Source organism: Tubulanus polymorphus, chromosome 2, assembly GCF_964204645.1.
Source record: "Tubulanus polymorphus chromosome 2, tnTubPoly1.2, whole genome shotgun sequence".
NCBI classification, from domain to species: domain Eukaryota; kingdom Metazoa; phylum Nemertea; class Palaeonemertea; order Tubulaniformes; family Tubulanidae; genus Tubulanus; species Tubulanus polymorphus.
In genome coordinates, this window is record NC_134026.1 from 30317283 (window position 1) to 30385021 (window position 67739).

The 67739-nt window shown below is 36.8% G+C and overlaps 11 protein-coding genes and 2 long non-coding RNA genes across 16 annotated transcripts in view; 5 read left to right on the forward strand and 8 right to left on the reverse strand.

The window, feature by feature from the left end:
- The first annotated feature begins 7464 nt into the window (after window positions 1-7464).
- LOC141900713 (uncharacterized) lies at window positions 7465-10980 on the forward strand. 2 transcript variants are annotated; one of them, XR_012618752.1, is made up of 9 exons: window positions 7465-8534; window positions 8633-8750; window positions 8835-8921; window positions 9020-9137; window positions 9221-9340; window positions 9417-9646; window positions 9726-9851; window positions 9915-10050; window positions 10125-10980. It is a non-coding gene; the product is annotated as an uncharacterized LOC141900713 (long non-coding RNA). The 2 variants fall into 2 exon arrangements; XR_012618751.1 differs by having other exon boundaries at window positions 9931-10050.
- Window positions 10981-13313: 2333 nt separating this feature from the next.
- On the forward strand, window positions 13314-15440 carry LOC141900710 (transmembrane protein 134-like). The gene is made up of 7 exons (XM_074787720.1): window positions 13314-13515; window positions 13633-13694; window positions 13957-14028; window positions 14109-14197; window positions 14281-14325; window positions 14411-14464; window positions 14673-15440. The coding sequence occupies exons 1-7, from the start codon at window positions 13342-13344 to the stop codon at window positions 14750-14752; spliced, it is 576 nt and encodes a 191-aa protein (XP_074643821.1). The 5' UTR covers window positions 13314-13341; the 3' UTR covers window positions 14753-15440.
- Window positions 15441-15485: 45 nt separating this feature from the next.
- Window positions 15486-17011, reverse strand: LOC141900705 (uncharacterized). The gene is made up of 2 exons (XM_074787715.1): window positions 16188-17011; window positions 15486-16032 (listed from the first exon to the last, which is right to left on the reverse strand). Exons 1-2 carry the CDS (start codon window positions 16906-16908, stop codon window positions 15611-15613), a joined length of 1143 nt encoding a protein of 380 aa, XP_074643816.1. The 5' UTR covers window positions 16909-17011; the 3' UTR covers window positions 15486-15610.
- Window positions 17012-17923: 912 nt separating this feature from the next.
- LOC141899176 (potassium voltage-gated channel protein Shaw-like) lies at window positions 17924-19773 on the reverse strand. The gene is made up of 3 exons (XM_074785336.1): window positions 19264-19773; window positions 18086-18877; window positions 17924-17983 (listed from the first exon to the last, which is right to left on the reverse strand). The coding sequence occupies exons 1-3, from the start codon at window positions 19771-19773 to the stop codon at window positions 17924-17926; spliced, it is 1362 nt and encodes a 453-aa protein (XP_074641437.1).
- Window positions 19774-21012: 1239 nt separating this feature from the next.
- LOC141900712 (uncharacterized) lies at window positions 21013-23559 on the forward strand. Its single transcript, XM_074787722.1, has 4 exons — window positions 21013-21068; window positions 22326-22542; window positions 23292-23369; window positions 23457-23559. The coding sequence occupies exons 2-3, from the start codon at window positions 22330-22332 to the stop codon at window positions 23352-23354; spliced, it is 276 nt and encodes a 91-aa protein (XP_074643823.1). The 5' UTR covers window positions 21013-21068; window positions 22326-22329; the 3' UTR covers window positions 23355-23369; window positions 23457-23559.
- A 218-nt stretch (window positions 23560-23777) lies between these two features.
- On the reverse strand, window positions 23778-26457 carry LOC141900702 (uncharacterized). The gene is made up of 4 exons (XM_074787712.1): window positions 26098-26457; window positions 25871-26008; window positions 25348-25547; window positions 23778-25146 (listed from the first exon to the last, which is right to left on the reverse strand). The coding sequence occupies exons 1-4, from the start codon at window positions 26257-26259 to the stop codon at window positions 24072-24074; spliced, it is 1575 nt and encodes a 524-aa protein (XP_074643813.1). The 5' UTR covers window positions 26260-26457; the 3' UTR covers window positions 23778-24071.
- Window positions 26458-28037: 1580 nt separating this feature from the next.
- On the reverse strand, window positions 28038-29822 carry LOC141900703 (tubulin beta chain-like). Its single transcript, XM_074787713.1, has 4 exons — window positions 29719-29822; window positions 29514-29622; window positions 29300-29410; window positions 28038-29199 (listed from the first exon to the last, which is right to left on the reverse strand). Exons 1-4 carry the CDS (start codon window positions 29773-29775, stop codon window positions 28133-28135), a joined length of 1344 nt encoding a protein of 447 aa, XP_074643814.1. The 5' UTR covers window positions 29776-29822; the 3' UTR covers window positions 28038-28132.
- A 534-nt stretch (window positions 29823-30356) lies between these two features.
- Window positions 30357-32793, forward strand: LOC141900707 (transmembrane protein 120A-like). Its single transcript, XM_074787716.1, has 9 exons — window positions 30357-30499; window positions 30651-30769; window positions 30860-30976; window positions 31081-31239; window positions 31396-31485; window positions 31639-31859; window positions 31938-32002; window positions 32208-32276; window positions 32496-32793. The coding sequence occupies exons 1-9, from the start codon at window positions 30428-30430 to the stop codon at window positions 32661-32663; spliced, it is 1080 nt and encodes a 359-aa protein (XP_074643817.1). The 5' UTR covers window positions 30357-30427; the 3' UTR covers window positions 32664-32793.
- A 342-nt stretch (window positions 32794-33135) lies between these two features.
- LOC141900699 (E3 ubiquitin-protein ligase TRIM37-like) lies at window positions 33136-40713 on the reverse strand. Its single transcript, XM_074787709.1, has 20 exons — window positions 40378-40713; window positions 39716-39978; window positions 39513-39600; window positions 39169-39291; window positions 38503-38626; window positions 37975-38167; window positions 37755-37887; window positions 37601-37677; window positions 36937-37167; window positions 36797-36860; window positions 36651-36702; window positions 36232-36419; window positions 36062-36159; window positions 35889-35978; window positions 35315-35547; window positions 34688-34945; window positions 34293-34377; window positions 33996-34066; window positions 33737-33908; window positions 33136-33653 (listed from the first exon to the last, which is right to left on the reverse strand). The coding sequence occupies exons 1-20, from the start codon at window positions 40435-40437 to the stop codon at window positions 33623-33625; spliced, it is 2634 nt and encodes an 877-aa protein (XP_074643810.1). The 5' UTR covers window positions 40438-40713; the 3' UTR covers window positions 33136-33622.
- Window positions 40714-40809: 96 nt separating this feature from the next.
- LOC141899740 (TRPL translocation defect protein 14-like) lies at window positions 40810-48383 on the forward strand. Of its 2 annotated transcripts, none has more exons than XM_074786221.1 (12): window positions 40810-40974; window positions 41083-41150; window positions 41391-41428; window positions 41512-41549; window positions 41955-42083; window positions 43892-44091; window positions 44449-44526; window positions 44605-44700; window positions 45014-45110; window positions 45185-45276; window positions 45930-46045; window positions 46492-48383. In XM_074786221.1, the coding sequence occupies exons 1-12, from the start codon at window positions 40854-40856 to the stop codon at window positions 46787-46789; spliced, it is 1371 nt and encodes a 456-aa protein (XP_074642322.1). In that variant the 5' UTR covers window positions 40810-40853; the 3' UTR covers window positions 46790-48383. The 2 variants fall into 2 exon arrangements, with proteins under 2 accessions (XP_074642322.1, XP_074642321.1); XM_074786220.1 differs by lacking the exon at window positions 41955-42083 and adding an exon at window positions 42961-43089.
- Window positions 48384-49360: 977 nt separating this feature from the next.
- LOC141899863 (ADP-ribose pyrophosphatase, mitochondrial-like) lies at window positions 49361-55899 on the reverse strand. Its single transcript, XM_074786445.1, has 8 exons — window positions 55636-55899; window positions 54054-54262; window positions 51686-51921; window positions 51449-51553; window positions 51197-51283; window positions 51009-51120; window positions 50352-50613; window positions 49361-50177 (listed from the first exon to the last, which is right to left on the reverse strand). The coding sequence occupies exons 1-8, from the start codon at window positions 55679-55681 to the stop codon at window positions 50065-50067; spliced, it is 1170 nt and encodes a 389-aa protein (XP_074642546.1). The 5' UTR covers window positions 55682-55899; the 3' UTR covers window positions 49361-50064.
- Window positions 55900-58424: 2525 nt separating this feature from the next.
- On the reverse strand, window positions 58425-64261 carry LOC141900422 (sialin-like). Of its 2 annotated transcripts, none has more exons than XM_074787312.1 (9): window positions 64124-64261; window positions 63528-63782; window positions 62724-62883; window positions 62529-62641; window positions 62118-62252; window positions 61582-61786; window positions 61183-61327; window positions 60959-61073; window positions 58425-60524 (listed from the first exon to the last, which is right to left on the reverse strand). In XM_074787312.1, the coding sequence occupies exons 2-9, from the start codon at window positions 63714-63716 to the stop codon at window positions 60369-60371; spliced, it is 1218 nt and encodes a 405-aa protein (XP_074643413.1). In that variant the 5' UTR covers window positions 63717-63782; window positions 64124-64261; the 3' UTR covers window positions 58425-60368. The 2 variants fall into 2 exon arrangements, with proteins under 2 accessions (XP_074643413.1, XP_074643414.1); XM_074787313.1 differs by lacking the exon at window positions 64124-64261 and adding an exon at window positions 64028-64043.
- A 1719-nt stretch (window positions 64262-65980) lies between these two features.
- Window positions 65981-67739, reverse strand: part of LOC141900161 (uncharacterized) — a 2574-nt gene continuing 815 nt past the window's right edge. Inside the window, exons 1-4 of the long non-coding RNA XR_012618666.1 lie at window positions 67170-67739; window positions 66857-67098; window positions 66645-66770; window positions 65981-66557 (exon numbers count right to left, since the gene is read on the reverse strand). The exon at window positions 67170-67739 is cut by the window's right edge and continues 815 nt beyond it. This is a non-coding gene — a long non-coding RNA (uncharacterized LOC141900161). The remainder of the gene's footprint in view (window positions 66558-66644; window positions 66771-66856; window positions 67099-67169) is intronic.

Sequence of the window (67739 nt, forward strand, 5' to 3'; positions counted from 1 at the left end):
CCTCATTTTAACAATACGTTTTATCCATACATTTTATCAGTGATTTTTATCTATTTGTCCTGTGGTATGACGTTAAACTGCCTCTTTTTAACCGTTTTTATCCATATGTTTTATTGTTTTTACCCATATGTTTTATCGTTTTTATCACCCCTTCTTTTTCTACCTTTCTCTATCCTTTCCCTCTCTGTCTCTATCCTTTCCCTCTCTGTCTCTATCCTTTCCCTCTCTGTCTCTATCCTTTCCCTCTCTCTATCCTTTCCCTCTCTCTCTCCCTAACCCACTAACTCTCTTCTTCTTTTTCTAACCCACTAACTCTCTCCCTCTTTCTCTAACCCACTAACTCTCTCTTCCTCTTTCTTTAACCCACTAACTCTCTCCTCTCTCCTTTCTTCCTCTCACCCCTCTCCTTCATCCTTCCTCCTCTCTCCCTCCTCTCTCTCTCACTCTCCTCTCTCTCTCTTTCGCTCTCTTTCTCTCTATCTTGTAAATATTGTAAATTTGTAAATAGTAGTTTTTATTTCTCTTGTAAATATTGTAAATTTGTAAATAGTAGTTTTTATATCTCTTGTAAATATTGTAAATTTGTAAATAGTCGTTTTTATTTCTCTTTTTAATTTTCTTGTAGATATTGTAAATTTGTAGATAGTAGTTTGTTTTTTTCTTTTTTCATAATTTTCATCGGATCTCACTTTATTCAATACAACAGAATGAATGCATTCAATCTTGGTTTCAAACTATTACTTTTCACATACATTCGTAGCATTGATACCATTACGTTGCAGTTCACTCCATTGGTTGCAGCTATGAACAATCATCTAATTGATTGTGCATACTTTCCCTTCACTGGTTTGAAATATAGTTTCCCCTCACTGGCTGAATTTCACTTGATTGGTTGCAGCTATGAACAATCATCTCATTGATTGCGCATACTTCCCCCTCACTGGTTGCAGTTCACTCCATTTGTTGCAGCTATGAACAATCATCTAATTGATTGTGCATACTTTCCCTTCACTGGTTTGAAATATAGTTTCCCCTCACTGGCTGAATTTCACTTGATTGGTTGCAGCTATGAACAATCATCTCATTGATTGCGCATACTTCCCCCTCACTGGTTGCAGTTCACTCCATTTGTTGCAGCTATGAGCAATCATCTCATTGATTGTGCATACTTCCCCATCACTGGTTGCAGTTCACTCCATTTGTTGCAGCTATGAACAATCATCTCATTCATTGTGCATACTTCCCCATCACTGGTTGCAGTTCACTTGATTGGTTGCAGCTATGAGCAATCATCTCATTGATTGTGCATACTTCCCCATCACTGGTTGCAGTTCACTCCATTTGTTGCAGCTATGAACAATCATCTCATTGATTGTGCATACTTCCCCATCACTGGTTGCAGTTCACTCCATTGGTTGCAGCTATAAACAATCATTTCAATGATTGTGCATACTTCCCCTCACTGGTTGCAGTTTTCAGCTTTGGTTTGATGATGATAAATGCTGGTTTTATCATTGGCTCTACGCGAACAGTTATCAAAATGTTTGAAGCCTTTGCCAGACGTCGTGTGGATTCGATGTCTCTAAGAAAAAGCTAAAAGGGTTTCGATTGGAATAAAGTTTGTTTCCTCCAGCAACAAACGTCCATAGTCTAGAATAAACTGATTTACGTTTGTAAAAAAGCTTTGATAGGTGTATGGCTACATTTCCTACAAGACTCCTCTCTCTCCTCTCTCATCACGAAATAAGTAAGACACAAATCTGAATACAATGAAAGTGTGTAAATTACTGCTAAATCAATTAGTGGTGATAAAAGTGCTACAAAACACTGAAAGTTGGTGTCTTGAAACAATAATACATGTAATGAAAAATTGATAGATGTAATGATCTTGTGGTTTGTTCTACCTCCTTCCTCTGCTACGAGGTGATATATCGTGCCGTTTTTGTATACAATATCAAAATCATAGACAATTAAAATGTCGTGGTGGCATGGCTTCTCCTTTTGTTCTCTATAACTCCCGGGAATGGCCTTGCTATGACATCAAACGAGTATCAAATACAGAAGATACTCCTTTCATCTCCTTTTAAAACGGCAAATACTGTTGTTTGCTACTACGGCAAATACTGTTGTTTGCTACTGCATGTTGCTCATTCCACTCTGTTTAAGGGGTGGTATTGAGTTTTGGAGTCTCTTCTCCTTCCCTTGCCTTCTTGAATTGTCAAATAGATGTGACTTACAATACTGATTACTTCCTTACTTGAAAACGACATGTTACTGATGCTTGCTATCATTCAACTCTGTTTTGGTTGTGATATTGAGTTTTAAACGTTGTGTTAGGTGTACATGCCTCCTCTCCTCTCTCTCCTCTCTCATCAACAATTAAATAAGACACTCATTGTTTGTATACATTTAGTTTTTTGCTGTGGTGATGAAAGTTAAGTGTTACAAAACACTGTGGGTGAATTACTGCTAAATCAATTAGTGGTGATGAAAGTTAAGTGTTACAAAACACTGTGGGTGAATTACTGCTAAATCAATTAGTGGTGATGAAAGTTAAGTGTTACAAAACACTGTGGGTGAATTACTGCTAAATCAATTAGTGGTGATGAAAGTTAAGTGTTACAAAACACTGTGGGTGAATGACTGCTAAATCAATTAGTGGTGATGAAAGTTAAGTGTTACTAAACACTGTGGGCGAATGACTGCTAAATCATCACTGATGACCTCCTACAATACTGCTGCTTGCTGCTGGATGTTAATTGATACACTCTGTTTAGGGGTGATATTGAGCGCAGGAGTCTCCTCCTTCCTTCTTCAACTGTCATGTAGAAACGTGACAAACAAACTGAATTGTCAGTTTGTTACAACACTGATGACCTCCTTTAATACTGCTGCTTGCTGCTGGTGCGTGTTAATTCTTACCTCCTTCCATGAACTTCTTGAATTATTACATTAAACATTATTACAATAAAAATTATTACATTAAACATTATTACATCATGAATCATCCTCCTTAAATACTGCTGCTTGCTGCTGGCTCTGTTTTGGGGTGATATTGAGTGCAGGAGTCTCCTCCTTCCTTCTTCAACTGTCATGTAGAAACGTGACAAACAAACTGAATTGTCAGTGTGTTACAATACTGATGACCTCCTTTAATACTGCTGCTTGCTGCTGGGTGTTAATTCTTACCACCTTCCATGAACTTCTTGAATTATTACATTAAACATTATTACAATAAGAATTATTACATTAAACATTATAACATCATGAATCATCTTCCTTAAATACTGCTGCTTGCTGCTGGCTCTGTTTTGGGGTGATATTGAGATCAGGAGTCTCCTCCTTCCTGCTTCAACTGTCATGTAGAAACGTGACAAACAAACTGAATTGTCAGTGTGTTACAACACTGATGACCTCCTTTAATACTGCTGCTTGCTGCTGCGTGTTAATTGATACACTCTGTTTTGGGGTGATATTGAGCGCAGGAGTCTCCTCCTTCCTTCTTCAACTGTCATGTAGAAACGTGACAAACAAACTGAATTGTCAGTGTGTTACAACACTGATGGACTCCTTTAATACTGCTGCTTGCTGCTGCGTGTTAATTAATACACTCTGTTTTGGGGTGATATCGAGTGCAGGAGTCTCCTCCTTCCTGTTTCAACTGTCATGTAGAAACGTGACAAACAAACTGAATTGTCAGTGTGTTACAACACTGATGACCTCCTTTAATACTGCTGCTTGCTGCTGGGTGTAAATTCTTACCACCTTCCATGAACTTCTTGAATTATTACATTAAACATTATTACAATAAGAATTATCATATTAAACATTATAACATCATGAATCATCCTCCTTAAATACTGCTGCTTGCTGCTGGCTCTGTTTTGGGGTGATATTGAGATCAGGAGTCTCCTCCTTCCTGCTTCAACTGTCATGTAGAAACGTGACAAACAAACTGAATTGTCAGTGTGTTACAACACTGATGACCTCCTTTAATACTGCTGCTTGCTGCTGGGTGTTAATTAATACACTCTGTTATGGAGTGATATTGAGTTTTGGCGAGTTTTGTTTCCTGGTCGTCCTTATTGCGACTTTACGTTTTAAATGTATAAATATTCAAAACAGCTATCCATCGATAGCTTTGTGGTGGTTGAATCATTGAAATGTCGCTGGTGTTGGTACTTTGTATACATTGTAATATATTTCGGTGAATTGGGATTGATTATGTTTCCTGATCGTCCTTATTGCGACTTTACGTTTTAAATGTATAGATATTCAAAACAGCTATCCATCGATAGCTTTGTGGTGGTTGAATCTTTGAAATGTCGCTGGTGTTGGTACTGTGTATATATTGTAATATATGTCGGTGAATTGGGATTGATTATGTTTCCTGATCGTCCTTATTGCGACTTTGCGTTTTAAATGTATAGATATTCAAAACAGCTATCCATCGATAGCTTTGTGGTGGTTGAATCTTTGAAATGTCGCTGGTGTTGGTACTGTGTATATATTGTAATATATGTCAGTGAATTGGGACTGATTATGTTTCCTGATCGTCCTTATTGCGAATTTACGTTTAAAATGTATAAATATTCAAAACAGCTATCCATCGATAGCTTTGTGGTGGTTGAATCTTTGAAATGTCGCTGGTGTTGGTACTGTGTATATATTGTAATATATGTCGGTGAATTGGGATTGATTATGTTTCCTGATCGTCCTTATTGCGAATTTACGTTTAAAATGTATAAATATTCAAAACAGCTATCCATTGATAGCTTTGTGGTGGTTGAATCATTGAAATGTCGCTGGTGTTGGTACTTTGTATACATTGTAATATATTTCGGTGAATTGGGATTGATTATGTTTCCTGATCGTCCTAATTGCGACTTTACGTTTAAAATGTATAAATATTCAAAACAGCTATCCATCGATAGCTTTGTGGTGGTTGAATCTTTGAAATGTCGCTGGTGTTGGTACATTGTATATATTGTAATATGTGTCGGTGAATTGGGATTGATTATGTTTCCTGATCGTCCTTATTGCGACTTTACGTTTTAAATGTATAAATATTCAAAACAGCTATCCATCGATAGCTTTGTGGTGGTTGAATTATTGAAATATCGCTGGTGTTGGTTTTGTGTATATAATGTAATATATGTCAGTGAATTGGGATTGATTTTGTTTCCTGATCGTCCTCATTACGACTTAACGTTTAAAGTATATAAATATACAAAACAGCTATCCATCGATAGCTTTGTGGTGGTTGAATCATTGAAATGTCGCTGGTGTTGGTTCATTGTATATATTGTATCAGCAAATTATTATCACATTATTGATTTTAAAAGTGATATACTCAAATATGCTATTGTTTGATAGCTTCATTTTGGTTCCTTGCAACTGAAAGTTGTTAACTGTCATGTAGAAACGTGACAAACAAACTGAATTGTCAGTTTGTTACAACACTGATGACCTCCTTAACTACTGCTGCTTGCTGCTGGGTGTTAATACACTCTGTTTTGGGGTGATATCGAGTGCAGGAGTCTCCTCCTTCCTGTTTCAACTGTCATGTAGAAACGTGACAAACAAACTGAATTGTCAGTGTGTTACAACACTGATGGACTCCTTTAATACTGCTGCTTGCTGCTGGGTGTTAATTAATACACTCTGTTTTGGGGTGATATCGAGTGCAGGAGTCTCCTCCTTTCTTCTTCAACTGTCATGTAGAAACGTGACAAACAAACTAAATGGACAGTGTGGTACAACACTGATGGTCTCCTTTATTACTGCTGCTTGGTGCAGCGTGCTAATTCTTACCTCCTTCCCTTAACTTCTTGAATTATTACATTAAACATTATTACAATAAAAATTATTGATTTAAACATTATAACACCATGAATCATCCTCCTTAAATACTGCTGCCTGCTGCTGGCTCTGTTTTGGGGTGATATTGAGTGCAGGAGTCTTCTCCTTCCTTCTTCAACTGTCATGTAGAAACGTGACAAACAAATGGAATGTCAGTGTGGTACAAGACTGATGACCTCCTTTAATACTGCTGCTTGCTGCTGGGTGTTAATTAAAACACTCTGTTTTGGGATGATATTGAGTGCAGGAGTCTCCTCCTTCCTTCTTCAACTGTCATGTAGAAACGTGACAAATCAATTGAATTGTCAGTGTGTTACAACACTGATGGACTCCTTTAATACTGCTACTTGCTGCTGGGTGTTAATTCTTACCTCCTTTCCTGGACTTCTTGAATTATTACATTAAACATTATTAAAATAAAGATTATTACATTAAACATTATTACATCATGAATTATTACATAATTACATTATTAAATTACACATTATGTTACAAAACACTGAGGGTGAATTACTGCTAAATCAATTGGTGTTGATGAAAGTTAAGTGTTACAAAACACTCTGGATAAATTACTGCTAAATCAATTGGTGGTGATGAAAGTAAAGTGTTACAAAAGACTCTGGATGAATTAAGGCTAAATCAATTGATGGTGATGAAAGTTAAGTGTTACAAAACACTGTGGGTGAATTACTGCTAAATCAATTGGTGGTGATGAAAGTTAAGTGTTACAAAACACTGTGGGTGAATTACTGCTAAATCAATTGGTGACAATGAAAGTTAAGTGTTACAAAACACTGTGGGTGAATTACTGCTAAATCAATTGGTGGCGATGAAAGTTAAGTGTTACAAAACACTGAGGGTGAATTACTGCTAAATCAATTGGTGGTGATGAAAGTTGAGTGTTACAAAACACTGAGGGTGAATTACTGCTAAATCAATTGGTGGTGATGAAAGTTTAGTGTTACAAAACACTGTTGGTGAATTACTGCTAAATCAATTGGTGGTGATAAGAGTCAAGTGTTACAAAACACTGAGGGTGAATTACTGCTAAATCAATTGGTGGTGATGAAAGTTAAGTGTTACAAAACACTGAGGGTGAATTACTGCTAAATCAATTGGTGGTGATGAAAGTTAAGTGTTACAAAACACTGAGGGTGAATTACTGCTAAATCAATTGGTGGTGATGAAAGTTAAGTGTTACAAAACACTGTGGGTAGATTACTGCTAAATCAATTGGTGGTGATGAAAGATAAGTGTTACAAAACACTGAGGGTGAATTACTGCTAAATCAATTGGTGTTGATGAAAGTTAAGTGTTACAAAACACTGAGGGTAAATTACTGCTAAATCAATTGGTGGTGATGAAAGTTAAGTGTTACAAAACACTGAGGGTGAATTACTGCTAAATCAATTGGTGGTGATAAGAGTCAAGTGTTACAAAACACTGAGGGTGAATTACTGCTAAATCAATTGGTGGTGATGAAAGATAAGTGTTACAAAACACTGAGGGTGAATTACTGCTAAATCAATTGGTGGTGATGAAAGTTAAGTGTTAAAAAACACTGAGGGTGAATTACTGCTAAATCAATTGGTGGTGATGAAAGTTAAGTGTTACAAAACACTGAGGGTGAATTACTGCTAAATCAATTGGTGGTGATGAAAGTTTAGTGTTACAAAACACTTTTGGTGATTTACTGCTAAATCAATGGTAGTGATGAAAGTTAAGTGTTAAAATTGAGATTTAGTGATCCCTCCCTTCCCCTCTTGAATTGTCAAGTTAATTGTGACATAAACTGAATTGTAAGTGACTTAAGGCTGGGGTGATATTGAGGTTTATTGCCTTCCCCTCCTTTCCCTTCTTGAATTGACAATTAAATTTTGACATAAACTGAATTGTTAGTGACTTGATTATATTACTCCACTTAAGGAGTGATAAAATTGTCGGCGTCTAAACTCTGATGATGAGGTAAACCAGCTTCTAAGTCTGTGAGCCGACAGTGTAAAAAACTGTTAGAATTCAAATTACTTTAAAGATCTTCAGAAAGATGGTCGATCATCGTAAACACTGGTGAAAACAATTGACTTCTCAATTTGCACTTGACGTCCCAATTTACACTTGACGTCTCACTATGCACTTGACATCCCACTTTGCACTTGGCGTCTCACTCTGCGCTTGACGTCTCATTTTGCACTTGACGTCTCACTCTGCACTTGACGTCTCAATTTGCACTTGCACCGACGCATCAATTGCACTAAACAGCACTGGCAGACCCGCGGGTCCATGCGCATGGTTAGCAAATTGATCAGCATGCAGCATGCCATCTTTGTGTGTGGAAAGAATTTACAAACAGCTGTGATTTTAAAAATAAGGAACGTATTATTTGTATCATTCCTTGTAAAATCTCAAATAACGATTATGTAAAGATAAACATAATATCAATTTTATGATGGTAAAAATATCAAAATGTCAAATAATTAAATATCAATTTGTAAAACGAGAGGAAAGAGAAAGATGAAAGTACCAGAAAGAAAAGTGTTGGATTGGTGTCTGTTGTCAGTAGAAATCTGAGGTACTCTACTGAGGAATCTCCACTCCCCAAACAGAGAGTTCAAGATGATACTGAAAGTTCCTGAGGTTCCTAGAAATTTCACTAAGTAAAGACTTTAAATTAGGTATAGTATAAATTGCTATGAATTTCGTTATAGCTAAGAATGTTCTCAACTAGGACGGTAAGTTAGTATTACGTGTATTTCATATTTCCCTTTTGTAGCGTGTATTGATTTGGTCATCTAGTACAAAATACCAAACGACTGACAGGAAACAGGATTGTTCCAGTTGTCGTTGAGAAATATTTAAGGTGTCATGAGTCTGAATTGACTATAAATCAGGTAAAATTGTACTTGATATGAACTTCTTTGCAGGAACAGTCGACTTAAAGATGGTTATGTTTATTTTATGTATTTTTGTTGTAGCCTCCACGCCCCAAACAGAGAGTTCAAGATGATACTGAAAGTTCCTGAGGTTCCTAGAAATTTCACTAAGTAAAGACTATAAATTAGGTATAGTATAAATTGCTATGAATTTCGTTATAGCTAAGAATGTTCTCAACTAGGACGGTAAGTTAGTATTACCTGTATTTCATATTTCCCTGTTGTAGCGTGTATTGATTTGGTCATCTAGTACAAAATACCAAACGACTGACAGGAAACAGGATTGTTCCAGTTGTCGTTGAGAAATATTTAAGGTGTCATGAGTCTGAATTGACTATAAATCAGGTAAAATTGTACTTGATATGAACTTCTTTGCAGAACAGTCGACTTAAAGATGGTTATGTTTATTTTATGTATTTTTGTTGTAGCCAGTGGACTGTTGTTGTTAGAGACGCTCAAAACCGGAGGAAAGGAAACATCAGAGTTCAGGAAGTGTTGAGGAAATTCCTCAAGGTCCGAGTCATGAATCTGAATTGACTATAAATCAGGTATAATTGAAATTTATTTTGAAGAAGAGTCTCAAAAATGATATCATAATTCATATTTTGTGTTTTATCATTGTAGTATTGAGCTTGTGGTTGGCCGTAAAATATCAGACGACAGGAAAAGATCAGATCAGAGATGCTGACAAATTTCTCCGTCAATTCGGGACTTCTTTCAGTGTTTGTACCCAGAAATCGAAGTACTCTGGGGAATCTCCACATCAAACAGAAAGTTCAAGAAGATACGAAAAGTTACTGAAGTTCTGAGCAATTTCTCTTCTATGTCATGTGACTAGATTGACTATGAATCAGGTAAAATTGAACTTAGGAATTTCTTTGCAGGAACAGTCGACTCAATGAAACTGGTTACTTTTATGTATTTTTGTTGTAGCCAGTGGACTGTTGTTGTGTGGTAAGAGATGTGCAAAACCAGAGGAAAGGAAAATATCAGAGTTCTGGAAGAATTGAGCAAATTCCTCAAGGTCCGAGTCATGAATCTGAATTGACTATAAATCAGGTAAAATTGAATGAATTTTGTTTTTATGAAGAGTCTTATGAATGAAAATCATAGTTTATTTAGTACATTGTTGTTGTAGTTAGTATTGAGTTAATCGTCACACAATACCAGATATCAAGATGGAAACGATACCGATGATGCAGATCAATTTCCTCATGAAAAACCTAAGTGGCATGTGTCTGAATCTACTTAAAAGCAGGTATAATTGAAATTTATTTCAAAGAAGTCTCAAAAATGATATCATTATTCATATTTTGTGTTTTCACATTGTAGTACATGTATTGAGCTTGTGGTTGGCTGTAGAATATCAGACGACAGGAAAAGATCAGATCAGAGATGCCGACCAATTTCTCCGTCAAATCGGGACTTTCAGTGTTTGTTACCGCGAGTTATCGTAGTTCCAGAGATGCCGACCAATTTCTCCGTCAATACGGGACTTTCAGTGATTGTTACCACAAGTTAGCGCAGTTCCAGAGATGCCGACCAATTTCTCCGTCAAATCGGGGCTTTCAGTGATTGTTACCTCGAGTTATCGTAGTTCCAGAGATGCCGACTAATTTCTCCGCCAAATCGGGGCTTTCAGTGTTTGTTACCCGAGTTATCATAGTTCCAGAAATGCCGAACAATGTCTCCGTCAAATCAGGACTTTCAGTGTTTGTTACTGCGAGTTAGCCTAGTTCCAGAGATGCCAAACAATTTCTCTGAGGCTGATGGCTTCAGGGATAGGTTGAATGTAAATACACATTGTACATCTATTGGAAAATAAATATGAACTGATGGTTTGATTGGCTGGTTTGTTGTTGAATCTGATTGTGGGTTATTAATTACTGATGTGCTGCGACTTAGCGTTTTATATGCATACATTTCAAAGGGCTTCTCTTGTTTTTGTTGTGCTGGTTAAATTATTTTGTAAATGATAATTGAGGATGTCAAACTTTGGTTTAGAGTTTTGTTACAGTGATGAATGAATGCACTGTATATGTGGAGATTATGTACTTGTGACTGCGTTTGTTTTTGTAAATACAGTTATTTTTTTAAAATGATTGTTTTTGTGTTGCATCTCATTGTGACGATGTTAAACTCTTAACTCAAGATACTCAGTTTGCTCTTGACTTGTTTGATTATTATATTGATGAATACATTGATTTTATGGTGTTTGATTATCTGTTGAACTATTGTTTATGAATACCATTTGAACTACTAACCACTAGTTGTTTTAACATCAGTATCATTAATGGTCAGTTGTTCTCTACAAATTATATGTGTTATTATTTCTTTATATAATGTACGGTGGACTCTCTTAACTAGAATCATTTCAAGTCCAGTCACTTTTATCTTGGAGTAATGATTTTCCAAGCTTACATCAACTCGGACATAAAGACATTGAACTATTGCATTGAAATTCTTTTATCTGCAGGTGACAATTATCACCTTGTCTTTATTGATTCGAGTTAGTCAAGTCTATTGTACATGGATTCTTTTTTCTCTGGAAGTGAATTAAATGAAACGAGACGACAGTTGAACCCCATTAATACGATTGTGTTTAGGACGAAAACCGTTTATTACGATCAGATTTTCGGCATGTCCCGGCTAATTTACATCGATCCATATTTTGATAATACGACAATTTCACTTTCAACCATAAGATTTGTATTTAACTAAGGATCCACTGTAAAATGAGGACTTCAAACCATTCTCACTGATGTAGAGACTTTCTTTTATTAAAGTTTTCAGTCTGATTACTCATAAATTATGCATGTATCAATCTGCCGCAGCTTGGCACTACCCTATCTGCTGAGGATACTCCAGTACCTACCCATACCCTTCAGACACTCGTTTAGACTTTAGACCTTCTACATAATCTGAAGTACTCGCTCTTCAAAGACAGCTTGAACCCTCCTCCCACCCCCTTTCAGATAGAATGTCTGGGGTCCAGGCAACAGATCGACACCTTTCTATTGGCTTTGAGTAATCAGACCGATCTTGTCTGATTACTCTTTTTTTATATCTTAAGTTTCTTTGCCGTAAAAGCTGAGCGGCCGGTTGTAGCTCCATAACAAACTAAATCACACCCACTGGAGTCAGGTGGGGGACTGATCAGTTTTAGAAAATAGAATATTTGAATAAGGTCTGAGACTTTCATTTATTTGACTATTTATGCAGCTATCAACCTGCATTTTGGACACTGATTCCCTGCCATTAATGGAATAATTAATTTGTCTTTTCGCAATTGTTTCCTTAAATACAGTTTGTTCTACACTGAAAAATAACTGTGTCGGGTACGAACTCCATCGATAGTTGCTCGAGCTGTTTCTGATAGGGCCTGATGCTGAAGTAGACGATGAGCTGGGGTGTCCCAGTAATTATTCAGAGTGGTCCTGATGCAGACAAAAAGGACATGTAAAGGTGTTCTGGGTTCGAACGTAGATACCACTTATACTGGGAATGATCCTAATGTTGAAATGAAGTTAAATAGGACTGTACGATACAATTATACATACAACTATTATCGCCACCGATTGGAATTTCGATAAACTATCAAATAGCTAGAATTAACCGTTGTAAATATTTGTAATGTACTACATTTCACAAGCGCCATCTATCGGAATATGGAATAAAATGTCTACAAACGTAGTGGAGTGGCGGGTTCGAACCCATGGCATTGATTCAGAGGGCCGACTCCAGCGGCGGATCCAGGGGGGGGGGTTCACGAGCACCCCCGTAAAGTCCTCCTTATTTGCCGTGCAAGGGCTCCTTGGGGGTTTAATTGACCCCAAAACCCCAAAATATCAAAAATATTGTTTAAAAAATTAAAAAAGCCCATATTCCAGATTCAACTTTGCTGAATCTATTATCAAGGACGGGTCAGAGACACGCGACCGCAATTAAAATGTTCAAAGTCTATGTATAAAAAAACGGGAACTGAGAGTTTTCTGAATTTTTCATATTTTTTGATATCTTCATGAACCTTCAAATGCCGCCAAAAACTAGAAACATGTTAAAAAAGCCCATCTTCCAGATTCGATTTTGCTAAATCTATTATCAAAGATGGGTCAGAGACACGCGACCGCAATTAAGATGTTCAAAGTAAAAAAATTACAAATATTTGTTCTTATTTCCATATATATGCTGAATAAAAAAGGAGCGACGGGGAACAGATAAAAATAAAATTCTTTTGTTTTACCTAGATCCGTAGTCAAGTTAATGATAAAAAACGGCCCTCCGGATCATTCATAATTCATAAGTTCTTTTTGTGTTAAGCTATTTTGATAAAATGTCGTTTTACGCAGTCAATCGGGTTGATACTGATAGCGATCGATAATCAAGATCAACAACAGGAAACAATCATAGTATTCGCCATTTCAGCAGGGTAATGACACGAGTTTGCATTTTAAGTATTGCCGGCAGTGAGACACGTACGGGAGAACCGGAAATGAGTAACCTGAATCTGGTAGATCCGAATAACGTGATAGCTTCATGTAGGTTCAAAATGGCGTCGAAAGGATTTAGCATCGATGACGCTTTCGAGTCGGATGACGATGAGAAAATACGAACATATGGTTCCACAGTTGAAACAAAACCTCTTCATAGTTCGCGAAAAACTATCGCTACAGTTGACGTTCGGCTTCAAGAACATTTAAACGGGAAATCGGTAGGAAACGAGGTAAAATCAGTCTTACAATTTTACTTCCGGGTTTCTGTCAAAAATCCTAAGAAAGTTAAGCGACACTTACTTCATTACGCTACAGCCTTTGATTTAACGATGATTTGTTTATTTTAGGTGTATATTCCAGTTGAAACTAATGAAAGAGATGATTTACTGCAATCTCCATTAAATCATGGGTAAGTGAAAAATTTAATGAGAACTTGAATGAAAAAATTATGTCGATTCTAACTGACTGAGACTGAGTGATAATGGCTCCCTATGAACGTTCAGACATTAGAGACATCCTCAGTTGTAAAGGAAAGTGATTTTAATTCAACTGATTCAGGCATTATTGGTGAGGTATATACTGTATAACAGGTGTTTGTTTAATATTGCAGTCAGACTCCATTATTCATGAGATATATTCTGTAGTTAACCAGTGTTTGTTAAATATTGCAGTCAGACTCATGGAGCTGAAGATGGAGACGGCTCTGTTAAAGTTGTCAATGTTACATATCAAACAAAACCCAGGTATTCATCATCGCTGAACTCACCGAATGTGGTTAATCATTGTATTTGATAATTCATCGAATTTCTATATCTGTTTTCAGTTTGTCATTCAGTTGGTTGAGACATCCAAAAATCAAGGAAAATTGGAAATTTGTCCTTATGGCATTTCTACTGCTTCTAATGGGGATTGGTAAATTAATCACCTTGGCGTTTTGTAGATATATATTCTCTGAGGACGAGTTGAATTATTTTGACTTATTTCTCTTATTTCAGGCCTTGTAATTGTTGGAATAGTGATAGAGTTTATCAAACCTCCAGGTAAGAGGTCAATACATGATATCCAAAACTAGTTAAGATCCTGAGATACAAGTTTTTAATTTCATCCAATATTCATGTATTTTAGGTGTCGCGAGCTTCATATTTTTTATCATAGGAATAATATTGATAATTCCAGGTGGTAAGTATTTGATGATATGACTCTGAATTTGTTGTAATTCCAATTCATAGGTGAAAATTAAGTCGTCAAATGATAGCCCAACTGAAACAAGTTTTACCATATATAAATACTTGTAAATTGTGTAGATGAAGGATGGGATGATTTATTTTGCATACATGTTTTATGAGTGGTCTCTTACCTGTCACGACTATTAATTGTTGTCTTTCAGCCTATCATGTAATTTATGTTTACTGTGCCGTCAAGGGTCGAAGAGGATTTCAATTTTACAATATTCCAAACATGGAGTGAAGAGAGGAAGACTGGTTTCACTAAAATCATGGCTTAAAATGTGGTTTTACCTTCAAGTATTAGTTCGTTAATTTTCGAGCAGAATATTTGAATAGTGCGGTGAATCCTAAAGTTGCTCAATACTCAAATGCTTTATTGAAATTATGTTAAAAGATTTACTTGAAAATCAAATGTCTAAAAGTGTCTAAAAGCATAATAGGAAATGACAAATATATACTGCTTCAGTACATATCATGTATTTACTATAGATGGAATTCAAAAAACAATCAAAATCGTGCATTTATCTTACTTTGTCAGCTAAACCAGTATCAATAATATACAGTGACTAGTGTTTTGTTTGTACATGTCATATTGTATCAGTGATCATTGTGTTGCAGTTTCAATTAGTTTAATAATAGTTGAACAGTCATAATAAGTTGACATGTTTTAGAAATTATTAGAAATTATACAATCATGTTATTGTTGCATTTGTTTTCATTACGTATTGACGTACATGTATATTCTGCACATCTAGCTGATAGTGAAGAACTAGTGAATATTTTAGCAGTCACTCGTGTGACATTTCTGTCTCATACTTCGTTTTATTTGAACGCTTTGTTATATCGTGTTGTTGATCTATTCCATATATTTTACACGTTTGTAATGTTTAATCTGAATTATATGTCATTTTGTAATAATAATAAAATAGTCGATATATGAAAAATGAAACTTATTCTCGAAATCAAAAGCGATCGTTAGACAGGACGACGAGTGTTTTCATGGAATATCCTTCATTGTGTATCGAGTGGTCAACACTAAAGCGATGGAGCTAGACGTATTATTTGATTCAGTGAACTAGAGATGACATTTATTATTCTCTCAATAAGGAGAAGTGACCGATGCGACCCTTTTCCTTGTCCGATCACAATTATTATACATCCATATTCCGGATAATGTTACAATCATTCCACAGACACTGGTTACTGATAAACCGGTACCAAATATAACTACAGATAACAGAATATTGAACACTGTCATTACATTCCCCAATAACGCTACAGTTAAATCGTGCGTATGGTAAGTGACTAAAAACGTCAGAACGTTGTAAATCGCGCAAACTAGTCCATCTAATACGAGCAAAAATAATACGTTTATAGTTGCGAAAGAACTTAGTTCAGTACTGGTCGCATCTGGAGTTTGATTGGTCACGAAGGCGACCACAATCAGCATCGGAACACACGGTATTGATATATAATATAATAATGACAACGAATTCATATTTTCATCTTTCAGCAACAAACCTATAAAATAAAAAAGAGATTTCTTTTGAGCGCAAATGCATTAAATTGTATGTCTCGAGTGAAGAAACGAACGGACGACAAATTCAGAGTGACGCGTACGACATTGTGAAATTTTGTTTACTTCTAACTGCAAGTGATTCAAATTCAAATTTTACCTTGTGAAATAGTTTTTCCACTTTTTAGCGTCGCCGACAATAAATTCGCGACGAGCGCAGACCAAACAAAATCAGTTTCACCCAAAACACACATCAAAGTTCCCAGGCACACTGGAACCATGCTGAGATATGTTATCGAAGTTTTCTTCGTTTTTGTGATGATTCTCGATAGAATAGCCGTTATAACGGGAGTTATCGATAAAATCATTTTAGAAAATGAAACAGATCCAAAACTGATTCCCATATTACCGATAGCCACACTAGCGCAGAATATAACACTGAGAATCGATAACTTCTTCCAACATTTCCACTCGAGTTTACTATGATGTTCTCGGAAAGACGTCCGTTCAAGAATGATTTTAGTTACTAAATAGCACATGAACACTTGAGCTACAGATAGACGAATCGGATAGTTAAAATTATGCTGTTGGAAAATGTACTTGTTTAGATTTGAAAGTGTAAGTCCAGCGATAAACCAACCGATGACAAACAGCGAGACGTAACTTTTCTCCGGCTTCAGTTCTTCGTGTTTACGTTTCGTAAATCCTGATCTACCGTCATCAGAACGATTAGAATAAATCAATGAACTCGGTAGATATATCTCATTATTGAAACGATTATTAAGACATGGTTTCCTTTCGTGTAAGCCTCTCTGGTAGCAAACTGATGGAACCAGAAATACGCTGAAAGTTCGCGCACCACCGAATGTATTCCCACACATTTTTCACCATATATCAGAAGGAAAATCTTCAATACACTCGTAAAGATATTCAACTTAATTCGGTGGAAATTCAACTTTTATTACTATTGAACCGTGCAGTTGTATGTTGTCTTATTGACTGATTTACAGGGTCAACTCTATTCATATATGAAGACAGTTCTAAAGACAAACTTGTCGTTCATTTATTGGTTCAATGTATTGTCTCACACATGGAATTCATGGTCTCCTTGATATTATCAGTCTCGGTCCAATTTAGATAGTTCCTATTTTTAAACTGGACTTTAAACTGATAATCAGTCTGATCAACCATGGACTCTGGTTTTAAAGAGTCCATGGATCAACAAACAAACATGAGTGCCGGAACGCGCGGTCGAAAAGAAAAGGAACTGGATAAAGTAGCCACACCAGAGGCCGCAAGCGGTGCTGACATTTTTGTGTTGAAATTAAGGTCATAGACATTTCTGAAGAGATAAATCCGAAAAGATGTATTCAAGAGGATTACTGTCAAATAAATGTGTATGGAGTAACTTCAACAGGAAGGCAGGGGCCAGGACCCGCATTAAACCCCCAAGATTCGCCCTTTGGACCTGACATTTTAGGAAACTGAAAAAAAGAATGCGAGAGAAACCATCGATACAATTAACAGTTCGATTAAATGAATCTTTTATTGTCACAAAGTTTAAGGCGAATACATAATGATGTACTTTTAAAAAATATACAGATGACGACATTTTTAATTATGAGACAAATATGGCACCGGAATTTAGGTCGTAAGATATTTTCATCTAAAGAAAAATTAACCTCTTGTAAATAATTGAAATTAAGAAACAAATAAAATACACATACAACAACGAAGTTCAAAGAGACATGCGTCTGAATCCAATACAATTTGTTAAAATGAAATGAATTTGTTCCAATTTATTATTCATGAAAAACAGTACGTAAAATATTGCACCAATCGAATATACGTGAGATATATACACGTATAAGCATGGACGTTTGTACTAAATCTAGTTTATACGTCCATTAGATATAAGATATAAGGGCTCCGTTCTCTTTGTTCTCTATCTATTACCTATTAGTATACATAAAACATGTCGAATGCTAATTATATATAGGGCAATAAATGAAATCTTTCATTTCTGATAATGGGTTCACGGTATGATCTCACTCTCACCTCAGCAGCATTCGTTTCTGTTTGGGAATGTTCGTAATATAACGAAAACGTGTTCACAATTCCTGTCACAGAAATACTTAGAGCTAATATACTAGTGACCGCGCAAAGACTGCCGACACAATATCCGAAAGATGTGATCGGATACAAGTCCCCGTATCCGACGGTAGTTATAGTGACCAGAGCCCACCACATACCGACAAAAATATCGGCGAATCTGCTCTGATCCTCAGCGTAATATATCAAACATCCAAAAATGATGACACCGATCCATAGAACGACAAGCAACAACACGATCTCCGGCAACGCTCGCTTCAAAGAGAACATGATCACTCGAAACGCGCGATAGTTCCTCATTATTCTGAACAGTCTGAAAACACGGATCACTTCGAACGCTCGGAAACATCGCTGAAACGTGCTATTAAACCGAAGATTCGGTACAGCTAGAATCATAATGCCTAAAATAATAGGGGGCACAATAGCGAAGAAATCAATTATATTCAACGGAAAAACAATGAATCTCTGCTTGTTTGGGCAGCTGCCGAAGCGCAGAATGAATTCAACCGCAAAGAAAGTCAAACAAACGTATTCAGCTATCAGGACTTTGTTAGTGCGAAACGTTATTCCTGGTGGTAAAGGATACTTGGTACGGTTGGCTACTAATTGCGTTACGTTGATTCCGTAGAATTCAGCGAGTTCATCATCGGCGGGATTCCGTCGCATCGATGCGTATGACGAGACGACCATGATCACAACCGATGCCAGAATTACCAGATTTGACAGTATTGAATAAACCTTCAAATATGAGAGATATAATTAATTACAACAAATTCGGCATAAATTTGTCAACGTTTAAATCTAATCGTTGCATCGATAAAAATTTTCATTTTCTATCAGTCAAAGTGTGTATAAGGCTGCGTGGTAACGAATGTTTGTTATTATTCAGTCTTGTGTCAACCAAATCATGATTGATGCTGCATCATGAATAATCAGTATTAAGTTACCGTTCCCACAGAGAATATTCATGTTGACATTCTGAATATTTCGTTAAAAATTGTATTCAGTGAGCTTGATTAAAAGCCAGTAAAAAGTCGGCTATCGATTAAAGATAGAAACCATTGAATGGATAGAAATTAATCTAAAAATCGTCGCATATAAGTTCACTGTTACATGTAACGTACCATGGCTGGTTTTGTAGATGCCGGATAATCGAGAATTAACCAAATCTTGTTGCACATCGTAACTTGATCGGGAAATGGTTTATTCACTCTTCGATCGAACGTTTCCAATGTTGTTTTGTTGTTGATCGTTTGGTTAAAGTGAATCCAACAACAACGTTTTACATCGGTCCAGTTGATTCCCCAGAAATCCAGTTCTAGTTTCACAGACCAGCCGCATTGTGAAAACGGCACGTGTAACTCACCAGTTCGATAAAAATTCAATATATATTCAAAACAATCGGCGCTTCTATCGAAAAAATATTCGCCAGTTTCACGATTGTAATATTTCGATTCGTGATTCAACATCGCTAGTCTCGTATTCGGGATCCGTTGGAGAGTTGACCGCCATGTTTTGAATTTACGACCTCCGACGTCCAGAACAACGATACTATCATCGTCACTATCATCGTCTTCTTGTGTGTGGATATCTGACAAATCAATATCCATAGCTTGATTATCGATACCATTCATACCTCTCTCGACCAAACCAGTTTTTCAGTTCTGTCCTCCTGACATCTGTTTTTATATCTATCTGTCTGTTTATCTGCATGTACGTATGCAAAACTGAATAAACACTGCGAAGTCTATCCACGTATTTACCTGAGATTCGATGTCAAATAGTATCAGTACTCCGGAATAACGTTAGTATTTTTAATAGAACCCCGGCGGGATACGTAATTTTTTAAAATCAATTCTAATTCATCTGCTCAACATTCCATTATCATTAAGCACCTTCCAGTCACCAGCTGTGACAAACTTTAAACTCACATAAAGATAATATGCAGATTTAATGTCGATGCATTGCTGAATGTACGCAATAACATATTACGTGACGCCCATCAGAAACATCGATACATAATAATAGAGACATTGATGATATAAAATTGTATCGTCAGCAGCGACTGCAACTAAAAAAATGTCGATTTCCTTATCCATGATTTATGTGAATTTTTAAAGAGCCACTCTAGACATTGCTATTTACTGACATAGGACGAAAGCCCGGGCTCTGGGAAAACAGCTTGATTGATGGTTGTTTTTCGGCTAACTTCAGTTTATGATGTATAGCCAGTTGCAAAGCCAAATAAGGCTTACATCTAAGAGACCAAGTTTAAGTCTATTCATTAATTACATGGCGGGTCAAAGCTTTATCTTCTAATAATCAATCAGATTAAAGCCAATAGTACTGTCAAGTAGTCATACGTAAATCCTCTAAGTAAAACCTAATGACCACCGGCTATTACGAATATATAAATATAGTAACTATTCACCTTAGAATGACACCAACGTAAATACACGTGCAATTTTGAAAGAATTCATTAAACATTGAATAATAAATGACGAAAAGGGAGACGTAATGATGGATTAAGTAGATTTTTCATTGGTCGAATGTTGTTAAGTCACTTAAATTTATCCACGTTACGTCTATAATTTCCGGCGACGAAGATTTTGTGCAATAGTAAAGATCTGAGGCATTCATCTCGTTTATTTTCAGGGGAAAAACAAGAAACGGTGGGGCAGGTGATGATGTCATCATCAGCATGGGCTGCATTACCTCAGAATTTTCTCTCATCGACCAAGTGACGACAATCATTAACTTTCTGACAGCAGCTGTCTTCATTTTAATAATTCATAATCATATGTCCGATATCTATATATAATGGACAAACCCTGTGGTGTTAGTGTTCATTACAGCGAGAAGATTACAGACGACGTATTCCCTCTCTCTTAAAACTCGACGAGTGGAAGAGCGAATCTCTCTCGATCAGGTAACACGATATTCTATTACCATTCATTCTAGTTATTTGTCTGTTCTTGTTTTGTTTTGTTTTGTTTTGATTTGTTTGATGATTATCTAAGTAAAAATATATAAATGTAAAATTAGTTATATACTGAACACGACAATCATCAGGATCTCGGAAATCATGATATGATTGTCAAGCCGATACTCTAGTTGAATAAACATAAAATGTAGCATAAAGACATTTTTAAAGCGTTTTAGAGGGTCAATAAATGCCGTTTCTACTTTTACGAATTTTTCTTATTTTCTCCCGTTTCTAACTTAACATTTTAGATCGTGTAATTTTGCTTTAAGCGAATATGTGTTTTTCCTTCTTAGACCGATATGAGGTTTTAATAATTTCAAATTTGAACTTGATATTTCACATTAAAAATACCGAATTAGTTACAGGTGGCCCCTAATGCTTATTGTATATTCGATTTGTTTCCTTTTTGTTCGAGCATCCGTCTATTGACGGTTTAGTAGTCAATCGCTCGTGCAAAAAGAATTTATCAGATACTATCATACATAATACACGATAAGATTATAAGTAACTTAAGTAAAAATCCCATTGCCACGCTACCAAACAGCTAGGAATAATCGATCTAGGCAATTTATCTCTATTGGTTTTTAGATACAAACGAATCATTATCATTAGAAATAGAATAATTTTGTTAACTATCAGAAATATTCACATTTTGACCGTCATCTCAATCGAATTTCCCCTAATTTGATTTTACACTTTCCGCGATGAAGTCCTCGCAGAACATTATTTTGTCGGTTTTACTGCTAAATGTAAATTGACTCAAAAAAGAAATGACCAAATCCTCTTTTGAAGGTTAATTGAATTCACGGCATTATTTCGTTTTTCTTCTCCAGACATCGTAAATATGACTTTCATTTTCGAGTTCAGTGTAAACTTTCCAATTCTTTTTTGGCGGAACCATGGACTCATATAAAGTCGTTGGTGGAACAGAGTGTTAGAGTAGAGAGTAGTGTTAAACGGACTGCAGTATGTGTGCAGTTGGAATTAATAAGAATTAGCATGTATAACATATTATTCTTTATCCGTTTTTGCAGTTTTTATGGCTTTAATGTGCAAAAACTACATAAAGAATGCTTTTCCCCATTCTATTCGAGTGGCTTTCCATTGCGCGAGAGGAACTATATCGAGAGAATATTCTCAGGCATATATATTCAAAAATAAAGCGGGATAAACTGTGTGATATTTTCACTCATTTTTTAGAGGAATGATGTCATCGTGGTTATGGAGATATTCGGCAGTCTGTTTACTGATTGCTGCTCTGACTATCCCCGCTGTATTTAGTCAGTGGTCTCAAACTTTAGGCTGGGGCGGCGCCGGAGCTGGTGGGAAACGAGGAGCACCGACGAATTCGAATTCGGAATCCGATTGTTTTGGCGTCGATGTTAGCGTCATAAAACAAATCTGGAAACTGATCCAGGTTAGACTCTTTTCTTATATAGTTCAAATTGCACTGTTGTACAGTAGACTTCGCTTAACTCGGATGGACCGTTAAAATTTATCCGACTAGAGTGTAATATCCAAATTGGATGTTACGATAGTGCCACAAAAAATACTTCAAAAATACCCGAGTTGATCGGATCCGACTTAGGCGGAGTCTACTTTATATATAGTTAGAAATGCAAGATTAAGGTTACATATCTTTCAGTAAAAGTTCACATCAATACGAGTATACCGGTCACTCTAATTAATTTTTTTGCTTATGAAAAAACGTCCAAGACTGCTGTCTCTATATAACGTGAATTAGTCAGATTGAGAAGCCTTAGAAGCGACTGTCTAAAGATATATATATAGTCTTAAAAATGAAACTGGAATTTCTTGATTAACTAATTGATTACGTGAATATCTTTGGTAAAGGTATAATGTATCAGTTTTGAGACGTAAAGCGATCGCTTTCTGTCGTAAAAAGCAAATAGGCAACTGACAGAAATCACAGAAAATGAAATAGTGTGTATGAATAAATGATGCGCTTGTAGTAATCATTTCCTGTATTTAGTATATTGATTAGTAAGCGACATAAACATCTAACGGACAACTTCGCATTCAGGATGTGTATTTCCTGTTAACGGAAATAGTGTACTCAAGTAGTGTCGATAACGGTATATCGTTCCTGTCATTGTTATACAGACACCCACGTGCCTAGTTATAAGACATTATTTCATATTCCAGATCGAAGCTCAGCGAATGAACAAATGTCCACAAAACGAAGTTTTCTCAAAATTCAAACACTGACATTAAACTACACTGGTAGGTTATTACAGTCTGAAATGTATTTATGAGATAGTATTTACTATAAGTTGATGTGACTATATATGTATATCTATCTACTTTCAGTGAATTGTTTGCAGTGAAGGTAACGGAGACCGAACTGACGAATCGACGATGACGTTTATCTGTTCAGATTTTATCTTTTTGTACATACATTACTGAAACGGTTCGAAAACTAAGAAAAAAAAAGATCTTAAATAAATCGTGTAATTTCATTGATGAATTCTAGAGATTATTGTTTGTCACTTCTCTTTCTATCTTTCATTCTCTGTAATCAAGCATCAGAGTAGAGTCCGGTAGCGACGCTGATCCCAAACCATTCAAACAGCAATAAAAAGAAAATCTATCAAAAACATTTTTACTTTATTTTAATATTGATAACACAATTTTACATAATAAACTTTGAATACAATTTACTTATCATTTTTCCAAGAAATGTGATAAAAACAGTATAACATGCATGTTTTTTATCTGATTCCAGGGCTTTTTTGAATACTTCATAGAATTTCCAATTTACATTTGGGGTCCATCCAAAGAAAAGTGATCTAATTATGACATTCAAGAACCATGAAAATGATTTCTGGATTTTAAAGCCCATTCCATGATATTCAACGCCCTGAATTGACCCCTTACCATTTTAGGAATTTCTAGGGCCTATGAACCCTGAATTATCATGTCGCTTCATTGAGTAGAATTCTCTAAATTCGATATAAGCATCTCTAAATCAGTGAAAGTAGTTTGCGTGTGCGAATCGGTTAAAGATTCGGTCAGATCTAAATGATGAGGATGAAACATTGTTTGAGTTTGAATCGTTGTTGATTGAACAGGAGTTTGTATTCGAGGAGGAACAGGAGTTTGTATTCGAGGAGGAACAGCAGTTTGCATTCGAGGAGGAACAGGAGTTTGAGTTTGTCTCGACGACGAAAAAGTTGAGAAATCGACGTTATTAGCTAAACACGTTTGAGTATAAGTATTAATACACGGGAATCCGGGAAACGGATCCGAGTCGTTTGTTTGCGTTTCCATGTGACTCAGAATCTGATCGAACATACTATCTATAGTTTGAGTCTGCGTGTGAATAGACGAATTATCGGTGGAAGTTTGTTGATGATTCGTGTTCCACGTGGAAACCCAGTCGTTATTCCACCCGTCGGTGGATTGTTCTAACGCCGCGAACATACAAGTACCGATACCGATATCTGAATAAGAGCACGACGCCGGCGGGGTAGGCGATGTAAGGGTATGTATCCCGGGTAACGGAGTCTGCGTTTCGATCGTTTCGAAATTCGTCGCTGTTTCGTCGTTCATCGCAAAGAAACTTCTCGGAGTTTGCGTCGCGATCGTTTGAGCGAGTTCTTCTAAAAGCGCCATCGTCGTTTGAGTTTCTGAATTCATGAAGTCATCGTCGACGCAGTAAGTTTGAGTCGCCGGTCGAGTCTCTATAATCGCGGCTGGTAATGTATCTACGTAACGAGTCGTAGATTTATGTTTCGATTTCTTCGTACGACGAGTTTTGACCTCCTCAGTTTTCTGAACCGCTTTATCCGATCTACGACAGCGACTGACCGGAGTTTGTGTATGAATACTGCGGTATTCTATATCAGTTTGAACTGAGATATTACTGAATCCTGTAACAGGTTTTTTAAGTAAACGTCTATATTTTCTTCCACTGCAATCAATTCCTATTTGATTAAACGATTCTGCTCGATGTCGTTCAGTTGAACTGTAGCTCTTAGTCTTATCATCTTTTAACGAACTGGAATTAAAATCAGAAATCATCCATGTTTATAATCAAACTCGTTTAAGAAGATAAATTGTCTCAACATTTCCGAAATTATCTCTATTTCTAGTCCCAATTTTGATTTCCAATTCAATTTACTACTAGTAAGTCATCATTTGTATGAGTGATCAAGATAATGATCATAACACCTCGAGTGAGTTTCAGTTTACAACTTACCACACATCACTTGGTAAACTATGATTCTTAGAAACGCAATGATTCCTCAGTGCGTTTATAGTTGTATAAGGAGTGTTACAATCAGTGCAGTAGTAAATCTTGCCACAAGTCGCCTGATGACTCTTCAATGAAACCAACAGCCCGTAGCTTTTACCGCATTCACAAATAAATTTCTTTTCAGCGTGCACCTTCATATAATGCTGAAACGTATGAAAAGCATGAATCTATCCATTAAAATTTAGATATCTACTTGGCTAATGATGGTTGCTTATTTGCATCTGAAAGACATTGATTAGGAGGACAGCGTATTTCACACTCCCTGGTTGTTATAGAGAAGTGGATGAATTCCCCTTCCAACATGTTATAACATAGTTAGTTACCTAATCGCTGGTGGTAAGCTTTTTATTATCGGATGGGCTTGTGAAAGTATCCGATCGTGAAACTAAACCACAGACAGGTTACTGACTAGTTATAACACAAACAAATTTCTATTCGACCTGGTTTTGTAATATCTAATATCTACCTGTTTCACATATTTGAATTTCTTGAAGTGATGAGTCGAGTGAAACTTGCAATTTGTTTCCGGACAAAAGAATTTCTCATCACACGTCGATGATTTGTGATGTTTCTGGCGATGGTAGAGAGCGGCGTCATCCTCATTCTTTTTATCACGAAAACATAAATGATCCAATTATCGAAATGAAGACAAGAATTCAAAAAATGTTTAAGTCAATATCGATCATTGTTTACCTCGAGTAATTTATGGACTTTGATTCGATGTAATCTCATTGCTGATGCTTGCGTGAATATCTTACCACAACCCGCTGCTGGACATTTCACGTCTTGTACTTTGAGAAGTTCGTCAATTTTGGGACGAACTTCACTAGTGAATGGCGGCAGAGCAGAATTCATTTTTTCTGTATAGCCTGTAGCTGTATACTTATAGGCCAGAGAAGCAGAGATCCCACACACACACAACACACACAACACAACACAGCACAGGTTGCTTGTGTGACCAACACGTTACACACGATGGCATCGAGCCTGGCACTTGTATCTTATTTTCTATTTCATTTTTTGCAAATATAAGTAAAACTCAAGCCCGTTTAGTAGCCGTTTAAGTGGAAACAAGATGTAATGAGTGAATAAATTGGATTTGAATTTGTGTGGAGCTAGCCGGTGGAGTCTAAAATCCGGATCCAACGTTTATCCTCTGATATTGAACCTCGGATTCGGCAACGGAAGCATGGATCGGACTTCCTTCGCTGCTAAATAATGCACGGTCACCTAGCGAGGTTTCTGTGAACTAATTGCGGTCCAGCACCGAGCAAAATTCGTAAACTTCATACTGTACATTTTTCTAACGTTAGATAGGAGATAATCGGAATTGTCAAGGAATTCGAAAAAAGATATTAGTCCCCACATTCAGTGAATCAGCAGGAGAATCAGACACAACGAGTTTTGGCACTCTGGCTCCGAATCTCAACGCTTCACCGCTTTGGAGGGGGCGATGTAAATTTCAACTCAGTTTGAAACGCATGCCGATATAGCTACGATCCTAATACATCCACTTTTCGGGGATCTAATAAGATCTTTATCGCTTTTTATTGCTACTAAAACAACAGAATTGCTTTATGATGACAGCTATCGGCCGGGAGATCCTAGAGTCAGCAGCCATTATATATCGAGTCATTTTAAATTGCGCGGGGTGTGACAAGTTGACCAAGTCAGCCAATCCTGATTCTATTCAAGCCACAAATTACGCGGACACGAAAAGGATTAAGGCCTAAATCGATAAGATAAACTGAATCAATGAAGAAATTACCCGTCGGGTGTCAGGTAGTACAATGTGTTTGGGAGCGTTCACAAATTACGTACCTCAAAATCTCCCATTTTTCTGACCCCCTCCCCCCTTTGTACCAAATTCACTGACCCCTCTTAGGTACGTACCATCGCGCCCATGACCACCCCCCCCCCCAATTAAATTGATGCAAAGAACACAAATAAAAAAAAATATACTATACCTGATTTCATTTATGATGTAACAAAAGAATTAAAGCAAGTACTGTTGTTTATTGATTTTATATACCCGGTACTAAAAGCCGATAAAACATCAACGGCTATTTTCATTTGAGTTTGGTACATAAAGTACGTACCAAGATTGATTAATACCCCCCTCCCTCAAAGTACGTACCTTTTTTGCTGACCCCCCTCCCCCCATGTACCACTTTGTACCAAAATTCAGTAACCCCCCTCCCCAATGGAGGTACGTAATTTATGAACGCTCCCTTTCCAGGGTTGGATGTGGGCATCTCTTTATATGGATGGGGTTCTAACTTCACGAAAATAGATATTTTCGCACGTATGAGCCCATCCGGTGATGACTGATACGGAGGAAATAAGCCCGTGCCCGGTACAGGACGGGGGCTCATTTCTTAGTATCAGTCAGTGAGCTACTTAAAAAAATTGACAATGTCTTCAAAAACGTCTTCAGCATAAATTAGCAACATTTTTCGCGCCTGTAAAAACGCGCGCATCGCATCGGTTTGCGGGTAACGGGGATTTATCATTCGGTGCGTCGCGAGACACCTGAATCCGCGCCCGACTCCGACTCGTGATCAAGTATGGGCTTCTCACCAACCAATAACAACAGTAAATCCATTTATAACGATATTAAATAAGGTTTTACATCAATTTTCATTTATTATCAGAGATAAAAGTTTTACTTTTTTATTCGTTATAAATTTAGGCACTGATTGATGTTAATTCAATATTTTTGGCAGCTTTAAGCAGCTTCTTCATCTTCAGCCTCCTCTTCATCGAATTCACCCTCCTCCTCGGCAGTTGCATCTTGGTATTGTTGATACTCGGAAACCAAATCGTTCATGTTCGACTCGGCCTCAGTGAATTCCATCTCGTCCATGCCCTCGCCTGTGTACCAGTGTAAGAACGCTTTACGTCTGAACATCGCCGTGAACTGTTCGGAGATACGTTTGAATAGTTCTTGTATCGCCGTGCTGTTACCGATAAAAGTCGCCGACATTTTCAGACCTCGAGGCGGGATGTCGCAGACGGCTGTTTTCACGTTGTTCGGGATCCATTCGACGAAATAACTGCTGTTCTTATTCTGTACGTTCAACATCTGTTCGTCGACTTCTTTCATCGACATACGACCGCGGAACATGGCAGCGACCGTCAGGTATCGGCCGTGACGCGGGTCGCACGCGGCCATCATATTCTTGGCGTCGAACATCTGTTGAGTGAGTTCTGGTACGGTAAGCGCCCGGTACTGTTGACTACCACGTGACGTCAGAGGCGCGAAACCGGGCATGAAGAAATGTAGACGAGGGAATGGAACCATGTTTACGGCCAGTTTTCTCAGATCGGCGTTCAACTGTCCGGGGAAGCGTAAACAGGTCGTTACACCCGACATCGTAGCCGATACCAGATGGTTCAAATCTCCGTACGTCGGCGTCGTCAATTTCAGCGTACGGAAACATATATCGTAAAGAGCTTCGTTATCGATGCAATAAGTTTCGTCGGTGTTTTCTACGAGTTGATGTACGGATAGAGTGGCGTTGTAGGGCTCTACTACTGTGTCCGATACTTTCGGCGAAGGTACAACCGAAAACGTGTTCATAATTCTATCCGGATATTCTTCGCGTATTTTACTGATGAGAAGCGTGCCCATACCAGAGCCGGTGCCGCCCCCTAACGAGTGAGTCAGCTGAAAACCTTGTAAACAATCGCAACTTTCCGCTTCTTTTCGTACAACGTCTAATACAGAATCTACCAATTCGGCGCCTTCCGTGTAGTGACCTTTCGCCCAGTTGTTACCGGCGCCGCTTTGACCTGATCAGACAAATCGATAATTACAAGCATTTTTATTACAAGAAAGAACAAATTATTGCTTGAAAATCAATATTTAACACGTGTCGCTATCGATATTTACCAAAAACGAAGTTATCTGGTCTGAAAATCTGTCCGAACGGTCCCGATCTGACTGAATCCATAGTTCCCGGTTCCAAATCAACGAGAATCGCCCTAGGGACGTATTTTCCTCCTGAAAAAGTGAAAGAAATGTGTGAAGATTACACACCTATCAAAAATGCAATGTTTCTTTTTTTAGTTAGACAAATTCAATAATTCGAAATAGCTCTTCTTACCCGTAGCTTCATTGTAGTAAACATTGATTCTTTCTAACTGAAGATCGGAATCTCCATGATATGTACCGGTTGGATCGATGCCGTGTTCATCGGAAATAACTTCCCAAAACTATTAAAACAAGACAAGAGGAAAATGTGTGAAAATGACATTTTTTGGAAAAAATTGAAAATATTAATTCGTATAAATTCACGGTTCGTAATTTACCTTTGCACCGATTTGGTTACCGCATTGTCCGGCTTGAAGGTGTACAATTTCTCTCATTTTGACTGTTAGTTTAGATTTTACAAACGACTGCTCGTGCAATTTCAAAATTTCTGCAATCCTAACCGTCGATTACAGCGGTATTTATAGCAACCAGCGAACAATGATCACCGCGTCTCTATAGCTACAATATACGTTCATCCCATATTTGGCTGCGCGGCAAATAAAACGGGGCATTCGGGGAGTGGCCGGGCGAGACTCACTTGCCGCGTATTGTCAATCACGCGCGACGAACACGTGGCGATCGGGGTCCGGCACCACTCAGGCGTGACCAGTGCGCGCGTCCGTTTTGGGCTCCGAATGTAAACAAACGCACGTGCGAATCACCTTGCTCAACGACCTTGGGATGTCCCGACCTTTTATCCTGTATATCTTCCCACATGTTTAATATGTTTTATAATTTGTCATCATTTATCCATTTCCTTGTCTTGTTTAGCTTTGTTGACGTATCACTAAAATGTTTTATTTTAAAATTTATTAGTGTCAATAAAGTATTTTGAATTGAACAACTTGAATTGTCCAATCTCGGTGACGAAGTATTAGGTACAAAGCTCGAGGTCGTTGCGTCAAATAAATTTCAATCTCAATTCATTTATTTTATCAATCGGGAGGAACTGACAAGTAGACGTCAAATAACTGCAGCTCTGTTAAAATGGATTCAAATGGACCATTGACATATTTAGAAGAATGGAGAGAATTAGACAAAGAATTCATTCAGTTGGAGGTAATTTGTAGACAATTTTTGATCGGTTTCTAAATCTTGGACTTTTTTTTAGTATTTTTCATCGGTGAAAAACTCAGTAACTCGACCTTAACTGTGGTCAGTCATAAATATTCTATGATGATAGGTTTTTCTTGATTAAAATGTTTTTTAGGAAGAGCATAAATCTTATACGAAACAGATAGTAGAAGTGAGAAAACTACAGAAGAAAGTGATGTCTGGAATTGCTCATCAGCGATATCGCCTGAAACAAATAACTGACTCATTTAAAGGGTATTTGTTGCAGTATTGTTAGTAAGAGTTCCAAATAGGCCTAATAAAGATGCCGAAGTATTAACGAATTGTTTGTATTTGAATTTTTAGCAAAGATGAAGGAATGTCGGCTGAAATGAAGGTTAAAATAGAAGAAGCCGAAGCTTGCATCACTAATAGAAAACTACAGTTTCATGAAATGGAAGAAAATCTGCCGCATAAAAATGGGTCAGTTATTAAATGTAAAACTTAGCCCTATAAATACAAACTTGATTTAAAATTGTTTGAGATGTTTTCTGATATTTAAAGTAGTTACTGTTGTATATTTTCAGATTATATCTGCGTATAATTTTGGGATCAGTAAACGTATCGTTATTGAGTAAAGAAGAAAGATATGCTTACAAACAGAACTATGAACAGTTTAAACTCGTAGTGACAGTCATCACGATGATCTTCTCATTTTGTTTGCTGTTTTTTATTCATAATTCCAGGTGAGTTTATTTGTTTTTGATGGTTGTTTCAATACAGTGAATAGATGGTCTAAGCGAACACAACACATCCTTCAAATGTCTGTTTACATGAAATCACTAATACTAATTTATATTATTAAGATGATATTGAATTGTGTGATGTTTATACTATTGTAGATGGCTCGATGCTGGTCTTCACTTTCTACTAGTTTGGTATTATTGCACTATGACAATTAGAGAACACATTCTTATTGTAAATGGATCCAGGTATCTTGATATATTCAGTCACCGCTTTTTTTAGTCCTAATTTGCTTATTTGCAATTCATTTGATCATGTGTAAGTCATATTTTCCCAACTTTGACGACTTATTCCAGTTTCATTTCTTTACGGATTATCAATTGAGTAAATGTTTATTTCAGAATAAAAGGTTGGTGGGTGACGCATCACTTTATTTCGACAGTTTGCGCCGGTTTGATGTTGATTTGGCCCTACGGCGAAACCTATCAACTATTTCGTAAACAGTTCATGTTGTTCACATTTTGTTTGAGTATTGTACAAATAATACAAGTTTATTATCAGAAGGGTTTGTTGTATAAACTGCGATCACTCGGTGAAAGACACACCATGGATATCACAGTCGGTAAGTAACTCATTTACAGCAACAAGCTCCGTTACTGAATTCACTACTTCTATAGCCTATGATTGTCTCTTTTTTTAGAAGGCTTCCAGTCTTGGATGTGGAAAGGGCTTTCATTTGTTTTGCCATTTCTGATTTTCGCATACGTAAGTACAATAGGATATTCGTACATTAGACTCTGCCTATTCTGTCAGTGTCCAAGTCAGTGAATTTCACTTAGAAACCTATTTTCCTGATTCTGAACTCGGTGACATATTTAGCAGTCCCAACACTACAGAATAAGGCAAAGTTAACTGCAGTAAATATTTCTCAGTTGTGGGTTCATCATTTTATTCACTATTATTATTGTAGATGTTCCAGATTTACAATGCTTACACATTGTTCCAGTTGTGGTTCCATCCTCGATGCAAAGAATGGCAGGTAAAAATTTTCAAATGTACTCAACAGTCATTTGAAAATCTAAGTCTCCTTTTAGAGAAATAAGTAGGCTATCATATTTACATATCTGATATCTCATTGAAATGTCTGGGACGTTGGGGTCAGGTGGTTTGGTTACTCGCTGATAGTTTGATATTTCCAGTGTTCTGAACTCAATTCACTCGAGATAAAGTCAAGTTGTTCTCACGTTTTTGTTTTCAGGTTCCGTTTATTGCTGCGATATTTTTCATTCTATTCCTCGGTAATTCGTTGACAACATCTGCAGTAATTCGTGATAAACTTAGGAAAGATGGCTTCCTAAATTTCAAACTCCTTCATAAATACCGATTTAATAATTGGAATAAACTGTCTGGCACTAAAGTCCTGTAGTTTCCCTGTTTGAATTGCACTGAATCTTGAACACATTTTTTTGCGAGTGTTTGTTTTAAACAGTATTGTTTCTTATGAAAAAAGCTCCTTGTTTATATAACTGAGCATTTATCAACCCATATGTACTTAAGTTGTGTATATAATCAATTTTCAAAGATGTAAAAATTCTTAATTGCATTGTTTCAAATTCATTGTAAATGTTTTATTTGTTGAGACCAAAATAAATGGTTTTCTTAAAAATAATGAATTGTCATTCTTTTTCGGTCCAGTCAAATTCAGCGGAAGAACAACTATTGCAGAAATGGATTGTTTATCATCATATTCAGATTTATCTCTTGGGGTTGAAAAGTTGAACAGACAAAAGATATGGAATCAAACAGGTGGCTCCACATGTTGATCCTTCTGGATTCTCGAATCTCTCTGATCTTTCTCATTATTTGATATGCCTCATAATAAACCAAATAGCCATGAATTTTTGGCATCAGTGATATTTTTATTGTAATCTAGGACTGTCACTGTGTTTACATGGACGGATATCTAACACAGTAACACAAACAGAAAAAATACTTCACTATTCCTTTATGAATTCGAATCGCTATCTAAACACATTCAGTAGTCGAAATTAAATCATGATTGAATTAAATACGGGTCAATCATTGAAGTGAGACACAGAAAATTAATATTTATAAACTACAGTAGATCATACAATCATACAAGGCTATTTACATCTAGTTTGAGTATGAATCCACATTACACTAATACGAGTTAAGATGTGCGGAAACTATACGAAATAATAAATGCAAATACTGAATGTAAAAAGAAAGTATCGAAAAATAAAGTCTACAAAATGAGTTCCTACTTCCACCAGCCAACATTAGTGCTATATTTCTGATTATAATATGTTAGAAAATATCTATCAAAGTCAGAAGAAGATTAATAACATATCGACGACAGGCTGATCAGACTACGGATGAATCATTGGAATCAGTCCTGAAAATATCACAAATGGAATAAGTGAATACTATGAAATAACTGAATAGTATGAACCCCATTGAAACTTCTGTAAAACAAACCTTTCATTTTGAGGTTGTTGAACGGGGAAATCAATACTAGGACTGACGCTGTACGTTGTTCTATTAATCCTATGAGCAGCAGACGCAGTAGATGCCGACTCTTCACTAGTTGTCTCTTGGGAAGATGCACGAAATTTCGACGGACTTTGCAGAAATTCCAGTGACTTTTCAACTACAGGAATAAAGAGAAAAAATTATCAAATTTCGTCTTAACAAATAATTTTAGTTTAATTGTATGATAGCGTTGTATTATACTAACTGGCGTCCATAGTTTCTGACGATGTCAAAGATCCAAACAACGAATCTAAATGTGAGTTATGTGAACTTTTCCTAGAAAATAAATTTAACAACATCTTTTTATGATAACATTTTGAAATAGCGATAGGCTTACTACAGTAGACTAGAGTTTGCCTCGGATCTTGCGACACAGATATATTTTGTGAGACAGCAAGTAAATTCCAGGCGAGATGAGAATTGAAGTAAGAATGTTTTGTCTGAGGCAATATTGGCTCCGTCGTAAGCGCGGTCTACTGAAAAACGGATTATTGAAAATTACCGTAAAATATTCTCTTCGGTTTGAGAATCATCAAGATCAGGGAGAGGAAACTGTTCTAACGACAAATCAGCTGATAATTCATCACCTGTAAGAGAGATATTACAACCTACTGGATCTATACACAGTAAAACTCGTGTAACCTGACTCGAGTGCCCACAGAAGTCTCAATTGGTGTTTCTAATTCAATCTACTTAATGTAAGTCGTGATCTGAATAAGTCGCCAACAAAATGATCAACTATGACACATTCAATGAGTTGGCCTGTAACACACTTGATTCAATTCAACATTTCTATCGACTAATTTTGTTAAGTTTAAATCAGTTCTTTTCTAATGTTTTAACACTATGAGTCAAATTAGATGTGAACTGATGAACTAGGTTTCAAATTATACTAACATGCTGCTGCTGATGCTGAAGAAGAAGTTCCCAGTGCGTCGGATAGTAATGTAGAAGAGATTCGATCTGTGAATAGATTCACCGGTATTTGATCCTGATTTGCCGTTAATTGATGAATTCTGCGTTCCGATGTCTCGCCGGTGTCTCTCTCGACCTCGGATGTCGTCGTTGACATCACGTTCAAGCGATCGGTGAAACGATCGAGGTTTTCGTCCGTCGATAACGAGCCGAATACATCAACTTTTCGCTGCTGAGCGACTACAGAAAATAGATTCAACTTCAAACTAGGCAAATATGTAGAAACACATATCAGGGTGGTTACTACGTCTACCCCACCCCCGCCCCCTCTACAAATTCTGATTTGTCCATGTTATCACAGAAAATCAGAAAGGTTTAAAATGTTACAATTTATTCATTTTCTTATGAATCAGTAGACCCCAATTAGCAAATATTGTGGCCATAGATGAATTCCAGGTTTTCCCTGATTTGTCTAGATTTTCCAGGTCAGTGGCCACCCTGAGTATATAGAACACCAACAATAATGAATATTAATTATTCAATATTAAACAGAAACATTCTAATAGATTTTCATTGTTAAATCTGAGTTTTGGTGAAGCGTTTTCTTACTTGCACTAAGTGATTTATCAGCTGGTAATGAATGACGTGATGGACTTGTCAGTGGTAATCCACCATTAACTACCATATCAACAGCATCATCCATTGCTGCAACTACTAACTTAGCACTTTTAGTATCTAACTGTAATAACTCAGCTATAGCTAAGACATTGACATCTTCACCAGCAGCAGCAGCAGCAGCAGCAGCAGCGGTAGCACCACTAGACCCAACTCTATCATCATTACTATAATGAAATAATAAATACACTCTCAATAACTACTACTAATGTACCACAATAACTACTAATGTACCAAGATATTTGCATGGTTTTTTCACTGATCCTTGACCAAAAGTTCTCTGATTAAATTATAAGATATCCACATTGAGGCTATTTGTGATCCAGTGGTTCCTTGTGCCACTCAACACCAGCAAGTACAACAAGACACTTAAAATTCAAATTCCCGTGACTTCTCCCAGATTTTCAAGAAAAGTGTCAGAATTCTTTGATTTTCCCATATCTGTAAGAACCCTGAAATACCTTAGATACCTTACTAATATTAGCCTACATTATTCTACTATACGAACCTTGACGCAACTGTAGCCATAGCGCCTTCTAAACTATCAACTTCATGATCATGGCTAGCGCAATTCTTTTCAACATCATTATCACCAGACCTGTTGAAATAAAATTCCCTCCGATTACATCCAGTAGATTACATTGGTCAATCAGACCCAGTAAAACTCTGTTCAACACTTACATCGTTTCCTCATCGATATCATTCTCATCGTTGCTGTTATGAGCTTCAAATGTTTCAACTTCTTCGTGAGATTCATCAAGATGCTCCATACTCATATCCTGTATACAGTATGGATTTATATTTACTGAATGCAGGTGATTTAAAACCGTCGGTTTTTTGGTAAAACTTACGGCCAATGATTCTGAACTTGTGCTGCCATCTTCATGACTCGTATCATCAAGAAGCATTTCCTGTAATTCGAGCCCCTCTGAACATTGAGTGACTTGCGGTCGAATTGGTTTCGGTTGAAGAACTGAATGTTGTTGTGGCCCGTCTGTGCTATGTGCAGGATCTATTAACGGTATATGACTGTTGTTATCTGTGAATGAGAATAAATACATTTTTACTGCGTATATTCAACTCTACAAATGATTTAGAGTAAACTTCACTTTCTGACAAACTGGCACCAGACCGAATCAAGGATCAAAAGGATAAAACAGCAAAGTGCGAATCAAGGATCGAAAAAATAAAACAGGAAATCAGAAAATGGTATATTATTTTTTCTAGGTAAATGTGATTTAGATAGTGAGATTTACTGTATGATATTTACCGGGTGAAGCCGCCTTCTTCGGCTGATGACGAGATAGTTCATAAGCTAACCTCTGAAATAACAATCCATGAATCGAGAGAGCCGTGATGGTTCAATATTCATGAAGATTATCAAAGAATATTTCGCTATCAAATGTACTCACTGACCTCTTTAAGATCATTGACTTGAACGATATAATGAGACTGGGTCGACTCCAACTGATTGATATACCTGTTTGTAAATCAGAGAGAAAACGTCACAATAAACACGACGTGTGAATCTCAAGAGCTGCGTACACGTCACTTACCACTGTTGGTCTCTACTCTTCTGATAGAAAGTCGGCGGTCGAACTTGGAATCGAAGAATCAATGTATCGGCTTCCGTATTCAAATAACCCTCACTGCCGAGTAAATCCAATCGGAAGAATCTGTTATACCCCCAACATTCACCGACTTCAAAATCAGACGCGAATTCCCTCACGATGTTCTTACTGCTGTCTCTAGAAGCCTGATGTACCATCTCCACTCTATACTCGTATCTACAACGTTCAATTTAATATACACGTTATTAGATCTATTTCAGACACAACGAGTCATCCTCCCCCGGCAGGGATTCGAACCTGATGGCATCGAGATTGCCACGGCACGAAACCCTGCCATAATCGACCGTGTGCGCAGATACATGCGCAGTTCAGATGATGTGATTTTTAGCCAATCAGAAATCCCGTTTTATTTTAGCCAGGGTTTTCCCATTTATAGTTCTTCCTTGACATTTGCCTCAACGATTATACAACGAGCAATCTGATTGGTGCCGCCAGTTTTCGTTCGGAAAGCTGCGCATGTACCTGCGCACCCGGTCTACTGATGCAGGGGTTCGTGCCGTGGCTGAGTGTAGCGATGCCATCAGGTTCGAGTCCCTGCAGAGGGAGGATGCAATGAGTAGACACAGACAAACAATAGAGTATCACTTACTTCGATGTTTCGGGTAACCCAGCTGACAATTCTAAAAACACAGATAAATAATTACCACGAACTACGCCGTTTCCATCCTGAAAACGATGAAATGTGAAATAAATTTTCAATTTACGAATGACTCCAAGAATAAAGATTGTTTTTAAAATCTTACAGGATAAACTTTCAGTCGCCAACTCAATCCAGAGACATGTAAGGGTTGACTGTAAACGGGGTCAGCGCGTTGTTGTAAAGCGCTAAAACTATTCATTACAAATGTACTGCTATCATACTGAGGTACGATCTCACTGAAATAGAGGAAAATATCATCAATGAATTCAGCATGAAAATGATTAGGATTGAATGAATGAAGGATTGAATGAATGAATGACTACCTAGTGAAATCAGCAGGAACTGGAGCCGTAACAAATGAAGCCATCGGTTTACGATGAACTTGTGTAAACATCTGTAACAGTTCCAAACTTTTACCGATCAATTCATTTTTTGAGCTGCAACGTAACTGATGTTCAACTTCTTGTAAAACCGATTCAATCAGTTCAGTTTCCTGAGTCAGTTGACTTCGTTGACCTTTAAATAAAAACAACAAATTATCAAATGATGTAATTTGGAATGGAGGAAAGTAGATTTTTGTTTCCATAGACAAATGATCGTCTAATTCAGTTGAAGAAAAAAACCACAATTTAGAGGCAAAAACTTCCGGTAATAGAGGATATTGATGTCTCAACTCAAATACTTTGGGAAATATTCAGAATGTTTTGATAAGTTTGGTGGAGGAGAGCCGTGTTAACACCTGGTGTACCTGCTGTACTTTATAGGTTAACTAGACTCTAGAACTCTATTAGCTTCAACTTCATAATTGAGGGTTTTTTCTTTAAACATCGATTTACGAACAGAATTCATACCCATTAACGTTAAAAGTTTGCTTTTAAGTTGAGATTCAAGACGAGCGATCATTAATTCAACAGCGTTTCTGATTTCACGAACTCTTTCATCTTTAGCGTTCTTGACACTTTCAACATTCCGTTCCTAAAACACACGAGATAAAACGAAATCATCATACTCATTGAATCAACAGGTACTCATTGAATCAACAGGTACTCATTGAATTTATCGGATACTCATTGAAACTATCGGGTACTCATTGAATCTATCGGGTACTCAGTGAATCTATCAGGTACTCATTGAAACTATCAGGTACTCATTGAATCTATCGGGTACTCAGTGAATCTATTGGGTACTCATTGAATCTATCGGGTACTCATTGAATCTATCGGGTACTAAGTGAATCTTTCAGGTACTCATTGAATCATCATCATCATCATTAATGAAGGATCTGTGATAGGCTCAGAGAGTCTCTGTGGTTATCCTCCAGTTTGGAAAAAGACAGCGACTCCCTTTCTCGTTAGGTTAATCTAACTACGAATCTATCGCGTACTCATTGAATATACCGGGTACTCAGTGAATTCACTGGATACTCAGTAAATCCCCTGGGTACTCAGTGGAATCAACCGGAGACTCATTGAATCTGCTGGTTAGGCCTACTCAAAATTAAATCTAAAAATACTTACAACTTCTTGAACTAATGAAATCAGTTCAACATGACGACGTTTTAAACAAGTCACTTCTTCTTTTATTCGATTCACATGTTCTTCATAAACGGTAACGAATGGTTTGAACGTGTGTTGAGAATGCTGCAATTAGAAAAACAATTCACTCGTTAAAAACGTCGTTAGTTAGTTCTACAACTTACGAGTTCAACCTCGATGAATATGTGAAATATAGTCAACAAACTCATTCAATTTTTCGACTAACACTTAGTGAATAAAATTGAAAATATAAATTTGGACTAGGAAATAGAGTCAACTTTAGAAATGTGACGACAACTGAGGTGAGTGTGACAGTGATAGCATACCGTTCCTTCCCACAGCGCGCACTGATGACAGATTGCTAGGCGACACGTCCAACAATAAACGCTCAATTTCTCCTTATGTTGTTCACATCTACAGAATAGAAATGAATCGAATTTTTAGACACAGTTTTAAATCAGACCTTTGAATATATACCACGACATATGAAGCAACTAGAGTTTAGGTGACCCCTGAGTGACATACTTACTTGTCTTTATCAGGCTCTTCAGCCTTCGGTGCCGGGCCACATAACTGTAGGGTATCTAATTGTTGAGTGACCTCTTCAGCCCAGCGACAGTTAACTAGTTCATGAAGGTGAAGAGAGGCTCGACAATGAGGACATTGAGAACGCTGTTCGGTTAACCATCGTCTTATGCACATAAAACAACATAGTTTCGAACAATGAGGACATAATCTCGCGTCTCTCAACTTCTCCATACAAATAAAACATCGGAAAACCTCAGCGAGACTCTGAAAATAAAGAACACTCCGTTAATTACCTTGTGCTGTGTCCTGCTGGCGGTGTTTGTGTTAGAACAACCTCAAGAAAATGCGATAGAATAATAATAATAATAATCTATTGAGCCTAAAACCCATATAAAATATGCTCATTGGCTTTACAATTTAAACATAAAGATAGAAAAAACAATTTACATCATTAGTTAAAAGCATTAGTGAACAAATGGGTTTTAAGTTGCGATTTAAAAACATCAGTAGAAGGACTAGATTTAATTGCATCTGATAAGGAGTTCCAAAGTAGTGGGGCGGAGTAAGAAAAGGCCCTGTGACCCGCAGAGACTAGATTGACACGAGGTCGAGGGATGACTAGAAGTGATTGACTGTTTGATCTTAACACTCTAGAATAACTACCTCAACTCCTGAAGTATCATCTCGTCTTGGTTGTTCTTTATTTGTACCACCTGGAGACATTCTGATATCTGGATGTGATCTTTTTAAAGATAGACACGGATTCTTCAACCCTTTTCGTTCAACTTTCTCCACTAAAAGGCGGTGTCCCTTCTCTAATTACGAACACTTTAACGCAACACCAGGTCTGAGGTCTCCTTTAGAACTGACGTGTTTTAAATGACTAAACCACCATCATTCGAAAAGCGCGATGAAAATGGTTTAAAAGGGTTTTTTGTGGAAAAACGAAGAATTTTCACGATATTTTTCTATTTTTCCTATTTTTGAATATTTCAATAATTGGTGAATGTTACTTTAATATCCTCCCATGGTTGGATTCAATTCAATTCAATTCGATATATTGCTGAAATACGGGACTCGAACCCGAACCCGCGCGATCCGCAGCATGGAGGTGTGATTGCTTGCCCCTGCACGGTTGAATGCTCCGTTTTTCCAGATTCCTGCCCCCAACTAATGTTTTTGTTCGTTGTTTGGTTGCAAAAATGTCGCAAGAAAAGTCAAAGAACGGTCATAAAGTCTATAAACTGGTGTTAACGGGAGGTAACGTCTTTTTTAAGCTTTCTTCGTAATCCAATTCAATACAAATTTATTTACATTTTCGTGGTTGCGGGTTGTGGCCTTGTGCTAAAATACTATTTCACTTTATAGGACCTTGTGGTGGTAAAACTACTGGACAGGCCCGTTTATCAACATTTTTTGAGAATCTTGGATGGAAGGTAATGACCAATCAATGTTTACGATAACCATTTCTATTAAGTTATTCGAAACTCATCTGGAAATAATATGTCGGCAGGCAGGCTACTTTCAGTTTCACTTCCAAATCAAATAGTAGCTATTACAAATTTTGTGATGAGCAGTGATGTATGACCATTGCTGAGATCATTCACCATGTTGTTTTATGATCACGTGATGTCTTGTGATTGATAGGTGATCAAATGTTTTCCATTGAATTACAGGTTTACAGAGTTCCAGAATGTGCTACAGTTTTAATGAGGTAAAAATTAAAACCATCGAAACAGCATTGAATCTATTTAAATATATATTACTGAAAATTGATGACATGAATTTATGTTTCAGCGGTGGAGTGAAATGGACAGAATTATCTAAAGAAGCTGGTAAGTTTTAGAATGCATTAGAAACTAATGATTTCATCGATCAACTACATCAGATAAATAAATAAGATATCATCGCCTTTTTTCATCTGTATCGAAGAGATCAAAGAAAAGGCAAAAACTTCCAATCAAAAGAGAAATTGATTGAATTCGAGAAAGAGTGCGAAAGGCTCTATAATACAGTATACCCGGTACTTTGCTTGCCTCAGTTCTTGCTTGATCAATCAGTGAAGAGGCCACAACTGAATTCTCAGGAGCAGTCGAAGCGTTTACGACATTTCACATTAATTGAAGTAGGAAAAATTTCAAATATTTTGTTGCTGGTTCACTGATTATCTGAGGCAAGTGCAGGTCTACTGTATTTTTGTAACTGAGAAGGAATTGTTTGATAATCGCATCACGTTTCAGTTTACAAATTCCAAGAGAATTTGATATACACAATGACGTCGATCGAGGACACATTTTTCGACCTCGCTGCAGAAACCGACTGTGATTGTGTTATTATATGTGATCGCGGTGTAATGGATGCCACGTGTTGTAAGCGGCTGGTGACACTTCACTTCACTCTGACTGACTCGCCAACTTTGACTCTGGAAATCACAAAATTAATCCATAGAATATCAGTCTTCAGGACCCAGTTCCTCAGTTGTGCGTGAAGATTTCATTTTAGAATTGAAATGAGAGTCAAATTTAACCATGAACTCTAGTGTAACTGAGCCTTGCATTGTTGAGTTTTATTTGACAGGGTGGCGCCACTTACTCGGAAATCAGGGAAAAGTCTGTTCTGAAATAATCGTCAGGGAATTTTGTGTAAAAGCTAAAAGTCAGGGAAAAGTCTGTTCTGAAATAATCGTCAGGGAATTTTGTGTAAAAGCTAAAAGTCAGGGAAAAGTCTGTTCTGAAATAATCGTCAGGGAATTTTGTGTAAAAGTCTGGGAAATTTGTTGAAAATGCGTTCATTTTACTTAAGAATAAAATCAAACCTTTAACTAAGTTCTGTGGAACCGGATCCTGATTCTGTGTGTGATTGTGATTTTTCCAAAGTTGGAAATTTGTTAACCCTTTAATGCTTGTGTGAGTTTCTAGCATGTAGATACAACCCTTTTACATATGGGTCAGATTGATGTGGAAAATTGTGAAGAAAATTATTAGTGAAAAATCTGGAAAATTTATGTTTGAAATAAATGTGAAAACTCCTGGTATTTTTTTTTGTTAGAAAATGTGAAAAAGCCAATTCGAAGACTGTGAAATGATTTGAGAATTCAATCAATCTGACCCGAGTTCAGCTGGAACTTTGAAACAATGATATTCTGTATTCTGTGCTCAAGTTACAGAATCGGTTGATATGGTTATAATATGTTAAACCTCTCTAATAAACTCTAACAAACTTCTTCAATTGATATTTGAATTTCAGCTTATAAATTCCAAATGGATCTATTGAATACAATGATGACCATTGAAAACACATATACGCGATTAGCGGAATCAAGTGATTCTAATTGTGTAGTTATATGTGATAGAGGAACTATGGATTGTACAGCTTGTGAGTAACTTCAGCGTAACACCGCCTAATCTATATATCATATAGCGGAATTTAACCCTTTCAGTGCTTGTACCTCTCTATACAGTGTATATTATTATATTTCATCCACCCTATATATTGTGCCTGTGGTGCGGTGTATCCATGTAATTTATGGATTAATCGGTTTAGATTTCTATTGAAAGATAGCAGCACCTGTCAAATATTGTAAGTAATGATACACTGCACTATAGAATACACAATATAATGGTACGTTCGTTATACATCGCACTGGAGTGAAATTTACCAGAATTTTCAAATTATCTCTGACCAGTATTTTAAGGTATGAAACTGTCAGCGCTGAAAAGGTTAAAGCATTAGAAATTAGAACAGCAACAGCTTAGAATGATTGAATCACTATTGAATAAGAACTTGGTTTTATGATGTTTTGGTTGAAGATTCTGCATTGTTCTATTCAGTTGTGTTTTGTTGTTCACTAATATTTCATGCAGTTATTTAAAAACTAACTGAATCATTTGTGTTCGTTAGTAAAGCAATGATATTCCCTATAATTACAATGATTAAATGCTGAATTATTTAAGTTGCGTTGTCAAAAAAGTAATATTTTTATACGGAAACAAATAATGTTTAAGTCGTCACATTTTTAAAGTCTTTTCTATTTTTGGTTATTTGTATTTCTGAATTAATTTACTAAGTATAAGTCATTTGGATACCAGTAAGTCATAGATGTTAATCCCAACTATGACGACTTATAACGAGTTTCACCGTAGCATGTTTAGATGAAGTAGTTACCGATATTTGTTAGATATGGAGCCCGGTCAGTGGGAAAAAATGAAAAAGGAGAACGATTGGAACGATGTTGAATTACGCGATTCTCGATATAATCAGATTATTCACATGGTATCGGCTGCAAAAGGTGCCGAAGAGTTTTATACGACCGAAGATCACGCGACACGTTACGAAGGAATTGAACAGGCTCGACAGCTCGACGATTACGCTGCACAGGTTCGTGTGAATACATCGATATCTCGCTCGTTGTGGCGACACGTTGAGATTATTCATCCGATTTATGAGATTTATTTTAGAGTCAAATAAGATTCTAATCTGTGTAAACTTTACATGAATGAATAAATCCCACAAATGTTAGAGTCAAATAAAACTCTGATCCATGTTAATTTTAGATGAATGAAGAAATCCCACAATAGAATTTATATGATGATGAAATTTTTTAAAATGAAACCACTACGTTTCGACTGTTGACTAACAGCCAATTATCTGGTGGAATGACCAGAAACACAAGTGACAAAGTATATTAACTCACAGAGATTTATTTTACTGACAGAATGAAGTTGTATATTGTAGGCGTGGGTCGGTCATCCGTACTACGATGTGATCAATAATGAAGTAGGATTCGAACAAAAACTGATGAAAATGATAGCGGTAAATTTTCAGCTCTCAGATTCCGATTCTTTGAATCAGTGACGTTAACTGTGAGTTAATGTTAAATGTTTATTATAGGCTGTTACTAATCGATTAGGAATCGATGTTCAAGATCGTCTCAATATCAACAGTAAAAAGAGGAAATTCCTCATTAAAATGTTACCACCTAAAGAAGTAAGTGTCCGTTCTCTTCCCATTCCCTTCAATTTCAATTTATTTCATAAGAAAGCACGTTATAAGAATATTTACAAACAGAGCAAAAATAAAATTAAGAAGGCTTTCCTATGAGAGCCGAGCAAAGGCCAAAAGGCCGCTATACCAAGCACCCTTGAAAAGTAAATAAAGAAGAGAGAGAGAAAAAAGAATAGAAAAGACAGAAAAATAACGAGGATGAGATAAGCGAAGAGAGTGATCTGTTGGTACCCCCCAGTTCTACTCTATGTTATGTATTTCTGTTATAATCGATTTGTTATTTATCTTTTTGAAGCATTTTCCACAATTCCAAGATTTCACGGTTGTGCACGATTATTTGGTGACGCCGAGTCGTAAAATGCAGGCTCGAATCCGACGCAGAGGACAAAACGGTAAATTATCTTAAGACATTTAAATAGTTTTTCTCGGAGAATATTTCAGTTGTAATTGTTTGATTTCATTGAAGGTAATTGGACGTATACGCATACTATACGTAGACCAGAAATCAATAATCAAATTGTGGAATTAAAGATGCAAGTATCTGGACGTGATTATCAGGTAACTTTAATTATTGTTAATTAGGTATTTACTAAAGGATCGTTTACTGTTAAAAAAACAAAGCCAGCAGTTGTGCAGCAGTTCAGGTGTCCAGTTTCAAGTTAACCAGTAGATGAATATTATACTGACACTCTTTCACCGATGAAGCTTCTATACATTAGTAGCGAAAGCTCGTGCGTCAAATAAATAGTTAACCTATAATAGTACTACTCGTCTCGTTATTTATTGACACTTAAAACTGAACAAGTTACCAGAATATTTCCCACTGGTTTACTTGAACCAACTAACCGCAGCTCTGTGGAACTGGATCCTGAGTTCAGAGTTAACTCTACCTCACAACTGTGGAACCAGATCCTGAGTTCAGAGTTAACTCTACCTCACAACTGTGGAACTGGATCCTGAGTTCAGAGTTAACTCTACCTCACAACTGTGGAACTGGATCCTGAGTTCAGAGTTAACTCTACCTCACAACTGTGGAACTGGATCCTGAGTTCAGAGTTAACTCTACCTCACAACTGTGGAACCGGATCCTGAGTTCAGAGTTAACTTACCTCACAACTGTGGAACTGGATCCTGAGTCTACCTCACAACTGTGGAACCGGATCCTGAGTTCAGAGTATCGGATCCTGAAATTTATTTAATTGATTTTACAGATTCTTCTCGCTCAACGTGATGAGAAACACTACACGATTTATAAGAAACGTCGTTGTTTCCTGTGGCAGAATCAATACTATCAGATGGATATATACGAGGAACCGTGTCAATCAAAGTACGTTAACTTCACGTTAATCTGGCTATAGACGTCGTAGTTATTATTCCCTTACCGGGGTACATTAGCAAGAAAAGATTATCAGGGGATTTACAAACTTTGAGGACCTGTCTTGTGAATCACTTATTGCGTTTGACCACCAGTAGAGGTGTTGCAGGTGATGTCACAGTCTTTTTACCGACGAGCAATGACAGCTTGTGTCGTACATAACAAGAAAAGATTATCAGGGGGGGATTACAAACTCCGAAGGTCTGTCATGTAAATCACTTATTGTGTTTGCCAGTCAATATGACATAGTAGATTAGGCACATCAACAACAGGGCAACTAACAGTTGTTTATAAAGTTATAATTACATCATTATCAAATCCAACTTTGAACTGGATATTTAGGCGCCCAATTGCAAAATTACCCTCCGATTTAGGATATTGTGATATGTTTATTTCAGGTGTCAAGGTTTGATTATTTTGGAGACGTACACGACGACGATGGGCGACGCTAAATTACCGGACTTCTTGACGATCGAGCGAGAACTAACCGGCGATCTCGAATATTCCATGTTTAATCTGTCGATGAAAGAACAATATTCACATTTGAAACATTTTCACGACACGCGATCGTTGTCGATAGATTACGTCGACGAAAGAGATATTTGCAAAATTCAGAAAATCATCGCGAACTCGCCGTCTGCTTCAAACGGTATCGCCGAGGAGGAGAAATTCACATTCAACGACGTCGATAATTAGAAACTGATTCTTCGTTTCTTTGAAATTTCTCGATCGTTTGCATTTCATTCAACCTCAATTTTTGTACGGATCTCATTTTTATGCGCCTTTTACAATTTCTGATTTTAACTCGATTTACGATGAGAACAAATGAATGAATTTATATTGTCAGGGTCCCTACGACTTCTTGATTCCTTAAAACTCCTTCTAATCGGAAAATACTTAAACGTGCTTGATACTCTTTTAATTAGAACAAAAAACTTTTTTAAAACTCCTTCAATTTTAAAGAAGGATTTTCTTTTCACCCAACTAAGCGATTACCAAATTAGAAACTGAGTTTAGTTTGTGTATAGAATAGAAATTTGCTTACAAAACCACTGAATAGATAGTTTACAGAACCGATTTAAGAGGAGTCTTACTGTAATTGGGATATGAAAGTGATGCAGACGCTTGTCGAAATCTGAAATTTTCTCGAAAGCTATCCAGGGTTGACTGATCTGTAGGGACCCTGTTGGTAATCATGTGTATGAATAAAATGTAGAAAGAAGGTTTTAATGATTAATACATGAAACGAGATGAAATTTTGTGTCAATCAATCGTATAATATGTAGATTGTATCTACTTTATTCGTCAAACTATACAGTTGATATTAAGGACTTCAAATGGTTGTGGGAAGTATTTAAGCGTTTATTTCATGTTTTTCAAAAACAGAGAATGAGAAATTCTTCTAATTCATTATTAAACTGATGGCAACTGTTTTTGCAGTATGTAGCGACGACCTAGCGTGCAACTAGCATTTATCTTTTAAGTGTCAGTTGGTGTCATATTAGGCCAAAAAAAATTGATACCTTGTTTCTCCGCTCTGCTGAGCTTGTTGACCCGGCCGGCCGCCTATCTACCCTATACATTACTTTTTTTTAAATCGTGATCAATTTCACCATAACAGACCTGCCCGCTATAGAAGTGAACTGTTTATAAATTTTATCATATTTTACAAAAATGACCCGGCCGCTGCGGAGAAACAAGGTATCATTTTTGTTTAGCCTTATTTTGGCATTTGAAATCCTTATCAATTGATGATAATTGTAGTAAATAAAGAGATGTCTGTAAACCGTGGTAGATCAGATGAACATACAACATGGCCGCTTACAGTTCGCGCACTTTTAAATAAACGCTGTATATTTTACGCCGTGCTAATTTATTTGAATGAATTTCAGAATAATTTCACCTGAATTATGTTTGTAAGCCAGGTTTCTGTCCCTAAATCCAGAGTATGATTAGATCAGTTTTTCATTCCTGTTCATGTAGTTCCTGTAGTTCTTGAATCCAGTTTGTTTTTTGAAGTTTTTAGCCTAGTATTTTGTGTTTGCATTTAGGTTTGCTGCTGCATATATGTGCTATAAATATAGAAAGCAAATTTGAAAATTAGAAACCGATATCCGAATATATATCGGTTTAAAAGGAATATTATTCATTGACATAATCAGATATGAAATCTCCATCGAACTATATCAAGATAATCGATATTTATTTTCTAGTAATCATTGGTCATTGATGATATTTATTATGTTTTCTTTTGCTCCATTGCACATGTTGAGAATAAACTGTATTCATCGCGAATGAACAATAACTACAATCTATGTATATATAATTTGACCGGTCATTCGTAGAGGAGGATCTTACCCATCCTCCCCCGGCAGGGATTCGAACCTGATGGCATCGAGATTGCCACGGCACGAAACCCTGCCATAATCGACCGTGTGCGCAGATACATGCGCAGTTCAGATGATATGATTTTTAGCCAATCAGAAATCCCGTTTTATTTTAGCCCGGGTTTTCCCATTTATAGTTCTTGAAATTTGCCTCAACGATTATACAACGAGATATCTGATTGGTGCCGCCAGTTTTCGTTCTGAAAGCTGCGCATGTACCTGCGCACCCGGTCTACTGATGCAGGGGTTCGTGCCGTGGCTGAGTGTAGCGATGCCATCAGGTTCGAGTCCCTGCAGAGGGAGGATGGATCTTACCATTTCTGCTGCATCAGTTCCCGATGTGCCGTCTGGTAACATTTTGGCAAAACCCATCCTCGCTTGCCAGGGTTTGATTGCCACCCGCTTAAGCTCACGTCAACACAAACCCTGACCACAAATTCAAGATATGTGATATTATGGAGCAAACGTTGTGCCGGTAAAAACGTATCTGATTGGCTAGATATATAGACTGGTGGGCGCTGAGTGGGAACCTGTCCGCCCATGAATTTGTGGGCGATGTAATAGGACCAATGAAGGGTTTTTGTTGGAGTAAGCTCGAGCGGGCGGCGATCAAACCCTGGTAAGCGAGGACGGCAAAAACTGGGAATTCGAATATGCTTTTCACCACGCATCTCTTTATCAATACATAATACACAAAATGTAATTAATTGTTACATTTTCTGTTTATAAAACATGGAAAACCTGGAAATTTGCTAAAAATTTACGAAAACTGAGTTTAACCACCCTACTTAAAATTCATTGATTGTGGCAGCTCCAGAGGAAAGAAGATCGATCTAGTCGTACAAAAACAAACACTATTCTTGTTAATATCGATATTTTGAATTTATTAGATATTTTTACTCGACTAAAATTTACTACAATTAATGATAATGTTTAATAATTCACAATTAATAAGAAGCACCATGTTACAAAAACATATAGATATTATATTTATGTATGTATATAGTAAGGTTTCTGCTAGTATTAACAGGGATATAGTTTTTATGTTGCTACCAAAACAATCAGTTTAGTGGGGAAATTCTAAATGGTATCAACAACTTGTTAGATTGAAACCATTCTATTTTGGTCTTTGTTAAGACACTATCAGAGGACACACACTAATTCAGTACCATCTTTTCATACCATCGACAGCACATGAAACACATGCAGAAATTCCATGAATGATTCGACAATTAAACTTTAAATTGTCGGCTTATCGATTAAACGTGGAAGAATAGAAAGTGAATTTTCAAGGACGGATGAACTTCTAACTAAACATGTAAAATAGCTTTCAGAAGTTCAATAGAGGTTCTTATACGTGACGTCATAATCTAAGAGATAAATAACCTCAAAATATTAATTACATGATCACGTCCACAATAGATGAGATTTCCAAACTGAAATTTGTATTTTTCGATGGTGAGAATCAAACAGTTTGATGATCTACCATCCTCCCTGCCGAGGGAGGAGGATGATCTACTCGCTGACTGCAGTTTATTTGAACGTTGGTGGAATTCTATTTCAACAGATTTTGATGTTGTTATTTTACCAATGGGCTTTGTGATGTTCGGCAATCTTCGTTATGAATTTTGAATGACTGGCGAATAGTTTAATAGAACTACTGGCATCGGTCCAACGTACACCTACAGCATCATCACCTACAACAATCAACAAATACTCAATAAACAGTTTCGCAATTGAAGACTAAAAGTTTAATATAACAAAATGTTATGCTATCTCTAACATATAATAATTTTATTTTCGAATTTTTACCCTTCAGTTATCGGATTTTCTTAATGATTATATGATTTCATTTTGGAAGTAAAACTTACCTGCTGATAATTTTAATTTTCCGACTCCTTCGCCGGACGCGTCATGAAAATTAACGGCTATAGTTTCCATCCACGAGTTATCCGTATTACGGGGGTCATCGACGTATCCTCGATATACTTCTTTACCGGTTTGAAAAACTGCGTTTATGTCTTTCTCCATTTTAGTTTTTTCAGCCGGTGATAATTTCATCGAATTCAACGCTTCCTCGCTGAACTCTCGTTTTAAAGTCGCTGAGATCATTTCACCAGGATCGACCATTCCCTATAATAAATAAACAATACTTCAGTCAACTCAAGAGATGGATAGGGAAAGAGAAACAAAGGTAGAGTGTACAGGGAAAGATAGGGTCCATACGACAACTTGATTCCTTAAAAACTCCTTAATGGCTTATATAATGCTTGAAACATCCTTAATTTGAGCAGATGAGTATAGGTTTTAGAAGATGCACATTAAACAGACTAATCCTAGTTATTTGGCACATTTAGGACCAGGATTTGTTGCCCAATTAGGCGGTTACTGAATTAGAAAGGATAGGAATTTCCTTAATTGAGATATGTAAGTGATGCCTCTACATTTGAATTTTGCTCCTTTAAAACTGCTTAATCCAGGAACGACTGATCTGTAGAGATCCCCCGAGATAGGGATACAGTACTTACTCCTGGTAAAGCCCATTCTCCTGTATCTCCACGTTTTACTGCTATAAACTGTAATATTGGACGGCCGGATGTTGCATTGTTTTCTACAGTCCCATTAACATCTCTTTTCCATCTACAGATTTTAAATCAGGTACTGATGAATTCTATTGTCCAGAAATAAACGAATTAAACTCACGTGTTTTAATTACCGTGTAACTATAGGATCAGCTGCGTGATTTGGTCCCCATCTTCCTAGTAACCCTCGTCCTATCATTCCAGTGCGCCCTACTGGATTTCTTAATACAAAAACAACAGAAAACAATGTTTAATCAATGCAAGTAGGAAAGGTAAGTGTTATCAATATCATCATATTAAATTCATGAAGTGCTTTAATTCAAAATGGCTCTTTTACAATTGAAATATTTCAAGAAGATGGATTATCTTGTGAATATTAATTGTACCTGGGTAATCCATTTTCTATAAGGTACGGTCCATTATGACTTCGACGATCTACGTTTAAATCTAATTCATTGAACTTCATTAAAACATCTTTATTTTCTGGAATCCTGTATGAATGAAAAAACATCCTACGAATATTAATATCTGTTAACACGTATTATATCTATTTCAAATTCTCTGAAAGGACGTTGGGCGACAGACATAACTCAATCAGATAAAATTTTCAGGTTTGATTTTACCTGGGATCGGGGTCGGCCCAGAATGGAATCGGTTTTGATATTACTTTTTCCGAGGTATAATCGATAGGTGCGTATTCGGGAAATGCGACGTCCCAATGAACTTTGTCGTCTGGAACTACGAAACGTTTAACCGTGTCATTGCGAGGGTATGGTTCTTTTCGGCACTTCACGTGAGTGCTCGGCCACGGCAGCATTGCTCCTGTAGCTAAACTTTTATTTTGCACGAGATAGTTCACCTACAAGCAAAAAAATTCATCTTTATCCTAAAATGAAGACACTTTTCTTTTAATAATAATCTGTCGAATTCATACAGCATACATGGTTTCATGTATTAATATTGTAAAGCAATATCATTACCTTACAATATAACGCTATATAAACAAATAAATTATTATTATCAATAAAGCAATTCTTTTATTTTGAGAGATCTTCACCAGCGCTTTATATGTTACATAGTTTTGTGCGAGCTAGAAAAAACCCTCAATACCTACCGGGTAGGTGCAATAAATGTTAAAATACATGTTAGTTATGGAATATCAGGAGTAAACTAAAAACATGGTATCTAAAGAGTAAAGAAATTGAGATGATAAAAATTAGTAATGATTAGCTATAAATGTACTAAACCGTTAAACATTAACAGTAGACTTCACTCAAGTCAGATCCTTTTGGACCTTGCAAAATTTGTTTGACTTTAAGAGCGACATCCGAGTTGGATACTGGACACCGTGCTTAAGTGATCATTGCTGGGACGATTTGAATTGCAAATACAAATTGAGACTCAAAAATAGAGCAACTTTTGAAATGTTAGGACAAGCAGTCTACTGTACATCGATACACAACAGATTTCTATTAAAAAACGACGATTTTGGAAACTGTTAAAAATGTGCGAAATGTTAGAAATTTGAAATCTACGGTGAAAATACAACAACAACAACACAGATTTCTAAACTTACGTCCCAGTATTTAGAATATCCTAAATAAGCAGCAGCAGCAATAGCTACTCCACCAGCTATAACTGCTATTGTTTTAGGGTTTGTACAAAGTTTCAATATAAAGTGTTCATCTGTGTTATTATTATCAACCATTGTAGGCAATGACTCAGCACCAGTGCGTTCCAACAATATCCTATAATATACATTAATACTAACTCAGCAATGTTTCATAGCAACCCAGACCGATTGTTGTAAGCGACTCAATCGTCAAGCATTAGCTATTGTTATCCCCGCATAAAAAAAGCTCGCGTAAATTCTTTTAGTCTTCGATGCGATATCTTTCCCAGGGCCAAATATCCAAATTCCCATAGAAATGAAGAACTCTCAATGCAGAATTGAAAGTGTAATGCAAAACATATACTACTAATATTACTATCACAAGAAAAAATCATCCCGACTAAATATCTTAAATAATTCCATAGCTTCAGCTACAAACTTGAAATATCATAACTTTTCCAACAATAACACAATTGTCCGTCCTAAATTGTCAATTTTCATTGAATTGGAAGTATTTCGAAAGATTTTCCAGGATTTTCAGGACTAGCTAAGATTTTAGTTAGTAAGAACCCTTATTTATTTCAACATTCATCACTTAGTTATTATTAGTAATACGTAAGGGATACTTTATTCAAAACAAGCCAGGTTTACTAACAATTTCCAAGAAGCTAAAAATACCAAGAAACAACAAACAACGACGTCAACGAACCGAAACCCGGAAGTAAAGATCATCACTTTTTAAATCAAAATTTCCTATTTTTTCAGACATGCGGCATCAAATAGAATGAGAATACAACATAGTATCATCAAATAGAATGAGAATACAACAGTATCTATATATATAACTTACTGCCGTATTCAATAGCCTATATCTTCTTGAAATTGCGATTTTTGTCGCACAAAACATGAAAAAAAGTTTATTTTCTACGATCTGTCACTAGATAGAATTCTAGCGACCGCTATTTCGCAATGGCTAAAACGCGGATTTGGCATTAGCTATAACGCGGATCAACAAATTCAATCCAACCTTCAATTTATTCACCCAACCTCGTTCATTTTGCAGGCATGACTTGCGATTTTCTACAAAAATTTAAAAACTGATACATGACCCATATGTACAACCTGCAATATATTCTCATGTGGTAACCTGGTGGGTAATAATCATCAGTTCGAGCAAAATGCAATAGATGGCCCGATGTGGCCCGGCCTGCTCCGACACTGGGGCTCACGAAATTAACTCTGACTCGAGAATAAGCTACTATCTATTACCTATCACCGAGAGACAAGATTGGTGGGACTCACAGGTGCCCAAACCCGCCACCACTACTAATTCCATATGGAAAATATCGAAACAATACCATGCCGATAGATAAACTTACATTTACACCAACCTTGCAGACATTTAGATATTTAACGGCTGTAAGGGCTTTTTCGGGAAGATGGAAGAGAAGTAGTAGAAATATGGCTATAACGAGCCATAAGATAAAGAACCTCGGTGAGAAACACCAGGAGAAGATTGTCCGGGTTGCAGGCGTCGGTTCCGTTGCCGATACGAAGGCTCCTCCTTTCTCTACCGCCCCATTACTCGCTAAGAGAAAAACAAGAAACAAAATGATTAAAACTCTCGGCGAAATTTAAATCTCCCTAAAATAAAGGATAATTTTGTGCAGGAGTCGTGTAGCCCTTATGGAGAGGGTTCTTCAGACAGAAAATGGACCTTCTTGATTTAGCAATACCTGACTTGGTCGACTCATAAAATGAAATTGGAAATTGAACTATTTCTTTTATCAACCTTTAAAAACGAGGTTGGTCGGATACAGCCATGTTTCTATCGGTCTCCGGAAACTCATTGTAAACTGTATTAAATTTTCGAATTTATTTTTGAAATACCATCGAACCCCTGTTGGCTACGCTGCTGGTGTTTCATTGCCGTTCTATACCCCCATAACTATATATTCTACAATTATCTTAAACTGCACACTAACTAACAGAAATACTCCGAATCGATTTTCAGCCCAACGAAGGCTGACTCTTCGGAATCTATATTTACAACACGGACTCAGAGTGTTTCATCAATGGTTGTTATGTCTGCGACATTTTCATACCACGTGGAATGAATGATTAATTTAGTTATCGTTACTAACAATTCCCTCGTTGCGTTTTGAAAAAAGGTACCCAGCTACAGCGCTGACCCCAGGTACAATTTCGGCTGCAATTTACATCAATCTTTGTAGTCCACAATTACAGCAACGTCGCGCTAAGTAGAACTCACGTCCGTTTATTTGTATACGGTATTCAATAATTGCTTGTGAAGGGTTTTTTTTAATGCTTAATTCGCATGCGTTTTTTAAGAGGCTTTCTATACCACATATGTTACACGTGTCAGATCAGAATCGACAACAATTAACGGAAACGATACGTAAAAATGTAGACTGATAATATTGTTTGTTCGTGTATTAATGATATCTACATTTATATCACTTGTTTTATGACTGAAAAAAACCCATAAATATTCTTCTTATGTTCGCACACGTATAACTGCTACAGATCAGTTACATATTTAACAAATTCGGGGTCCAGGCCCTGCCTTCCCACTGAAGTTGACCGTAAATCGTCAAAATTACTAATTCGACACCCTGTCGTCGGAAATTGCGAACTAGGATGTATCACAAATTTTCTAACAACGAAAATTTCTCGTCCTTTCTTCTGGACCCCGCCTTCCACCTTTTCCTTGATTCGCCCCGAAAGACATTTCTTTTTTCTCGGTGAAAGATAATTCGAACGTAAGAATTTAGAAATCCCCCCCAGTCTAGTTTGTAGTACCTATAATCGTTTGGTTACGTTCCCCAGTCCTGTCTCCCAAGGAATAAGATTTCGCCGACGGTTTTGTTATGGGCGAAGATTTTGAAAGAATAAATATAAAAGATAAAAAAAGATATAAAAGACTATTTCACAACATACCCGCTGAATTAGAGGTCTTATGTGTTTTAAGTACATCCCAAATCATGATTCCGCTATGCTGGTCATATCTGCCCGAGCCTCGTCTGGTGACAAACAGGTGCACGCTACTAATCCATTCACTGTCGCCGTATAGAATATGCAACCAGTAATGAATTAATAAGCTTTTTTCAATGCATTCGATTTTAAAGATTTACGCGTAATACTCAATATATATGAAACGTGAATATTGTAAGCATATTAATTACAACAAGAGAGAGAGAGAGCGAGAGAGAAGAGCTCTCTGTAGATGTAGACCAGAATGGAAACAGTAAAATATACATCACCACTCAGTCTAATATAGTTTGTGTGTCGTCGCCGGCCACTGATGAAATCATTCGTTTAACGACATATAATTACATCGTACGCTCAGTTTTTATTTGTGTATGATTTATATGTTCAGTGCTGCTGTGCTGATTAGATGTTATCTAACATATTGTCTCTCCCTCGTACAGAAACCCGAAACACACTTTAATTATTCCTCTACATTTTGACTCACCAACAGTCAATATATATAGTTGCACGTATTTCCAAGGTACGATTGTAAATGGTTTGGTGGACGTTTTATTTGGGTCTTCTAAAAATTATCTATGATTTTTTATCCTAAACACCGCATCATGTCGGACCAGTGGTCTCTCGATCAATCATTTACCAGATAGAAGTCACAATCGGTCCCTTGATGGGGTCCATGCTACCCGAGAGTCATTGACTGTGTAGCCTGACGCGTTAGATACATCATGGACAATAAGATAAAAACCCACTATCTACAGATTAAAAGAATTTAAAAACAAGAATTTATTTATTCAATCTAAAATATATAGAATACACGACGTTTGGATCTCACCCTAGAGATCATCGTCAGGTGTAACGTCGTGTATTCTTTATATTTTAGATTGAATAAATAAATTCTTGTTTTTAAATTCTTTTAATCTGTAGATAGTGGGTTTTTTTTAATCTTATTATCCGTCCACCACGTTTGAGTGTGGTTATCGTTCTACATCATGGACGCATAAACTAGATTATACGTCCATGGATACATACAATGTGACTGTTTCATTCACCTAGGGCTGTGGACACTGGGTTCCTCAAGACAAACGCAACACACCCAAACTACACAATGCACACGACCGAACAAACGACATCAATGTATTTCTGATTATTACGTTTAAATCTTTCATGATATTGATCGTTTTACCGTTTGAAAGAAAGATTGACGCAGAAAGAATTCCCAGCACTAACGGCATTCACGATCATATTTATCGAAATGTTTGAAATGAATGATTTATTTCTAAAAGTTGTAGCGATAATGATGATTAATCAGAGATATTTGAATATCTACCTTGCATCTCCTCGGGAAACTGTTGTTCAAAAGGACAAGTCTCGTGATATTCATCGATCTCATTATCTGTTTTGTATTGATTCGAGGAGAGCGATGAGCTTCATCAACTTCATCCGGTGGTGTGTGAGGAGAAATTCATACAATCTAAATATCAGCTGATTTCAGTATATGAACATTCAACCGTACATTTTGATGCATTATTCTTCTTTCTAAATAAAGGTACTCCAGAACGATCTCCCATCTCAGGAGCCGCCGATTCCATAGTTCGTGATTAAGCTCCGTCAGCTCACTTCAAACCCAGAGGGGTGCCAGTACTGCATAGGCATGGCTCATACGGACTAATCTACGTAAGACCATAGTCATGTAGCCAATCTAACAACTTAAGACCAGTGTTTATTCATTAGAGTCAACTTGTGGAACTGAGTTTACACCTTCCCGTTACAGTCCTCAGTTTGCAGTTGGGATGAAGGCGATGGCGCGAGGGGATAAGGATCGCCGACGAGTTTAAGTTGTAACGTGCAGAAAAACACCTGTTTCCATTTAACGTCAGGCGGTCACAGCTGATGTTTACAATAGCACGAGACATCAACGAGAGTGTAATTAAAATGGAAACAATGAATTATCGATTAGCAATAAATTATCATCGTATTATTAAAACAATCTGCTCTGCGCGTATTAGGATCGTGTGCAGCTAGTGGAGGGGAGGGGTCTCGCGGTGGCGCGGTATGCCCAGTAGGATGGGGGTGATGGGGCTGGTCGTTTTTCACATGAGTGTTTCTACCAGAAGCATTTTACTTGTTCACAGTTGCATTTTTTGATGCCTCAGACTACTAGTCTGAACTGTAGTTAGTAACTGCAGTTTCATCCTTTGAAAATCACCTGGCAGCGTTGAAACCGTTAATCGGTAAAGGGGTCTTTTAAGAAAAGCTCTCCCGAAATGTTTCTTTGAGCATGAATGTAAACAGAGATGACTATTAGGATAAAGTCAAATAGTTGATATAAACTTATATGTTGATATAAAGTTCAAAGAAACATTTAGGAGCTTGCATTGCGGGATTGCCATCTTAACCGTCATGTGCTGCCTCTATACACATCGTTGACGGTGAAATTGTGAACTAACTTATTACCTGCATGCCACAGTAGAAATATTGCGCTACCAAGTTAGTTCATGCATTCACCGCTATCGTAATTTATAGGGGCAGCACCTGATAGTGAGCTTCTGGACAAACCCCAGAAATTTAAGTTAATTCTATTCGAGCAATAGCCATCATTTGGGGTAGGTTTTGAGCGGTGGGATGAACCATGGCTGCAGCTCCGGGAACCAATTCCTTCAAGCCCCTGTGAAGTTGAAAGGGACCATCATCAACACAAGAAAACAAGAACTCTAATTAAATCCAATTTATATTTTCTCAATCTTTATTTATTAATAAATGGTTCATTTTCTCAAAATATAATATCATCGATTCAATGAAATGCCGTACTCCATTTCAAATATAATACATCTATCTAACAGGTTTGATTCATGTAGATATCCAAACCAGCAGTGTTTACGCTGGGGAGATAGATATCCAGTCGAGCGAGCTGGGGATGGCATTTTCATAGAACCAGAAAGTTGATATCAACAGATTATTTTACAGCGGAGTCATAGGCTATGTTAATCTGAGTTTCGTTTTATACTTAAATTGCACCAAATATACGCAGAAAAAGAATTGTTTGGACGGAGAGATGACCAGCATAAATAGGCCTACACATTGAACAATTCCACAGTCAATGACTCATTCATAAACGATGCGAGCTCCAATTCAACACCTAGATCCAGCCATCGTGCACATTGTGCTTAGTAGGAGCAGGGAGGACCTCCCTGGTAGGAGAGTGGTTTTGAATTGTCTAGTCTGAATAGAGCAGATGATGTAATGATGGTTAGATACTAGACTAGTATCAAGACTCGATGAACGTAGACCCGTCTTTTGATATAAGCCTTGACTGTGAAACTGCTGTTGATCCATGTATCCAGGCTCAGTGTACGGTCTCTCCATAATTACAACATACATGTTTATGTTTTACAATATATATTTTTGATATTTACACAAGCAACTGATAAAGAGTATTCATTATTGATTGAGGGCAGCTAACTCCACCTTGACCTTACTCGTCAGGACTGTAGTTATTTCACCGAGTTGAGAATTAGGGGAAACAGTCAAAGTCGCTGTAAGTCATCATGGACTATCAATATGTTTACAACTCATCCTAATGATGACCTCAATTTGTAAAATATCATTGGAAATAGAAGTTTTGATTTAACAAAAGAGACGACTTATAGGATGATGACTGAACTGAGTTTGACTGCAGAAAGTTTTTCCAAATATATCTTAGTAGAATTCATGTAGATTATGGTGCCGAGTAAGGAGAGGTTTACTGAATTATCATTTTCTGATGCACATTTAAACAGACAAACTAAACCCAGTTCCATAGTTGTGAACCAAAATTTGACTCATTGAAAGTCGAACTGATGACAACAGTGAAACTGGATCTTGTTGATAATCAGCACCAGAAACAAGGTTCATACATGCATCACTCAGTATTTCGTACATTCATTTTTAAGTTGAAATCAGTTTCTCATGATTACAAATAACAATCATCTTTGACTCATTTTTTATCACAGTCTTTTTTTCGTCGTAAACAACCCGATAAAAATGCCACCATACTTACACAATATCTCCATTAAAATTATGACAATTCATTCATTTGTTTTTCCATAGAACAAAGGCTAAAATTCACACTTATATCGCAGTTCTTCAAATTTCAACTCATAAGCGTAGAACTGTATCCAGGATGCAGTCCGACAGTTGTGAGTTCAAATTCAAGAGTTGAAAATAAACTCATTTTAACTTTTAACTTCTCAGAATTCAACTCTGGTATCAAAATTTATTGGAAATGAACTCAAACTTACGGGTTTCTCAATCTAATTTTCCATTCTTTTTCCATACTGAGATTATAATTTTTTCCATACCCTTAAGTTACCTATCGCCAACCGAATTTGTAGGCTCATTCAAAGTAAATAAGTGCCAATTGTGTCAACACCATCGACAAAGTGTTTTCATAGAATTTGTTAGTGTGATCAGACATAATAGCCTAAAATTCAAAATACAAGGAAAATTTCAGTTTGAGACTATTTTCTAATCTTCCATACCTTTTCATCCATAGCCATTGGAAAAAAAAAATAAAAATTTCCATAGCTTTTCAAGTCCGATTTTCCAAGACTTTCCAAAACCCGTAAGATCCCTGCTCAAATCTGAACTCACAGCTGTCAAATTGGATCCAGTTGTGTATTTACAGAGACAGACACTTTTAGTTAATGCTATAAAATTTGACTTGCTGAACTCTGACTCAGATAAATGATGGCACCAACGAAATTGACACCTGCGGCGATGATATAAACAGGAAACCAACGTCCACCTGATGTAGTGACTAATTCAGCGGTCAATGGACCACACGTAATACCTGGAATCGTAGCCTAAAAAAGACAACATACACATATATCACACGTGTGCAGCCCCGCTTTCAAAGCTGAAATTCAGGGCGATGACTTCTTTTTTCTAAATCCATCAGATTTCCCTGTTTCCCAAGTCTGAGGGCAACATTCCTGAGACGAAGTATCCAACCCTTTCAGTGCCTCTACCCCACAGTGCAGTGTATAAATCGGTGATGAACTTAGTCAGTACATCATATTGAGGTGCATTCATGTTATTAGTAATTATTCTTATCTCCAATGAAAGCTGGTCACCTGTCAAACATAGTTAAGTATTAGTAACTATCAACACACCGCACCACGGTGTAGAATCACTATAGCTATATGCCTATTATTCACTGGGCTGGAATTTAAATATCTCCAGCACTTTCAGGTATTTATCAGTCAGACTGAAAGGGTTAAATAAAGGTAATACTCACGAGCGTATTTGAAATGGCGAAAGAAATGCCGGCATGAGTTGGAGCAACATCAGCATGATTGCTCAAATGTCCCGATGAATTACAAGCACTTAAACCCATTGATATTGACACAAACCTGTAAAATCAGAAACGATTTACATTTGAGAGACTGGTACAAGCATAAGATAACGACAGATATCTACAAATTATCATGAGTCAAACGTAAAAAAAAAAATTCCACTTACAAAACTGCTAACATTATGTTATTAACAGCACTAAAAAACAGAAGAAATATCCCAGGTCCGAGTAGTCCGATGCACGTCATTAGTCTACGCACAGATAGTACTGTCCATTTACTGGCAACCAACGCATCGGCAAAATGACCAGCAGCTGTAAATAAAACATTCAACCCTGAGTAAAATCGTACCGTACTGAGCGCTTTATTCCAATGATGAGGTACTCAATGGATTACAGAATTTGATGGATAATCGACGTTGAATAAAACATCCCTATACGCAAAATCAGCAATTTTTTCATATACATTAAGCATTACAGTACACAATTGCACTGACTACTCCCCCCTCCCCTAATGCGTACGTAATAAATGAACGATCCCTATCGTTGTATAATGAACTGAAACTTACCGACTCCTACTAATGAGTTTAATATGTAAGGCACCGCTGTATACATGATATCATGTTTTTCAGCACCGAGATGTCGAGTCATATAAGTCGGCAGCCACTGCATTATTATATAATTAGACCAGTTCATACTAAAGTGAGCAATGTAAATCGACCACAACGGCCAATGACTGACAAACTCTATCCACCGCACATTGGTATTATTAACCTGTAATCAGAGATATTGAGACATTACACTCCAGACAATAAACATGTCAACAGATACCCGTAGTGCATAGTAGGTTTATCATGTGGATGATTGGCATTTGATGTTTATTGATTTGATACCAGGTTAATACAGCTCCTCTAAAACAGTCATTTATCCACGGTATTAACAAAATTTTTGATTCATTATGAGGCCTATGCTTCTTACGGGCAAGAAAATCCAAAATTTCCTAATATTTCCCCTATCATGTAAGTATTTTTCAAAAAGTACTAGAAAATCCAGACCATATTGAAGTACAGTCAAGATCAGACACAATTCTCAGTAAATATTTCACCTTCGGGGGTTGAATGAATTCTTCTTCATCTGGACCTCGAACTTCTGTATATAACGCTATCCAAAATAGAACCCATATAAAACCTAATGAACCAAAACTGTAAAACATCCACTGCCACGGTAAATGCGGACATACCTAGAACAAAAATGAAAATTATAATTACTGGTGTAGAATTTTATGGCTCTGGACCCAGTTCCACAGTTGTGAGTTAGAGTTAACTCTTGAGTTAAAATTAATTCATTTTCAATGAGTTTACTCAGGGTCAAATCTTAACTCGGAACTGTGGAACTGGACCCAGATTAAGAATGATTGATACAGTAATCTCCACTCCTATCATTTCAGTTACGACCATTGAATTCTTTAGAAACTGTTTAACTCGGAGATGAGCACAGTTTACTGCGTAATACTGACCACAGCAGCAACTGTCTGACCGATTGATCCCAGAGATATTAAATAACCAAATGCACGTGACCGCTCTTCAAGAGGTATGGTATGAGCGAATATATGAAATACGGTGGGCAAACCTGAAAAATAGCAGGAAAAAAATATTAGATCAACTTTTCAAAACATTTTCATTTTCAGCTAATGATCGTTTCAATAACTTACCCAAACCTTCGCCAATACCTAAAAGCACTCGTAGGAATATTAAAGAATATATCGAATTGGCAAAAAATGGCGTAATGAATGTAGATAATGACCATAAAAATACGGCTAACGTTAGAATCCTTTTTCCTCCGTATTTCTCAGCAGCTCTTCCTCCGATAACCTTACAAATAAAAACAAATTTACTTTTAGTAAATAAGCAATTATACGCCTAGAATAATCAGCGAAATTATGTCCTCAACGCTTAAGTCATTTCTGGATTTGAAACACAAATCAAGACTCAAAAATATAGACACAATTTCAGTAATTTTCCCAACTGCTGTTTAATCACAATAGTGTTCCTAGTTCTATTAGACTGGCCTGTGGACGTGGTGGTGTTCATGTTTCTAAGCGTGCTTTGATAAACTCATTTTCAAAAACTCATTCAAAGACATTTTAGTTAGTATTTTCCTTGTAACCCGAACCCCTAGACTTCCAAAATATGTTCGTCATCAAATGCACTTCAAACTGGATTTTTAAATGTAGAAGAAATTGAGCGCAGTTTCACGAAAAAGTTTAAGCCTAAAACGGTTAAATTTGAATTGTTGTCCTCATTGAAAACATGAAGTAACCAATGGCGATTCAACCAAAAATTTGAGTTTAACTTTTTTGTGAAACCGGACCCTGAAAACCATTTATCCACTTGTGAACCCGAAGAATTCTTACTTGCCACAGGACAGTTGGAGGTTGCCCATTATGATAATAATAATAATGTAACGATAAACCAGCTGCCCGCGGAGGTAAACTTTATTCTGGTCATTTTCTTACCATACTTCCCATATAACCAGCAGCGAATGAACTGAGTACCCAACCTTGTCCGTGCATGTCCCATTTGAACTGATCGGTCATTTGTATGATCGCGATAGGCATAATGACTCGATCGGCGGAGTTGATGAAGTTCGCTAGAGCACACAGCGCTATCGTATTCGACGGTTTAGTAAAAGAAAGTCTAAACATGTTTCTAGTCGTCCATCAAACGTGTAATAGTGACGTGACAACTGACTTCCCGGCGCAACAATAACCCTACAAATATAAATCATGGGGGAAAAATAATTTGACAGCAGGCAAATTAAAATTGGGGGAACTGTCAAAAATACAACATTGATTGTCAATGACAATGAGAAGTACAATGTTACACATCTCATCACGTAAATACTTATCAAGAAATGTTTGTCTACAAGGCCTATTGATCTGGTGTATTCATCAAATCATTTATCTACGGTAATTAGTCATGATTAATTAGTAGTAAAAAGAATGGTCGTATTTACGTGGCACTAACTACTGGTCCGTACGCTGGCGCCACCTAGACTATGATTACGAATCAGGGACTGCTGAAGCGTTTTCAACGTTAAATAAACGATTACCTGCAGTTATTCGAGATCGTTAGATCACCACCGATACATTGTCTATTAAACCCGTGCGTTTAAATCTATGTCATAAATCTAATGAACTCGTAAATTAATATTTAAATAGAGTCGTTGTTTACTTTTCCGCGGCGGCCATTAATGCGCTGAGGGTTTGTACGCCGTTATAAAGCACGGCTTAAATGCCGTGTTGAACTGTTGACTAGAAGTAGCAAACCGACAAATGAACTAATGTTATCTCCCAAATGCTCCCTAATGTTATCGTTTGAATATAAAAGCATATAGAATTGATTACGAATACGAATTTATTTACACTGACTCCAACCATTTCCATGGTACACGGAGGATAAATATTAATACGAATATTTACAAAACAACACTTTAATGATAAAATGCAAAGAAATAAAAACGTTACAAAATCCATGGGTCCAGCGGCCGTCAGGTGTCAATGAACTCAAACCACTACAATGGTACATTGAGGATAAAAGACTTCGAAATTCGTTCAAAAAACATGCAGTTAATAATAATCAGTTTCACACACACGCAGTTTTGATACTATCCATATTGCTTTCGCTACTTTTGATACTTTTAATGATTTCCTAATGAAGTATTCCTTTTAGACTAACGTGATATTGAGCCTTGATTACAAGATTAAAACCAAATTTGAAAACGGAATATTTCTAATGTACTGTCAGATGATCTTATTAATGATTTTACTAAGTTGGGTCAACAGTCGCCATAGGAAATTTAAGATCCCAATATTTACCAAAAAAATATGTACAGAGACCAAATACTATAAAATGTATGATTTTATTTGACAAGTTTTGTACATACCGCGTATTGATTTTTTGTCCTTTTTGGAAATTAGTGTTGTACGGTGCTGCCGCTATGATCAACATTAGCGGATTTTGCATTAACTAACGCAAACTGACACTGGCAGTAGACTCTTCTTGATTGCCAGAGTCGATTCACGTTAGTGTATGAAAAATCCGCTAATGTTGAGTCTAGCGGCAGCATCGGACGGTGTAGTCTGTCTGGCAGCACGTCGATTTCATTTTTCTCAATCAGTAATTACTGGGCTCTAACTTTGGACACTCCTGTAATCCTCTATTCAGAATCAGGACCACTCTGAATCAGTATCAGTAATTACTGGGTTAGAACCCGGGACACTCCTGTACATCCTCTATTCAGAATCAGGACCACTCTGAATCAGTATCAGTAATTACTGGGTTGGAATACGGAACACCTGTCCATGCTCTATCAGGACCGCTTCGAATCAGTATCACTGATTAATTGGGTTGGAACCCGGGATACCCCTGTACATCCGCTATTCAGCATCAGGACCACTCTGAATCAGCATCAGTAATTATCGGTTCAAACCCGGTGGGACACCCCTGCACATCCTCTATTCACCATCAGGACCAGTTCTCCTTAACTAAAATAATTGAGTTCAGGTGATTGACTGGAGACAATACGGAATTCCAAGATTGAGATTGAAATGTCTGGGTCTAAGTGATACTGGATTCGAAGTAGAGCCGATCAGTCCACTCACTGTTCAGAGAAAAACAACACAAACAATTTGTAGTGAACGAGTAAACAAATGGGTTTTAGTAGTTGTGATTAATAGTTGTATTTAAGCAAACAAATAGTTCAACCATTTATCAAACACCATAAAATCAATATAAACACCACAAAATCAATATATTTATCAATGTGACAAATAAGACAAGATAAAACTGAAAATCATTGTTTAACAATGATATACAACATAAACAAATCATTTGATCAATATAACGAGATGGATAACACTTTCACTATTGTAGCTTCATCGGGGGGGGGGGGGGGGGGGTGGATGAGTGCGCACAGTGAATGGAGAAACATGAGCTTGTACTTCATCAAATACAAGTCACACCTGTCTATTCTACACAAAGTTGAGAATACAGCTTCTCTACAAATCCTCATATCATTTATCATCAAACATATTTTAACTTCAAACATGTTTTGAAACAAACATATTTTAACTTGTTTTATTCAAATTCGAATAAAATTCGAATTGAACACACATATTCATACACAGGGTTAGATGCACACACAAGAATTCCCCAAGTCCGAATTCCAGTAACGAATTAGAGTTCTCCAAGTTCTAGTAACGCATTAGAGATCTCCAAGTTCCAGCAACGCATTAGAGTTCTCCAAGTTCCAGCAACGCATTAGAGTTCTCCAAGTTCCAGCAACGCATTAGAGTTCTCCAAGTTCCAGCAACGCATTAGAGTTCTCCAAGTTCCAGCAACGCATTAGAGTTCTCCAAGTTCCAGCAACGCATTAGAGTTCTCCAAGTTCCAGTAACGCATTAGAGTTCTCAAACGATCAACACGCGCCACCTGATTATCAAAGTCAACATCCAGTTAAATCATCAAGTTTCACACGTTTTCACCTACAAGACAATCAAACAACAAACATTAAAGGATATTTTCAACAATCAATAAATCATTACAAGTCGTTTATCTAGTACAATATATACCTGATTTATAGTCTGTTCAGATTCATGACTCATCCATTCTTTCATTGTTTCTATGGAAGATTATTCATGTGAATCCTTGCAGGTATTTTTGCATCTTGTAGTAACATAAACATCTCTAGATATTTCCTACTTACAACAGGAAAACTCAAAATATGAATGATATTGAATAATGTGAGACTTGAAAATTGATTCATGTAATTTCAATATCATACCTGATTTAAAGTCAGTTCAGACTATAAATGACTCAACGTTCCTTTGCAACTGTTAACTTTGTTTGTGACTCTTCTTTGCAGCTTGACTGAGGCAGTTAACTCAGTACTACCAGAAATTCATAAAGACTAGTCTTTATGAATTTTTGGTACTACTGATCTCAGCGGTGACGTTCATCTAACTGATGCCTGGTGATTGTCTCATCTCTGGTGACTCAGTTCTGTGGTAAACCTCTCAATATTCGCTACAAGATAACACAAAATATGAATAATTTTGAGACTTTGAAAATTGATTTATATAATTTCAATATTATACCTGATTTAAAGTCAGTTCAGACTTATGACTCGACGACTTTCCCTGTGACTCTTGTTACTTTGTTTCTGACTTTGAGGGAGATAACTCAGTACAACTGATCTGGCTGATCTGACGCCCTAATCTCTCTACAATCACTGCAACTTAATCTCCACTTTATTATTTCAGACATTGATAATCAATCATTCAATCATTAACATATCATACTTTTTCTACAAAATAGGTATTTAAGATTGTTTGTTTGTAGAATTAATGCTTTTCAATGACAAACACTGAAATCTTGTCACAAATTATCTTATTCCATACACAGAAGAAAGAGAGATAGCACTCTACATGCCGATCCAAGTTTTTTACCATGCGCATGGACCCGCAGGTGTGCATGTGTATCCCCTGAAATATACATAAACACAATTTGTGTGTCTTTACGTATTTATTGCCATTTTATGCAAGTTAATGTATGGATGCATCAGTGCAAAGTGAGACGTCAATTGTTTTCACACAATTTTATGATGATCGATCTCTTTATAAGCGAATGGACACGACTTTTAAAGAATGGGCTCCAATGCATTGATA

What these genes read in the sequence shown, in the direction of transcription:
- LOC141899863 (XM_074786445.1), bottom strand. Translation starts at nt 55,681, where the DNA reads ATGATTTGGGATGTACTTAAAACACATAAGACCTCTAATTCAGCGG. An exon ending in ATAGAAAATGGATTACCCAG is followed by an intron (nt 51,284 to 51,448) that starts GTACAATTAATA and finishes TTTTGTATTAAG; the next exon opens with AAATCCAGTAGGGCGCACTG. An exon ending in GAGAATGGGCTTTACCAGGA is followed by an intron (nt 50,614 to 51,008) that starts GTAAGTACTGTA and finishes TATTTATTATAG; the next exon opens with GGAATGGTCGATCCTGGTGA.
- LOC141899176 (XM_074785336.1), bottom strand. Translation starts at nt 19,773, where the DNA reads ATGAATGGTATCGATAATCAAGCTATGGATATTGATTTGTCAGATATC. An exon ending in CATCTACAAAACCAGCCATG is followed by an intron (nt 18,878 to 19,263) that starts GTACGTTACATG and finishes TCATATTTGAAG; the next exon opens with GTTTATTCAATACTGTCAAA. An exon ending in CAGAAACGAATGCTGCTGAG is followed by an intron (nt 17,984 to 18,085) that starts GTGAGAGTGAGA and finishes GTATACTAATAG; the next exon opens with GTAATAGATAGAGAACAAAG.
- LOC141900703 (XM_074787713.1), bottom strand. Translation starts at nt 29,775, where the DNA reads ATGAGAGAAATTGTACACCTTCAAGCCGGACAATGCGGTAACCAAATC. An exon ending in TTACTACAATGAAGCTACGG is followed by an intron (nt 29,411 to 29,513) that starts GTAAGAAGAGCT and finishes TCACTTTTTCAG; the next exon opens with GAGGAAAATACGTCCCTAGG. An exon ending in ACCAGATAACTTCGTTTTTG is followed by an intron (nt 29,200 to 29,299) that starts GTAAATATCGAT and finishes TTGTCTGATCAG; the next exon opens with GTCAAAGCGGCGCCGGTAAC.
- LOC141900699 (XM_074787709.1), bottom strand. Translation starts at nt 40,437, where the DNA reads ATGTCTCCAGGTGGTACAAATAAAGAACAACCAAGACGAGATGATACT. An exon ending in ATGATACTTCAGGAGTTGAG is followed by an intron (nt 39,979 to 40,377) that starts GTAGTTATTCTA and finishes CTTTATTTTCAG; the next exon opens with AGTCTCGCTGAGGTTTTCCG. An exon ending in GTCAGAAACTATGGACGCCA is followed by an intron (nt 33,909 to 33,995) that starts GTTAGTATAATA and finishes TTATTCCTGTAG; the next exon opens with TTGAAAAGTCACTGGAATTT.
- LOC141899740 (XM_074786221.1), top strand. Translation starts at nt 40,854, where the DNA reads ATGCTCCGTTTTTCCAGATTCCTGCCCCCAACTAATGTTTTTGTTCGT. An exon ending in TATCTGGACGTGATTATCAG is followed by an intron (nt 45,277 to 45,929) that starts GTAACTTTAATT and finishes TTGATTTTACAG; the next exon opens with ATTCTTCTCGCTCAACGTGA. An exon ending in GAGGAACCGTGTCAATCAAA is followed by an intron (nt 46,046 to 46,491) that starts GTACGTTAACTT and finishes TGTTTATTTCAG; the next exon opens with GTGTCAAGGTTTGATTATTT.
- LOC141900705 (XM_074787715.1), bottom strand. Translation starts at nt 16,908, where the DNA reads ATGTGTGGGAATACATTCGGTGGTGCGCGAACTTTCAGCGTATTTCTG. An exon ending in TGGAAAAACTATTTCACAAG is followed by an intron (nt 16,033 to 16,187) that starts GTAAAATTTGAA and finishes TTTATTTTATAG; the next exon opens with GTTTGTTGCTGAAAGATGAA.
- LOC141900422 (XM_074787312.1), bottom strand. Translation starts at nt 63,716, where the DNA reads ATGTTTAGACTTTCTTTTACTAAACCGTCGAATACGATAGCGCTGTGT. An exon ending in AAACTCATTAGTAGGAGTCG is followed by an intron (nt 61,328 to 61,581) that starts GTAAGTTTCAGT and finishes TTTTATTTACAG; the next exon opens with CTGCTGGTCATTTTGCCGAT. An exon ending in AACATAATGTTAGCAGTTTT is followed by an intron (nt 61,074 to 61,182) that starts GTAAGTGGAATT and finishes CTGATTTTACAG; the next exon opens with GTTTGTGTCAATATCAATGG.
- LOC141900712 (XM_074787722.1), top strand. Translation starts at nt 22,330, where the DNA reads ATGATGTCATCGTGGTTATGGAGATATTCGGCAGTCTGTTTACTGATT. An exon ending in AAATCTGGAAACTGATCCAG is followed by an intron (nt 22,543 to 23,291) that starts GTTAGACTCTTT and finishes TTCATATTCCAG; the next exon opens with ATCGAAGCTCAGCGAATGAA.
- LOC141900702 (XM_074787712.1), bottom strand. Translation starts at nt 26,259, where the DNA reads ATGAATTCTGCTCTGCCGCCATTCACTAGTGAAGTTCGTCCCAAAATT. An exon ending in AATTCAAATATGTGAAACAG is followed by an intron (nt 25,548 to 25,870) that starts GTAGATATTAGA and finishes CATACGTTTCAG; the next exon opens with CATTATATGAAGGTGCACGC. An exon ending in AGTTTACCAAGTGATGTGTG is followed by an intron (nt 25,147 to 25,347) that starts GTAAGTTGTAAA and finishes TTTTAATTCCAG; the next exon opens with TTCGTTAAAAGATGATAAGA.
- LOC141900707 (XM_074787716.1), top strand. Translation starts at nt 30,428, where the DNA reads ATGGATTCAAATGGACCATTGACATATTTAGAAGAATGGAGAGAATTA. An exon ending in CTTATTGTAAATGGATCCAG is followed by an intron (nt 31,486 to 31,638) that starts GTATCTTGATAT and finishes TGTTTATTTCAG; the next exon opens with AATAAAAGGTTGGTGGGTGA. An exon ending in CTCGATGCAAAGAATGGCAG is followed by an intron (nt 32,277 to 32,495) that starts GTAAAAATTTTC and finishes TTTTGTTTTCAG; the next exon opens with GTTCCGTTTATTGCTGCGAT.
- LOC141900710 (XM_074787720.1), top strand. Translation starts at nt 13,342, where the DNA reads ATGGCGTCGAAAGGATTTAGCATCGATGACGCTTTCGAGTCGGATGAC. An exon ending in CAATCTCCATTAAATCATGG is followed by an intron (nt 13,695 to 13,956) that starts GTAAGTGAAAAA and finishes TAAATATTGCAG; the next exon opens with TCAGACTCATGGAGCTGAAG. An exon ending in AGAGTTTATCAAACCTCCAG is followed by an intron (nt 14,326 to 14,410) that starts GTAAGAGGTCAA and finishes CATGTATTTTAG; the next exon opens with GTGTCGCGAGCTTCATATTT.